General features: G+C 43.8%; 2 protein-coding genes across 5 annotated transcripts; both read left to right on the plus strand.

Annotated features, from left to right (window-relative positions):
• Window positions 1-6,704: 6,704 nt before the first annotated feature.
• Window positions 6,705-20,824, plus strand: LOC311597151 (uncharacterized protein; the record flags this gene model as incomplete). The annotated part of the gene is given in 6 exon segments (XM_084781301.1): window positions 6,705-7,627; window positions 10,164-10,272; window positions 11,295-11,367; window positions 19,769-19,812; window positions 19,814-19,836; window positions 19,838-20,824. Coding segments are annotated over 6 exon segments (2,112 nt in total). The 3' UTR covers window positions 20,778-20,824.
• A 6,579-nt stretch (window positions 20,825-27,403) lies between these two features.
• Window positions 27,404-56,255, plus strand: LOC311604443 (olfactory receptor 2H2-like). Of its 4 annotated transcripts, XM_084794387.1 has the most exons (5): window positions 27,423-27,504; window positions 31,721-31,815; window positions 39,024-39,422; window positions 41,582-42,708; window positions 52,960-56,255. In XM_084794387.1, exons 4-5 carry the CDS (start codon window positions 41,827-41,829, stop codon window positions 53,038-53,040), a joined length of 963 nt encoding a protein of 320 aa, XP_084650513.1. In that variant the 5' UTR covers window positions 27,423-27,504; window positions 31,721-31,815; window positions 39,024-39,422; window positions 41,582-41,826; the 3' UTR covers window positions 53,041-56,255. The 4 variants fall into 4 exon arrangements, with proteins under 4 accessions (XP_084650512.1, XP_084650515.1, XP_084650513.1 ...); XM_084794386.1 differs by lacking the exon at window positions 31,721-31,815 and having other exon boundaries at window positions 27,404-27,504; XM_084794389.1 differs by lacking the exons at window positions 31,721-31,815; window positions 52,960-56,255 and having other exon boundaries at window positions 27,404-27,504; window positions 41,582-45,757.
• Window positions 56,256-60,948: the final 4,693 nt, after the last annotated feature.

The raw sequence follows: 60,948 nt of genomic DNA on the forward strand, positions 1-60,948 counted from the left end.
GCCTAAATAGCTCCTGTGATCTTTGTGATTTTACAAAGAATGTAGCTGTTTTCTACCCTTGCCGCCACCCCCCCCCCAAAAAAAATCTACCAAATGCTAAATTGAAGAGTTTTAGTCTAAGGTCATTGGGAGAGATTTTAAGACAACCTAATATTGACGGTGTCGCATAGTTGTTAGTGATTATTCTTGTGCAGACAAGAAAAAAGAGCAAGCAGGGCAAAAAGAAATGCAAAATGTAAAATTTAAGGAGAAAAACAGTAGCTGTAGTTTCTTTGATGCTGTCAGTGGATGTAATAATGGCACCGAGAACTTTCAGCACTGTGGCTGGGCAGATTCTCAGTCATTTTAGCCTGACTACACTGGCCCTATTACCTCCCATGTTAGTCGTCATCCATGTCCTGACAGTGACTCCCTCCCTCCCCCCTTCCCTCTCTCCCTCCCTCCCCCCTTCCCTCTCTCCCTCCCTCCCCCTCACTTGAGACCCTCTCTCTGGCCTCAGAAGCCTTCTCCTCCTGCCCAGCTATTGGCCATTCAGCTCTTTATTTTACCAGTCAGAGGGCGATGGAGAACAATGTTTACAAAATAAGTCAGGAGATGACTCATAACAATGGTGTTGCCAAAGTCTGGCCTGCAATCATGTCTCTCCTGGAACAAGCCAAGCCTTGTACTCAGAGATGAGAAGTTTATAGAAAGGCCTAAAACTAAATGTAATAAAGGGAATGGTACCCATGAGGTACACAACCCAGCTAATTCCGCAATCTGTGAAAGGAAAAAGCAGATTTTTCTCCCCCTAAACTGCAACTACAAATCAAAGTTTATGCAAATATAATCCAAGCAGGGGCCAGGATCCAGCCCAAGCAGGCAGCAAGACTTGATAGCTCTGGTTGTTGGAGGTGCCAGAACCATGGGATGTCTGCCAGGGAGTGCTGCATACAGGGTGCAGAACCAGCCCCAGAGAGAGATGTGTGCTGCAGTCAATAAAGCGGGAAGAAGTGGGGGATTCAAAGAGCCATCTAAGCCCTTTGTTATCAGATGCAGAGCTACAGGTCATGGAGTTTTCCTACTGCGCTTAAGTATTGCTTGTTACAATACTTTTTCATTGTGTTCTCATTTTTTCCCCTTTTGGAATGGTAATTTACAGTATGCTCTGCTGTGTTTTGGAAGTGTGAGGGTTGATTTTTTTTTTCACATTCACAGAGGGTTAGATGTAGGAGATTGTCTTGATTCACAGAGGAGACTTTGGATTTTGAAAACAGTGTTGAGACTGTTGAAGTTGGACTGGATGTCTTTTGAGTCATGTGGCTACAAACCTACGGGGTGGGGAGGGGAGTGGGGGAGGGGCAGGGAGTGGAATGTGATGGTTTGAATAAGAATGACCCCCATAGGCTCATGTGTGTAAAGGCTTGGCCCCCTAGTCAGTGAAACTGTTTTGGAAGGATTAGGAGAGTGCAGCCTTGTTGGAAGAGGTGAGTCACCCCAGGCCCAGTCTCTCCCTCCTGCCTAAGGATCAGATGTAAACCATCAGCTTCTGTTCCAGTATCCTTCCTGCCTGCCATGGTGGCGACAGACTGACTGACCCTCTGAAACTACAGACAAGCGTCCAGTTAAATGGTTTCTTTTATAAGTTGCCTTGGTCATGGTGTCCGTTTTAGTTAGGGGTTGCTATTGCTGTGAAGAAACACCACGACCAAAAGCAACTTGGGGAGGAGACTATTTACTTGGCTTATGCCAAATCAGAGCAAACGTAATTCAAGGAGGGGACCTGGTTTTAGTACACTTGCGCAGCGTGCTGTGCTCCGTCACTGAAGGGAGTCAGAACAGAGCTCAAGCAGGGCCCGAACCTGGAGTCAGGAGCTGATGACGTAGAGAAGTGCAGCTTATTGGCTTGCGCTCCATAGCTTACTTCCCCTGCTTTCTTAGAACTCCGAAGACTACAACCCCTGGTTTGGCCCCACCCATAATGGATTGAGCCCTCCCCCATCCTCCCCCTACCCTCTCCACCCCCCACCGCCCCCACCCCCTTCACCCCCCCCCCAGCCCCCACCACCACCCGCGCTTCAGTCACTAATTAAGAAAACGCTCTCCAGGGTTGCCTACAGCCCCATGCCTAGACGCAAATGACTCTAGCTGACATAAAACTAGACGGCACAGTGTCTCTTCACAGGAATGGAACAGTAACCAAGACGTTAGTCTCCTCGGCTTTCTTCCTTCACTTTTAACCTTAGTGAATTATACCTTCAGATGTACCACACTGTTCTTGCTATTTTATTTCCCAAAAGTTATTGGAGTTGAAGAGGTGAATGTTTTAATGAACTATTACTGAATTTTCACAGTGGGACCATCCATCTGTGTGACTGTGTCTACAGCTAGTACTCTGCTGCTAAGAGTGGTAGTGAAGGTCAAGACTAGGGACCCGAGAACATAAGCTGAAAATTGAACCATTAAACGCACACCCAGTTCAGTGGGGAGAATGGCACCTTATTCCTACTATAAACTACTCCCATTGGAATAAAGCAAATACTTCAAGGGAGAAATATAGGTAGTTTTTTTTTTTAAATCCAACCAGCAACCTAATCCCAGATGTGCAAAACCAACACAGAAACAAGAAAACTGAAAAACCACAATTGCTTTTAAAATTTTCCAGTCTACAGTAACGCATTCTAACAAGACAGAACTGGATAAAGTCCTTGACAAGGAATTCATAATAATTACAACAGTGTCTAATGAAAACAGAGGACATGAGTAAAGTCCTGAATAAATTAAAAAAGAATACAAATAAACATATAAATGAAATAAAAACAACAGAAGAAACCATGAAACAAATTTAACAAAGAGGTACAAACACTGGGGGAAAAGCAAATCAGAATTTTGGAAATAAAGGTCTCAATAAGTCAAATTAAAAGCTCAATGGAAAGCCACATCAATAAGACGGGTCAAGTAGCAGGCCGGATAGCACAGCTTGGAGACAAAGGGGAGTATTTAGGACAGTGGACAAGGGTAAACGTGAAACAACAACAAAAGACGAGGAGAACAGAGAAGGTCCTGGGACGTCAGTTAAAAGGCCAAACTCATGAGTTATGAGCATAGAGGACTGAGAAATAAGAACTCGGGACCAATAAACTACATTCAACAAAATAATATTTCTCGAATCCACACACAAATGACTATAGTGCAAAAGAGAGCATTTAGAATGCAAAATAAGAAAGCTTAAAAGAAAATAATTTTCTCAGCCGGGCGTGGTGGCGCACGCCATTAATCTCAGCACTCGGGAGGCAGAGGCAGGTGGATCTCTGTGAGTTCAAGGCCAGCCTGGTCTACAAAGAGAGTTCAAGGACAGCCAAGGCTACACAGAGAAACCCTGTCTTGAAAAATAATAAGAATTTCCTCAGATAGCTTTATAAGGATGTACAGCACTGTGAGGAACAACAACAATGGGAAAGCTGTAACTGAGAAGCCACCTACAAAAGCAAACCTATCCTATTAGCCTATTTCTGAACAGAAATGTTAAATTCCCGCAGGGCAGATAATGGCGTATTTTAGTCTCCAGGAAGTGTGCCCTCCACAGCACCTTCCCATGTTGTTTGGCCTCTGAAATAAAGTAGCCTGTTGTCCTGTGTCTTATGTTTATTAAGTAAATACTTCTTTGAAAATGTAAGTAAATTACTTTCTTGGGAAGATGGTGGCTGTGTTGGTGCTTCAGGTACCACCAGTCAGGGGATTTTTTTTTTTTTGATAATTGCTCCAGGAATGCCATTTTGGAAGCTGATTTGCACACACACACACACACACACACACACACACACACACACAGGGGTGAGGGGGGAGATGAGCTTCCTAAAGCTCAGAAAACTGGTACTACCATGTGGAGGTGGTTTTTAAGGATATATTAGATGGAGTCTGAAATCTGGGGCAGCAAACACTGGTAAAGAGGCTTCCTGTCCTTCTTGGCTCATTCTGTGGTGTTGTGGTGGTGAACGGCCTTAGAAGAGTTAAGGGCAGCCTGGTCTACATTAGTGAGTTCTAGGCCAGCCAAAGCCTTGTAGTGAGAGTTTTGTCTCAATAAATAAATAAAAATATAACAAGGGCTTCTTCTTCCTCCACAAAACACCAAATGGCAGATGACGCCAGTGCAGCAGGATGGCCTGGAGGACCCAGGAGCCCAGGACTAGGAGGCTGCGGCAGCTTCTGAGGATTCAGCAGCAAGGTCATTGCTGAGGCCATTGCTATGGTCAGGGCCCCAGGGATCATGGAGGTAAAGCTGAAGACAAGGAGTGGATCCCTGTCACCCAGCTGGGCCGCCTGGCTAAGGACATGAAGATCAAGTCCTTGGAGATTTATTCTCCCTGCCCATTAAAGTATCTGAGATTATTGACTTTTTTCCTGGGTGAATCTCAAAAGGATGAAGTAGCAGACAAGGGCTCACCAGCGACCAGGTTCAAGGCTTTAGTCACTATTGGGGACTACAATTGTCACGTTGGTCTTGGTGTTAAGTGTTCCAAGGAAGCAGCCACTGCTATCCGAGGGGCCATCACCTTGGCCAAGCTTTCCATTGTCCCTGTGTGGAGAGGCTACTGGGGAAAGAAGACTGGCAAGCCCCACACTGTTCTGTGCAAGGTGACAGGCCACTGTGGCTCTGTTTTGGTGCATCTCATCCTTGGCCCCATAGGCACTGGCATTGTCTCAGCTCCTGTGCCCAAGAAGCTACTGGTGATAGCTGGTATTAATGACTGCTATACATCAGCCAGGGGCTGCACTGCCACCCTGGGCAATTTTTCCAAGGCCGCTTTTGATGGCATCTCCAAGACCTACAGCTCCCTGACAACCCAACCTCTGGAAAGAGACTGTGTTCACCAAGTCTCTTTATCAGGAATTCACTGATCATCTTGTGAAAGCCGACACCAGAGTCTCTGTTCAGAGGACTCAGGCTCCAGCTATGACTACCACATAGGGGTTTTTACACAAGAAAAATAAAGTGAATTAAGTCTGTTAAAAATAAATAAATAAACAAGGTAAAAAGCAGTAGACAAAACACCCAACATCAACTTCTGCATGTAGACACATGTGCACATGCACACATGTACACTCACACACAGTAAATCCACTATTGAACTATATCAATAACTATATATCAATGATAAGTAGAATTACTGGCTTTATAGATGTAGTGGCAGCTACAGTGATGGAAAGGAGAAACTCATGAGGGAGAAATAAAACTGAGTGACCAGAGACAGCGTATGAGCGCGAAGAGAGAGGCAACCCTTGAGATTGTCCGCAAAAAGTTCTCACAGGTCATCCCCTAACTTCTTGCCACCTTAGGAACAGACTCCAAATAACATTAATTAGTTGTGTGAGGCTCTCCCAGTTGGAAAGGAGAATGTAGTGGGAGACTTAGGTCCTCAGAGACTTAAAGAAAATCCTCCTGAGGAGGGACCTATGTTGCAGAAGGAGTCATCAGGCACTACCTGCCTTTATCAATGGCTGTGTTCTCAGGCAGGAAAACACTATACAGACAATGTACAGAAAAACACTGGGAGATCCAGGATGAGATAAAGTCAGGGGACAGAACTGCAGCTGCACCAATGTGTGGGCCCGTGGCTCTAATGAACACTTATAATTTTTTCGCGTAGCATTTGAATTTATGTTTATCCTTTTAGTTGTGTACATATTTTATTATGCGTACTGACTCTCAGTGTTATTTGTAATGCTGTTTGTATATGTACAAAACATACGGTACATTTGTGACCTTGAGTGAATCTGGCTTCTGAGGTTATTAACATACTCTCCTGTGCTTAGATTTAGACGTGCGACATGTTAGTGCATGCGTCCGTCCGTGAAGCTTATGTGTGGGGTCTGAGGGGTTTTGTGTGTGTTGTGATATAAAAGGATGAGTCTGAGAAGCACCAAAGATGCAGAGGTGAGCGACTGAGGAAGGCCTCATAGCCTGCTGCGTTTGTATTCCTCACTCTTCTGACTAGCTAGTAGCTTTATGTCCTGCAGCTGCCTGATGGAGACTGTGGACTCTGAGGTAGGATGGTAGCAAATAAGGAGAGGCTTCTGGAAGGGAGGGGGGAGATGGATCAGAGAAAAGACACATTGAGAAGGCGAAAGAGGTGAACATATTGGATAAGAGAGGATAAAGGATTTAGGGGAGGGACCAGACAGGAAATGCCCTTGATTTAGAATAGGATCTTTTCCTGCTCTGAACATGGATCGACTTCTGGTTCATGTGGGAAGAAGATGCCCACCCCAGCAAGGATGGGAAATGGAGAAGTATGAAAAGGCTGGGTGTGGTGGCTACTTACTGACATTCCAGTCCTCTAGAAGCTGAGGGAAGAGGATCAAGGTGAATTGCAGACCATTTTGGAGTATAGTGAATCCTAGGCCATCCTGGGATATAATTGTAATCTAAAATAAAAGGAAGAGTGAGAGAGAGGCGGGAGTGACGTCAGAGCAATCTGGAGCCAGAGCAGAAAAATCTGGACTCGGTGTGTACTCCTGAGGGTGGGGGAAAGTGCGGAGAGATCAGAGAGAAATATGTACCCAAGGTTCCTAGGATGACCTGGGTGTAGCCTGGGCTTGTGCCTGAACACCTCAGTTCAAAGGCCCTCATAGCCTAAGAAAAAGGGAGTCCCCAGGCAAAGAGGTCGTCTCTATCCCTGCAAGGCACACAAAGTGGGTCTTCTGCGCCTCTCCTTCCTGGCAAGATGGGCACCAACTCCTCCCTGGTGACTGAGTTCATACTGGTGGGCTTCTCTCGTCTGGCACACCTGCAGGGCCTCCTCTTCTCCCTCTTCTTGGCGGTCTACTTGCTGACGGTGGCCGGCAATCTCCTCATCGTGGCGCTGGTCTCTACAGACGCGGCGCTGCAGTCCCCCATGTACTTCTTTCTGCGCATCCTCTCGGCCCTGGAGATCTGTTACACTTCCGTCACAGTCCCCTTGCTGTTGCACCACCTGCTCACAGGCCGGCGCCGCATCCCGCGTGCGGGCTGCGCTCTGCAAATGTTCTTTTTCCTCTTCTTCGGTGCCACAGAGTGCTGCCTGCTGGCTGCCATGGCCTATGACCGCTATGCCGCGATCTGTGAGCCCCTGCGCTACCAGTCGCTGCTCAGCCGGCGGGTGTGTGTGCAGCTCGCCGGAGCCGCGTGGGCCTGCGGGGCCCTAGTGGGGCTGGGCCACACCTCCTTCATCTTCTCCTTGCCCTTCTGCGGCCCCAATGCCGTTCCTCACTTCTTCTGCGAGATCCAGCCGGTGCTGCAGTTGGTGTGCGGAGACACGTCGCTCAATGAGCTGCAAATCATACTGGCTGCTGCCCTTATCATCTTGTGTCCCTTTGGCCTCATTCTCAGCTCCTACGGCCGGATTCTGGCCACTATCTTCCGCATCCCATCTGCTGCTGGTCGCCGCAAGGCCTTCTCCACCTGTTCCTCCCACCTGGTAGTGGTGTCTCTCTTCTATGGTACGGCCATCTTTATCTACATCCGCCCTAAGGCCAGCTACGACCCAGCCACAGACCCGCTGCTGTCCCTTTTCTACGCTGTGATCACCCCCATCCTTAACCCTGTCATCTACAGCCTGAGGAATGCAGACGTCAAGGCAGCCCTAAAAAGAAGCATCCAGAAAATGGGGCCCTCCGAGATTTGACAGGGGGTAGGAGCCCTGAGCAGAGCTCCGGGTCCCAAATTACCAGGAATCAGAGGAGAGAAAGCTTGGACTAACCAAACTAAACCAAACGAACCAAACAAACAAAAAAGGTAAACGGGGATCCACAAAGAATAGTGGCGGTTAGACCTTTTGGACATTAGTACTGCACAATCATTGAAAGAATTGATAGAGTTCTGGCAGTTCTCAAACTCTTTATGCAGCCTGGCCCTGCCCCTACCTCCCAAGTGTTGAGAATACAGGTGTGTACCACCACACCTGGCCTGCCTTGAGTTCTAATCCTAATTCTTCCTACCTAATTAGCTGTATGACCATAAAAATTATATAATCTCTATGCACTTTAAGCTCTTTATCCATAAACTGAGATCAAAGGCTAGTCGTTTTCTTTGCGAGCTTGTGAGACCTGTGCTTCATGGGCATCTCTACAAATACTTTTAATAGTTATGTCAGATGGGTTTGCACAGAAAGTTGCATCCATCTCACAGTATATCTCACAGGCAGCCTTTGCTGGGGGGAAGAAGGGTATTTTTTGTGTCAATGGGGTTAGTATTTAGAAACTGAGAGGGAAGTAGGCAAAGTTGCCACACAACAAGGCTGCAGGGAGGTCAGGTGTGGTGGCGCACACCTGTAATCCCAGCACTCAGGAAGCAGAGGCAGGTGGATTACTGTGAGTTCTGGGCCAGCCTGTTCTACAGAGTGAGTCCAAGACAGCCAGGGTTACACAGTGAACCCTATCTCAGAAAAACAAACCAACCAACAAGCATGGCTGCAGGAAAGTGTTCCCCATCAGTGAGACAAGCCAAAAACATCCAGGACACTGAAGAGAAATATAATACAGCCATGACACACAAGAGCCCAGGGTAAAAAGAGCAACTTAATGAGAAGTTGTGATGATGTAATTCCTCAACCCCAGGGTGGGGAGGCTGAGGCAGGAGGACTACCGCAAGTTCTAGGCAAGTCTAGGCTACAGAATAAAATCCTCCCTCAAGAAATAAGAGTCTCCCAGAGGACCAAGATAGCAACACTCTTCTTGTCATAACAGCAATACCTTCTGGGTTTTTTTTTTTTCATTTTTTGAGGCAGGGTCTTGCTGTATAGGTAAGGTCAGCCTTGCACTCACAGGCGTTACATGATGGAATTAAAGGCAAAGCCACAACACCCTATTACCAATATTTTTCATCGTTTTTCATCATTTCATCACTCATCACCATATATTTCATCATTCATCATTAACATATAATAAATTGCATCTATTTAAATGTATAGTCTGCTTAGTGTTGACATATGTGGGCACCACAAGACTATTGTCACAACCACTCAACAGCATACACATCCTCCAGAGGTGCACTCGTGCCTCTCAGAAGTATTTCCCTTCTGCCCATCCCTACAATCCATGCTTACAAACGACTTTTCATCTTTGTTCCATCAATACAAATCAGTTTACCTCTTCTAGATTTTCACATGAATAGAATTTTTGGTCTCAGTATTTTAAATGCAATATGATTGTTTTTTAGAGTCATCCATGCTGTAGTGTATAGCATATTTGTTTCTGAGTGATATCCTATCATATAAGACCTCAACTTATCCCTCCATCTGGTGATGAAAATGTGGGGTGTGCCCAGTTTTTCTCTCCCACACACGAAGTCTTTGTGGACATTTGTAATTAAGAACGTGATCATTGCTCTTGTTTCCAGCTGCATACACACAAATGTACAGTAGACACATCACGTGAAAACAAGAGCTGGTTTTGGTTGGGGAAAGCCCTGGGTTAAGGGATTTTGACTGGGGACTGGAGAGACACCACACCAGGTGAGGACACTTGACACCAAGCACAAGGACCTGACTTTAATCCCCAGAAACCACAAGATAAAGGAAAGAAACAATTCCCACAGGCTGCCCTCTGACTTCAACACGTGAGCACATGTATGCCCACAAAAACCGCACACACAATAAATAATTTTTTGAAGTTAAGACTGAAGACTCGGAGCCAGGTACAATGACTCGCACTTACAATTCAGCATTCAAAATACTGAGGTAGGGAGGATTGTCTTCGCTGGCAGGCCAGCTTGGGCTGTATAAAACCCTATCTCTGAGATAAATTAATAATAATAATAATAATAATAATAATAATAATAATAATAATAATAATAAAAGGACTAAAGCCCTAGGTTATGAACTCCACTGCTACAAAATTTCCAATGACCTAGAGCAAACACCACCTTGGTAAACAATCAGAAGTCTGAGTTAAATGAGCTATGCTGGCTTACAGATCTTCTACTTTGTGCTCATCCTCCTGAGGAGCCTCTGCTTCCCGTACCTGAATCTCTCACAAAGAACAGAGTCAGGGAGCATTGGCCTCTTCTCCACCATCACTGCCAAAGGACCTTGAACTCCATCGGTCCTGAGCCAAGTTTAAGAACGCTGACTTGATTCCATTATGGTGAACACCAGTCACGATAGGTAAAAAAAAGTTCTAAATTCATTAATTCTGATTCTGGACAGGAAAGACAGCCAGGAGGAAGGTTTCTGGCACATAGACTTTCAGCAGGCTATAGACATCCGCAAGCTAAAGTGCAGGGAGGAGCTTTCTTACAGCGATCAAGTGCCTCCAGTACATCAGACAATGCCTCTTTTCAGAATGCAGTGTGTTTCCCACCCCATGTCTGTGAGCTGCACATAAAGCATCCACCCTCTAAGTGGAAATCTCTCTGTGACAGCGCTCCACACTCCCAGAAAGTGTAGCTCCTCAGCATGGGCACTGTTAGAATGCAGCCTCCTGAGATTGTAACCTACAAGTCAAACAACCGCACTAAGTCAGCAGCCCTGCTGCCTGGTCAATTGAGGGACACTTCTCCCAAAGACTCCTGAAATCCTTCCCTTTGTATCACAGATCATGTTTTACTTGAAACTGTTAAAAAAAAGATTCCTTGTTTAAACCATTAGCTTAGAGGGAATGAGCTGGGAAGCAAGCAGAACAAGACTTTGATCACAGACTGCTAAATAACAATAACAATAATAATAATAATAATAATAATAATAATAATAATAATCATCTAATGGTGCAATGTGAGCAGGGGGGTTTGTAAAGTCATAACTGAGCTAAGTCCAACCCTGTCCACACCCCTATTTACCAAGTGAACAAGAGAACTTGTCATGGAGAGGCCCCATCTCCTTTCATTATTTCCCAAGGCTCTTTTGAACCTCACTAACGACCAATAAGGGGGAATAGACAGTTTGAATGCACTGACACAGAACACTCATCCACAGTTGGAGCCTGAGGTAGTGGAACCGATAGCTCAGAACTACTGACCGGTCAGGACCGCGGCGGCATCAGCACCAGAGAATTTACACATCATTCAAATCATCATGTGAATCAGGAAGTCTGTGGGCACAACCTGGATAAAACTCTGAGGACTGCTGTTCTGAGCTTCAATGAGCCAAGAGAATGTTTCTATGCTTCAACATCTGAGCGCCCTCAACAACTGCAAAAGATGTCATTGCACGGTTTAGCCACATGGTGGCAGCATGGGCCTACTGTCCTGACGTGAAAGTGAGTTTGGTCCAAGTAAGTCAGCTAAGAGAAAGGACCCTCTCCACCAACCCCATATTTAACAATGGCTCTTCCTCTTTCAGTGGCTGAGCAAGTCACTGCATTCTGGGAACAAGACAGGAGTCCGTGGGATCATGGGAAGAACTGCATTCCCAGGTGAAAGGTGAACGGTGAAAGGCTAAGGCTGAAAGACCTGACAGTTCACCCAGGGCTTCACACACACACACACACACACACACACACACACACACACACACACACACACACACACAAAGAGGGGGCGGGGTGGGGGGCGGCGGGAGTTGTGGAGGTGGGGAGAGACACTCCCACCACTGAAACTCATTAAGCTTTGATGAAGGTGTGACCCCCTCACGCCTCTCTCCTCTACCATCCTGTTTTTTGTCTGGCTAGGTCCCACAAAAGACAAAAATGCTTCTGGTTTTGTTCTAATTTTCTGATCACCCAGATGTTTTAAATCAGTAAGAGATTCTATTCCAGGTTGGTATACACAGGAGCTGAGATTTATTTCAGGTAAATAACAGCATCAACAACAAACAACCAAACCAATGGAACAGAGGACAGTTTGATAACACTGGCCAGCACAATGAGCGTTTGGTTCTGAACCCCAGCCAAAGAGAGGTCTTTGCTATAGGTTTCTAGAGAGGATGTGTGATCTGTATGATTTGGGTTGCAATATGCCAGAAGTCAGAGAGGCAGAGAAAATAGGGACTCAAGGCTGCCTGGGGCTCATAGCACAGGGGTTGCCCTTGCTGAAGCAGAGGTGAGAAAGAGAGAAGGGAGCCTGGGGCTCCAGGGCATGTGACTAGATCGCCCCCATACTGCCAAATCTGGTCTCTATTTTTTCTCTTACAGTTTCTTATATATGCATATAATGTGCTTTGAATCCATTCCTTCCAGTATTCTCTCTGATCCCCCCTTAACAAACTCTTTCTCCTTGTTTCAAATTCTTTTTACTTATTTATTTATTTAATGTATACAATTGTTTAGTCTGCATGTATGTCTGTGCATCACGTGATGCCTCATGCTTACGGATCCCCTGGGACTGGAGTTATAGGCAGTCGTGAGCCACCATGTGGGTGCTGGGAATTGAACCCAGGTCCCCTGGAAGAGCTGCCAGTGCTCTTAGCTGCTGAGCCATCTCTCCAGCCCTCATGTCTCTTTTCGTGTGTGTGTGTGTGTGTGTGTGTGTGTGTGTGTGTGTGTGTGTGTGCTTCATTCCTTCCCCCTAACAACTGGCTGCCTGTAGCTTCACAGGTGAGGTGGGGGTCTCACAAGCCTCTCCCCACTCATCGTGGAATGTTAATGGGCCCTGGTCTTCTGTGGTTCTTGTTCATATAACCACTGCTGCTGTGGTTTCGTGAGTGCAGCAGCCACATCGTGTCCAAAAGAGTGAATTTCACAGCATTCTTTGCCGTTCTCTGGCTCTTACATTCTTTGTAAGAGCGATGTTCCTGAGCCTTAGAGAAACCGAATCTAGTCTCTGTTAAAATGTCAGGCCCATGATCTAGCACCAAGGCTCTTTGTGTCCCTGCAATGTTCCTGAGCCTTAGAGAAACCAAATCTAGTCTAGTCTTAAAATGTCAGGCCCATGATCTAGCCCCAACGCCCATTACCCTCACCCCAGAGGGCAAAGTACAAACAGAATGGAATCTTCATGCCCTGTACCACAGGTGTCCACAACACCCTCTATTAACTGGAAGTGAAAGTTTGGGAGGTGACAGAAAACAGGCTAGTGGGATAACCAAACGACAAACTTTGAGCCTCACAGCTCAATGCTCACTGGGAAACATAAGAAGAGTAGAAATATTAGGGGGAAATTGCACAAAGGGGGGGGGATCCCATAAAGTCCATCATTAATATCACCCATGATGGAGACCTGAGAGCCCAATAAGCTATTGAGGAGTAGGACATGAACCCCGGGAGAAGACAGCATGCATAGTCACCCTTGAAAAAGAAGTAGAAAGCAGGCCCATACCCCCCATCTTCTGCTCCCAGATTTCTCCCTAGTGATTCAGTTCTCCTGGTGGTCATAAGAGAGAGGAGAGGCAGGACATGCAAAAGGCCTGATTTCTAGACTCCTCTGCTCTGCCGTCCATCCCTGGAAACGCTGAGCAGAGATCACTCCACTCCACTCTACTGCCGCCCCAGACCTTTGCTGGGCGAGTCCCACTGAGAGTGAAGGGAAAATGGGTCGCTTCTACTCCGACTAAGTAAATTCTCAAAGAATAGATGTTTTAAATCTCTTTTCTTTTTCTTCTTCTTCAAAAAAAAGGGGGGGAGGGGGTTAGGCGTGGTGTGTGCGTCTTTAATTCCAGCACCTGAAAGCCAGAGATAGGTGGTGGATATCTGAGTTCAAAGCCAGCTTTGTTCATCTACATAGCAGGTTCTAGGCCAGCCAAGGCTACATAGTGAGGCCCTCTCTCAAGTGTGTGTGTGTGTGTGTGTGTGTGTGTGTGTGTGTGTACGCTAAATTATTTGCTACATATTTTTAAAGCTCAGATGCTGTAAAGTCCTCCATTATCATAGCTTCCTTTGCTGAGTCACTATTAAGGCCCTGTCTGCATACGGAATCATAGCTTTTTGTTTTGTTGTTGTTGTTTTTTAAATCATCCTCTTTGTTAATGGTTGGATCTCTGATAGTTCTTATCATTTTTACCTGCTCTCTCTCTTCTTATTAACTCTTCCACAAGTTCCAAGGGTTTGCACCCCAGGCAAGGCTCTTACCACAGATCTAATTTGTTCTCTTTCCTCAGGGCCTGCCAGCCAGAAATGTCAGCATGACTAGAAAACATGCCTATCTCATCATCCTCCTTTTTTCCATTTTTTCCTGTCAAATGTGGAACACACCTTCGACATACGGTTTTTCACATTATAATTTCTTCCTCACATGGGCAGGTTCTTTCTAAACAGATAGGTCAGCCTCAGCTGCTTGTCTTATCAATCGCCGTAGGCTCTAAGCAGCTGCTACCATAGCCTGTCTACAACCCTGACCCATACTTGCTACTTTCAGGGTTAGTAATTGTAGTGGTTAGATTTTTTTTTTAATCTTTTTTTTTTCTTTTAATTCTTGATTTTTTTTTTTTGAGGCAGGATTTCTTTGTGAAGTCTTAAATATCTTGGAACTAGATCTGTAGAGCAGGCTGACCTTGAACTCACTGAGATCCACCTGCCTCTGTCTCTGGAGTGCTAGGATTAAAGGTGTGTGTTATCACTGCTTCACAGCTGTGAATATCTGTGGTTTAGATAGTCTCAGGTGACCCGGGTGACTCCTCAGATTGAGGACTGCTGCTCTAACCCACTAGCTATTTGAGGGGCATCTTTGTACATATAGTGGATCCCATGCATCAAAGGCATGTCATATTATACCATATAGGATAAAAAGACAACCTTGGATTCCCCTCAAGGATGCTCTACCCTTGGATGTATCAGCTTTGGTTACATGTCCTACCATGGTAGAAGCCATGCAACCGTTGCACCAAAATTCATGCCAAACCCATGAAAATATTAAAAAGTGAAAATACTGCCTAGACTTTACCAAAACAGCACTAATTTGTAAACTTCCTATTACACTTGTTTACTGTTTGTGCCATGATAAAGGGTATCTGCTTGTGTTGGAGGATGGTGTGATGTATTTCGATGCTAATTACTGCTTGCTGTCTCTGTGACCCAACTTTTGCTTCATAGAAAGCCATCCCACCTGGACAGGACAAAGAAGATAGGTGGGACTAGGAGGGAAAAAAATCTAGAAAAAACAAACAAACAAACAAACCACACACACAAAAAAAGGCCACCAGGAGTTAAATTTAAAAAATAAAAAATAAAAAAACACACATAACCAATATAGAGAAAAATCCAACCCAAATAAAAAATATTAACCAATATATAAAATTACAGATTAAAAAAATAACTTGATAAAAATTATTAAAAACAAATGACATAAGATTAAGACAAAAATCCTATACCTGCCCCACTATGGGAAGTAGTTTAGAGGATTAATGTTTGCCCTGCCCCAGGTTAACTAAGGCTATTTTAAAATATAACAAGTGTCTGTGTCTTAATTAATTACTATCCAGGCCAACAGATAATACAAAGAATTTAAAAACAATAAGCATGCGTGTGCTACAGCCCACATATGGAAGTCAGAGGAAATTTGCAGGAGTCAGTTCTCTCCTTCCAGTATGTCAGTTCTGGGTACAGAATTCAGACTGTCAGGCTTGGTGGCAAATACCTTTACTAATGAGCCATTTCACCAGCCCCAACGCAGTAATTATAACATCAGAAGACAATCTGGGCTGGACAGAGAGAGAGATGAGGACACGGGGTAGATGAGGAACTGCATAAACTTGCCATATCACTGAAGGAAGAAAATGGAAGGAAAAGGGCAAAGTTTTAAAAATTTTTTGTGGATAATTATTCATCAAGATGTATAGCAAGATCAGAGAGTGGACCACGTGCAAAACATTCTAGAATGAGCCGAAGGGATGTAGGGGGCCTAAGAGCAAATGTGAGTGGTGGCAGGTGATAAAAGCCAAGGGTAAGAGGCAACGCCTCATGTCCAGTGAGGATGGGACTGGTGTGAGGACACGCCACAGGAATCCCAGCACTAGGCAGCTTGGGCCACATAGTGAAATGCTGTTCCTGTTTCAAAATAAAAAGAATTTTAGGATGGCTTAGACCTGAAGTATTCCCAGTAATTATGGCGGCTTTACATACATGACAGGTTTGCTGAAGGTCAACAGGTCAATCAATGAATGAGTAGAGCAGACATAACAATAAGAGAAACATATGGTGCCTCTAGCCTCCACACCCTGCCGGAGACACGGGACCCTGGAGGGGTAGTCTCTCCAGGATTTGCCCCTCCATTCCCTTGGGGGAGGTGGCTCTGGACACCTCCATGGAAAGTGCTCATTATGGGAGCGAGGCACCGATTCCCCAGAGCTGCCTCCCCTCTTCTAAGGAGTGGGGAAAGTGGATTCCTCTGTTTTCTTCCCTAGTGAGAGGTGTGGGTACCTTTCCTTCTTCCCTCTCCCATTAGACCTTAGGATATTTTCAGTGCAGTCACCAGTTAAGGTTAATGGGCTACCACCACAAGACTCAAGCATTTGTCCTGCTTGTGCCCCTCACAGGACTCTCCAGTAACAGCCCCCCACCTCTACCTCTGCACCTTCCTTTCACAAACTGATGCATCTCTTTTTTTTCAAAGCATTGACTCATTTCTCTGCTCAACAGGATGGCACCCACCCCTTGTCTTCTTCCTGGAGTGCCTGGATCTGATCTCAGGTACCTGTTCCAGCAACCAACGCAGTCAAGTATTTGGGTCCTCTTCTGCTAATCTTCTCCTCTGTCATTTCAAAACCACAGAATCCAGAACATAAGCAAGATACCAACATAGACTCAAGGCCTAAAAACGGGGGCCAGACATGAAGGTAAGTGTGTTACATTGCTCTAAGGATAAATGGCTTTGCAGCTCAAAGTCACATTCTAGAAAACCAAGGGAGGCTTAAAATCTGTTGTACTTGTCCCCTGGATGGGGAGGCCTGGTGGCACTCAGAGGAAGGATAGCAAGTTACCAAGAAGAGACTCGATACCCTAAGAGCATATATAGGGGGAGGAGGTAAAATTTCCAACAGATTATTTGCCTTCAAAAACCATCAGTAGTGTGTGTGTGTGTGTGTGTGTGTGTGTGTGTGTGTGTGTGTGTGTGTGTGTTAGAACTATGTTCTTGGGAACCTGTGCACAATACAAAGACATTGTGGAATTTTATTAGTGTGTACCTGTTTTCATGCCTGAAGGTAAATGTCTTAGGACTTGTCTGGCTGTGCTGACATGTGGTTTTGAAATCACAATACTGAAGAACTTGAGTTTTTGTAGTGTAACACCCCTAGCCACCACTACTTCACAAAATTAAATGCTATGTCTAACATTTTATCCATGTCCCCTCAAGGCTACAAGGTTGTCTAGAAATAAAGATAAAACTTTGCTTGCCCTTTTATCTTCCACAGTCTGGCATAACAGCAGGTAAAACAATGACCTTGGAGTTAGGTTTGAGTCAAAATTTTATATCATTTACAAACAATATGACTGTGAACACTGCCTAACTTCCAGTCAAGGAAATATTCAAGTTAGTAGATGAAAGAAAAATGGGTTTTTGGATCAGTTCTGTCACCATTCATTTCTTAGGCCAGGGGTGATCCAGGAACCCACCCCTGTAATCTCAGCTCTCACGAGACAGAAGCAAGACAATTCTGAGTTAGAGGCCAGCTTAGACTACATGATGAGATTCAGTCTTGAAAAACAAAACTATTTCCAAGGCCAGGGATGTGATTCAGCGAGTGACCGACCAGTCAGGGGATATACATTCAACATGCATGAGGCCCTCGGTTCAATTTCCAACACCAAAAAGTCCCAAACAATGAAAACAAAAATGTAAATGCTGGTTTATAAGATAGGGATGATAACAGTTAACACCTACTGTGTGCCAGGCACCATTCAAATCACTCTGTTTATTTAGCTCCTGTTATCAACTTATGTTTTCATATGAAGAACAGAGAGGTTAAGTACATGTCCACAGTTATTTTCTAGAAAGTAGAAGAATCAAGACTCAAATCTAAGGGGTCTTAGGCCTGCACTTTCTTTTTATTCACATTAAAACTTATCCTGCCTGATGTGGACAAGCAATTGGGAGAAGGATTACTTCCTAAAAAACAAAACAAACAAACAAAAACAAAAAGAGCTGTGATTGATAGACTGGGGTGGGGAGTGCATGCCGCATCATACACCTGAAGGTCAGAGGGCAACTTGAAGGAGTCAGTTCTCTTCCATTACGTGGGTCCCAGGGATAAACTCAGGCCATAAGTCAGCAAGTGCCTCTACCTGAGTCATCTTGACAGCACAGAGGATAGTGATTTTTTTAATTAAAAGAAGTGAGTGTGTTCATAAGTTATGTATGCCATATCTGTCATAAAACATGCATAGAAAGATTTCTGTGTAAATCAACTGTGGTGATTCCCATACCATCAGATACTGAATTCAGCATCATACTTCAAGGTTTGAAAATGTGGCTCTCTTTGTTTCTTTTACGTTTGTTTGAGAAATGATTGACAGGAAAGTCCTTGATGACCCAAGAAATCATCCACTTCAAACTCCACCACTTACACATGACAACATTGAGACAGAATGAAGTAAAGTGATTTCACATCTCAAATAACCAAACCAGAGGTGACTGTTCTAGCTAGTACTGAAATCCCCTTGTTTCTGGTCTGACAGGAAGTGTTCTTTCCTTCACTAGGCGAGTCTGTGGTGATCCTGGATGTCATGTTTACAAAATGAGGTCCTGTGCATTACAAGTAGCCTCCCTGGGTTACGAAATAGTGTAACATGCTAAAAAGCACGTGATGGAGTTGGAGCATAGCTCAGTACTGAGTACATGCTTAGCAGGCATAAGACCCCAGATGCAGTCCTCTATGGGGGGGGGGGGGACAGACAAAGGCACAGTAAACTTTTGGCTTGTTGTTTATTTGGTTTTAGTTTTCTGAGACAGGGCTTCTCTGTGTAGCCTTGGCTGTCCTGGACTCGCTTTGTAGACCAGGCTGGCCTGGAACTCACAGAGATCTGCCTGCCTCTATCACCCCGAGTGGTGGGATTACAGATGGGCACACAGTTTTTGCTTTTGTTTTTGTTTTCACAACAAAAACTTTTAAGGAGTTTATTTGAGCAAGCAGCTGTTCCTGAATCAGTGAGCCACAGAGGAAAAACACAGGGAGCATTATGACAGGATGAACACAGACAAAGAAACAAAGAGACTTTTGCTTGGAGGTTGGGCATGGTAGCTTGTGTTATAATCCCAGCTCTCTGGAGGTGGACACAAGAGAGTCAGGAGTTCAAGGCCCAAATGGAACTGAAGACTAACCTGGACTTCATGAGACTCTACTGAAAGGGAGGGAGAGAGGGATGGAGAGAGGGAGAGAGGGAGAGAGGGAGGGAAGGAGGGAGGGAGGGAGGGAGGGAAGGAGAAACAAGGAGTCAGGCAAGGACAAAAGAAGGGAGGAAAGGAGGAGGGAAGAGAAGGAGAATAAAGAAAAATTATTTGACTGACTATCGTTATTGTACTTGGTGTAGTCCAGTGGAAAGTCTATAGCTACATATATTTGTTAGCTGCTCCTAATTGGTTGAGATTACATTCTTTTATATAATTTTATAGGCAATCACAAGAATCACTTCCACTTTGTTTTGCACGTGCAGCAGAAGGGCAACTGTGAAACCTAACTGCCTTTGTCTGCTCAGGGCACTCTTGGCTTTCACTTTAACTGTTGCATAAACATCTAGTCTCACCCAGGCTTAACTTTTAGACAATGCCCACTTCTAAGGAAAATGGGGGATGGAAGCTCAGAGGGGAGTGTGTCCTAAAATCCAAGCATGTGCTTTCCTCTCTTGCCAAGTTTATCCCACAGTGGGGATTCTTGCTTATCATGGATAGCGGTTAGACAGGGTCTCACTATAAAGTTCTAGCTGACCTGGAACTCACTATGTAACCTAGATTGGCCTCAAGCAGATCCTCTAGCATTAAACTTTCTGGTCTCATCCTTCTGAATTTTCTTGGAGTTTCCCCTCAGGCCAACCACAGCTCAACGGAGAGCTTCCTGCTGCTGGGTTTCACCGACTGGCCCTCTCTGCAGCCGGTCCTCTTTGCTCTTGTCCTTCTCTCCTACCTACTAACGCTGACCGGCAACGCGGCGTTGGTGCTGCTGGCAGTTCGCGACCCGCGCCTACACACACCCATGTACTACTTCCTCCGCCACTTGGCTCTGGTGGACGTGGGCTTCACCACCAGTGTGGTGCCGCCGCTGCTGGCGAGCCTGCACGGCCCGGTGCTGCGGCTACCGCACGGCTGGTGCGTGGCGCAGCTGTGTTCCTCCCTGGCCCTGGGCTCCGCCGAGTGCGTGCTGCTGGCAGTGATGGCGCTGGACCGCGCGGCCGCCGTGTGCCGCCCGCTGCGCTATGCCGCGCTCGCCTCGCCGCTCCTGTGCCGCACACTGGCGGGCGCCTCCTGGCTCGGCGGCCTGGCTAACTCCGCGGCGCAGACCGCGCTACTGGCTGCGCGTCCGCTGTGCGCGCCCCGCCGTCTGGACCACTTCATCTGCGAGCTGCCCGCGCTGCTGCAGCTGGCTTGCCGGGACGGCCGCGGCGCCACCGAGCGCCAGATGTTCGCCGCGCGCGTGGTGATCCTGCTGGTGCCTTCTGCGGTCATCCTGTGCTCCTACACCGCCGTGGGCCGCGCGGTCTGGGGCATGCACTCCCGCGCGGGCTGGCGGAAAGCGGCGAGCACGTGTGGCTCTCACTTGACCGCCGTCTGCCTGTTTTATGGCTCCGCTACCTACACCTACCTGCAACCCACGCGTAGTTACAACCAGGGCCGCGGCAAGTTCGTCTCGCTCTTCTACACGGTGGTCACGCCCGCGCTCAATCCCCTCATCTACACGCTGCGAAACAAGGAAGTGAAGGGGGCGGCGCTGAGGCTCTGGTGGAGTCTGGGGAGGCGACAATGAAAAGACTGAGATGGGTGCTGGGTCCCTGAAATAGGATGCCCATATTGTTTCTCTTTGCATGGGTTAGTAGAGGGAGACAGACCCCTGTCGCTCACCGGGTAGGGTTTGGATTCTTGCGGGGAAATTCCTGAAATATATAAATACACATATAGAGTGATGGAGTAAATGGCTTTTAGGACGTTCTGCAAGAAATGAAGCATTGTGGACGAAGGGGCCATAATCATCCTCAGGAGACTTTGTAACCAGCCCGGTAGAATCAACATGGCCATAAGATGATGAGCACCCTAGTGCTGACCTTTAGTTTTTCCCCAGGCTTCCTAAAGACTATGAGAAATTCAATGGCCCCACCCACCACATAGAGGTAACAAGGAAGTCATGGGCCCTACCTTACAGAGATCCCTTCCAGAAACAGGACATGGCTTCCGTTCCTGGGGAGCCAGTCCAGCTAATGCAGACCTAGCCAGGTGATCAAGGCCCACTACCGAACACCCGATACAGAGAATGTCCACAGATACAGGCAACGGTGCCGGGCCTGGTTAAGCTGCGAATTCCACCTGCAAGATAGGATAAATTGAAACTGATGAAGAGGAAGACACCCATGGTCAGGCTGTGGGGAAAGCCTGCACAGGACCAGGAGTGAGACGGAGGAGGATAGAGAAAGGGAAGCCAGCTCCTGAGAGAGGAGCAGGGGTCTGCTGTTGTAGGAAGCTCCATCAGAGAGAAGAACCCAGAAGTCAGCTCCTTCCCTTCCTTACCCAGAGATGAACTTAGACACAACAGATGGAGAAGATACTAGATCTTATTTCATCCCAAAATACCTTTACATGAGAAGATGGGGACTGAATGGATTTCTAAATCAGTTATTAGACTGGGATCCTGTTACGGTAAAAAGATATTTTTGTTAACATGTTATTTCTCTATTCTCTATGAGTAGAACTCGGTTTGCTTCAACAATCAGTCATTAATCCACCTGCCCCTGCCTCCCAAGCCCTGGAATTAAAAGAGTGCACCACCATACCTGACAGAAGTTTCACTTTTTGCTCTCAGCAACAATCCTTCCACATAATGAGCTATGTTAGAAACAGAGAATCATAGACCTGACAAATATTTTTTAATCCACCCACTCACCTCAAACCTCTGTTTCATTGTCATTAATTTTTGATATCCCCAAAGGATGTGATTGGTAATAGCTAAACGAAAATGGGCCTCGGTCCTCTCATCACCCCGTCTCAGCTGGACTCGATACCAAGCCTCACCACCCAAGTTTGACCCCTAAGTCCTAAGTGGTGGAGGGAAGAGAACTGACTCCTGCAGGTTATCTTCTGACCCTGACCCTACGTACACATGCACATGTATAGTAAGTACATAATAAAATACTTTAAAAGTTTATTAGGCCAAACGTAAATCGTCCCCTCTTCCTATGCCACAGTTGTCAGTGTCATCCTTGTCTTCTGAGTGGGTCCCACCCCACCCCCTCGCCTTCCAGGCCACCGACCTCTCCTGAATTGTGGAATTGCATTTCCAATGCCTGGAAATACTTTTCCTTCTTATTCTTTTATCAGACCCCAACTAACACAGATGCAGGAAGCCATGTCTGCAAACAGAGGTGGAATGAGAAAAGAGTCCTCATGTCTGCTATGCCTGCTTATGTGTGAGGTGTGAGTAGCTGTGCTGGAAATCCTCAAGACTGCTGTGATGCCCAGTTTAGCATCTGCCTTTGTTCTCAAGAATTTTTCCTGTCACTTTTGCTTGGGTGGAGTTAATAATGAACACTTTTTGTAGTCAGCCTTCTCCCTGTAGCCAATCCATCTGCACTCCTTTTCAGAATATATGCAATAAGGGCTGGTTGACAATCCCCTACCCTGTCCCAATCCTGCCTTATCACTGCCCAGCTACTACTAATCTTGGCTTCCACTGGCTGGCTTGATAATTCGAGATACTTGGTAGGTAGGCCTCCCTCGCTGCCTAAATGAGCCTGAAGTATAGTCATGACGTGGTGTCCTGGGGTACCACTTACTACATACATTATGTTGTAGAAATATGCTCCTCTATTTTAACATACGTTTATAAAGTTAGACAGATGGAGGCCATTCCTTGCCTCCCCAGATCAGAAAACATTGCTTATAAAATCTTTAAACACACACACACACACACACACACACACACACACACACACACACACAACCACAAACTTACTTTGGATTCTTGGTTCATTTCCCAACCTCATTCAGGACCTGCAAAAATGACATACTACCTGAGAACAGTGCAAAGCCACCAGTGAAATTCTGACTCCTTCCTCTCTCCGCATGCACACTACAGTGCATGGCTCCACAGAGGCCATTATTTGTTCTTCCCAGCTGCAGCCACAATGAGATTTTCTTTTTCTGACCTTCACTGCTTGTTTCTTTGATAGGCATATTGGGCAGGAGTTATGATTAGTTGATTGGAACCCTCGGAACTGGGCCTTTCCCCCTTAATCTCCTAAAAAAAAAAAAAGTTCTTTATTTATAAAAGGAGGGGGGAAGAATGTGTGCTAAAATTTGCATGCAAAATCTCAAAGTGAAGATATTGCCCCTCAGTTGCCTGAAATATGAGAATGAGAGACTAACCACATGCTCTGTCCTGTCGTTGGAGTTTTGGAGTTCCTCAGCCTGCACGTGCTTTATTTAGATGAGTTAGATAGATGGGTAAATAGGTAGAAAGAAGATAGAGGGATAGAGGGAAAGATGAACAGAAACAGAGGAGAGAAAAAGAGAGAATTAGAAAAAAAGGGAGAGGGAAGGGGGGGGCGGAGAAGGAGAAGAAATACATCTTTTCTTTGTCGACGTTGGCTCAGAGCAGAACGGGATATAAGCTCTCCACGAATAGGAACTACCTTTAGGACTCATCGCCATTTGCTAGGCTAATGGCCATGTGTCGTAGATACTGCTTTATCTAAGGCAACTTAGAGAAGAAAATATTTAGTCAGTGTTGTTCCGGAGCGTGAGGTCCACTTCGGAGTCTCCAGGCAACGATGTGTGCAGGTGCTGGACTTGAAGGGATGAAGATTAGCTAGTGGGTCTGCAGGATCCCAATTCCAGTGAGTGCTTGTAGTGGGTGTAAACATGTCATTTTCATTAAAACCATCACACCACAAAAAGTCACTGGCTAAACCAAAAAAGAAAAAAAAAAATCCAGGCAGTGGTGGTGCACTGCCCTCTAATCCCAGCACACCAAAGGCAGAGACAGGTGTACCTCTGAGTTCAAGGGCATTCTAGTGTACAGATTCAGTTTCAGAACATCCAGGGCTACACAAAAAGAAGAAGAAGAAGAAGAAGAAGAAGAAGGAGAAGGAGAAGGAGAAGGAGAAGGAGAAGAAGAGGAAGAAGAGGAAGAGGAAGAAAAGAAGAAGGAAGAATAAGAAGAGGAAGAGGAAGAAGAAGAAAAGAAGAGGAAGAGGAAGAAAAGAAGGAAGAAGAGGAAGAGGAAGAAGAAAAGAAGAAGGAAGAAGAAGAAAAGAAGAAGAGGAAGAGGAAGAAAAGAAGAAAAGAAAAAGAAGGAAGAAGAAGAGGAAGAGGAAGAAGAAAGAAGAAGAAGAAGAAGAAGAAGAAGAAGAAGAAGAAGAAGAAGAAGAAGAAGAAGAAGAAGAAGAAGATGACCACCACCACCACCACCAACAACAACAACAACAACAAAACAAACAGATAAATAAGAAAATTTTGGTGGGACTCAGGAGATGGCTCAGTGGTTAAGAGCACTTGCTGCAGGGCTCAGAGAGGCAAAGGCAGGCAGGTCTCTGTGACTTCGAGTCCAGCCTGGTCTACATACACTCACAGCAATCCACCTGCCTCTGCCTCCCGAGTGCTGGGATAAAAGGTGTGCACCACTGGGCCTGACTTTTTGTTACAAGTTTTCAGAATAAGTGTTTTCATTTGGAATTGTACCTTTGCCCCCAACCCCTCCCCACATGGTCTTGCAGATTCTGAGAAAGACACTTTACATTTTATCAAGAATTTTGAATATCCTTGACTTTGAATGAGGGAAAATATTTGTAAGTAAGTCATGTAGTAGAAGTTAAAGAGCTAGACACCTTTGATTATACTTAGCCACCTTAATTTTTACATAAATCTTTTTAGTGTAAAAAAATTGAAAATAACCTGAGCTGTAACAGTAACAAATAAATTTACCATCTGTGTAAAAATGTTTTTCTAAAGGGGTGTTAGACAATATCTGGTGCCCTTACACAGTACATACAAAGGCTTTCCCTTTATATATTTTGATATCAGCCCTTTTTGGTGGATTGGTGAAGATCTTTCCACAATCTGTAGGCTGCTGGTTGGTTTCTTCGACAATGTCCTTTTCCTTACAGAAGATTTTTCAGTTTCCTGAGGTCTCAATCTTTATTTGTTGATCACAGAGCCTGATTTAGGTCTGATTTAGATCTTAGAGCCTGATCTTAGAGCAAAGATTTCAAGTACTTTATTGAATAGATATGAAGAGAGCCGTCAGTTTCACCCTCTTCCTGACTTCAGTGGAGTTGCTTTCAGCTTCTCTCCCTTTCATTTGATTCTGGCTATGGGCTTGCTGTAAACTGCCTTTATTATGTGTATGTCCCTTGTATCTCTTCTATCTCCAGGACTTTTATGGTGAAGGTGTGTTCGATTTTGTTAAAGGCTCTTTCTTCATGGAATAAGATTAGTATGTCTTTTTATTAACATTTTTGTTATGGTCAGTTCTATCTATTGATTTTCATATATTGAGTTGTGCCTACATCTCTGGATAAAAGCCTGCTTGATGATAGTTGATGCTGTTTTCGATGCATTCTTGGATTCTCCTAAGGGAAAAATAGTGTATAATTTTCTTTTTTTGGTTGCATCCTTATGTTGTTTGGGACAGTAGGAACGGTCTTGGGAAAAAGCAGTTTAATTTCCAAAGGATTCATTGTGCATCCAGAAACTATAGATGAATATTTCAAAGGAGAATTAAAATAATAGCTTATGTAAAAAGAGAGATGCGATTTAACACAGCTGCTCAGTTGTTACTGTTTCTCTACATCAAGGCAAAGCTGCTCCAGTAGGAAGAACAAGAGGGCTTGGAAGTACAGAAAAATGTGTTCTGGTCAACAGTTGCGAATGATCAGAGGCCAAAATTAAATTCAAGTAAATCACACTGAAATAGAAGGTTTAGTGGATACAGAAGCTAATATAATATTTCATAAAAATCTTGGAATTCGGAATGCCAACTTGAAAATGGTTTGTTCCCATTTTCTGAGAATTGGAAGGTTATCTCAGAGAAAACAAACTGTGTGATGGCTTTTATGTGTGAGACCAGAAGGTCAATGAGGAAAGTTAACGTCTATGTGGCTGACATAGGCATAAATGTATGGGGATGAGATTTACTACAGCAGTGAATCATGCCAATTAACATTCCTTCAGTCCACAAAACAATCCCTAAAGTAAGGGGCTAAGTGAAAGATGCTTCGGAGAAGCTTTTATAAAATGTCACTGGAACAAACACAGATGGTGCAGGTGGTACAAAAACAGGACACCACAGGGCTTGAGTTTTCAAATTTCTTGGGGGAGGGGGTACTGCTGAAATTATACAAATGGCCTTACCCTTAAAATGGTTGACTAACAAGCGTGTGTGTGTGTGTGTGTGTGTGTGTGTGTGTGTGTGTGTGTGTGTATGTGTGTGTAACAAGAGCCCACGACAAAAGAAAAATTACAGGCGCTTGAGCAGCAGCTGGAGGCGCAGCCTGGATAAGAGTCCACCAGACCATGGATTTCCCTGTATTTGTTATAAAGAAAGGCATCAGGGAAATGGAGGATGGTAACAGATCTGAGAACCGAGAACCAAGTCATCCAACCAATGACCGGTTACAGCCTCCATTTCCTTGACCTTTATTACCTAAGGCATTACTTAAAAACTGCTTTTTTCTTTTACAGGTATACCACACCATCTGACAGGACAAGCTGTCCTGTAAAAATCTAAGGGCACCTTAAAAGAAATGCTTATGAAACAAAACTTTGTCTGACCTGGTGAGGGGGTCCTAGCCTCCCAAGCGCCGTGACCCCGCTTGGAACGTTGAGTTCCACTCCAGAGCACCAGGTCCCTAGGCAGGGGGGACCCTAGGAGTCCAGTCCGATACGGTGAGGGGTCCTGGGTTTCTGGGGGCACCCAGGCCCCTGTGGGAACTTAGTTCCACCATCACTGAGCCCTCGGTCCTTAAGGGCGGGACCCTGGGCCACGTGTCCAACAAGGTGAGGGGTCCTGGCTTCATTCAGTGCCCTGACCCTGGTAAGAACTTTGATGTGCACCATCATGGCGCCCTTGGTCTCTGGGGGGTGGGGGGGGGGGGAACCCTGGGTGCCGTGTCCGACAAGGTGAAGGGTCCTGGGCTTCCGGGGCACCCAGACCCCGGTGGGAACTCTGAGTTCCATCGCCACGGAGCACCCGGCCCCTAGGAACGGGGGCGGGGGGTGGTGGACCCGGGTGCTCGGCCTGACACAAGGAGGCGTTCAGGCTCCCGGCCGCACACGGACCCCGCCAGGGAGCCGGAGCCCGCCCGGCCTTCGCCCCTCCCGCTCCCCTCCCGCCCATCGCTCCGCCCCCGCGCGGGATCCCGCTTCCCTCCGTCCCCGCTCCTCCCCGGTCCCGGCCCCCCGCCCCGGCTTCCGCACTCTCCGGCCATGCCAGGGACCGACGTGGCCACCGCCATCTCGGACGCCCACACTTGGACGCAGCCCAGGTGAGTCCCAGCTGGGGCGGGCCCGGGCCTCAGCGCCTCCACGCTCCCTGTCTGTCAGTCGCGGCCGGCCAGCCCGTCCGTCCGCATGTCCCGGAGGAGGCGGGGGGAGGCCGCCCATCTCCGGAGGGAAGGAGGAGGAGCACGGCGTCCGGCCCGTCACCCCCCCCCCCCCCACACACACACGCAGGTGGGCACGCGGGCAGGCCCAGGCTTCCGGGGCACAGAGGGCCCCTCTTCGTCAGGGAGGGGCGGCGCGCAGAGGTCGACCAGATGTCCCAGCGCGCAGCCTTGGCATGAACCTGAATTTGGTGAGGAGTAGGGATTCTGAGCCCAAGCTGGAGGGGCAGAGATAGACATGGCCCCTGAGGGGCAGGGGCCAGTACCATGGAAGTTTAGCAAGTTTGGACTCTTTTTTTTTTTTTTTATAAAATAAGATTTTTTTTAATTTTTATTTTTTTAATTTATTATTTAGTTATTAAGATAGTGACGTCGCTCAACCCACTCTGTCGCTCTTGATGTCTCTGTCTCTCCTGCTGTTTTTTCTCTTTTTTAATTATTTTCCATTTTTTTATGAATTGTGATGTCTCTTACTGTCTTACTGTCTCTCTTAATGTCATTTGATGTCTCTCTTAATGTCACTTGACGTCTCCCTTAATGTGTCTTCATGTCTCTGACTTGATGTTTCTTTCCCTCTGCTTATGTCTCTTGATGTCTCTTTCTTTTTTAAGTTTTTCCATATTTTTTATTTTTTTATTTTTATTTATTTGTCTCCGCCTCCAGCACCATAACCACGCCCACCATGACCTTACTGGCAAAATTTACATAGCCACGCATTCCATGATGTCATTTCCTGGTTATGCCCTGCCCCTGTGTGATGTCACTTCCTATGACGTAACTTCCTGGTTATGCTCCACCTGCTGCAACATCACTCCCTGGTTGTGCTCCACCCGCTGTGATGTCACTTCCTGGTTATGCTCCGCTCGTTGTGACGTCACTTCCTGGTTATACTCCGCCCACTCCGATGTCACCTCCGGGTTATGCACCACCCCTGTGACATCACTTCCTGGTTACGCTAAGCCTAGGGTGACTTCGCTTCCTGGTTATGCTGCGCCCTCTGTGATATCATTTCCTGGTTACGCTCCACCTACTGTGACTTCATTTCCTGGTTATGCTCGGCCTGCTGGGATGTCGTTTCCTCGTTATGCTCCGCCCATAGTGATGTCATTTCCTAGCTATGCTCTGTCCTCTGTGACATTATTTCCTAACTATGCTCTAAGAGTGGGTGGAGACCCGGAGACAGTGGACAGAGTCCCAGAGACAGTGGGCAGAATCCCAGAGTGAGTGGGCGGAGTCCCAAAGACAGTGGGCAGAGTTCCAAAATTAGTTGGCCTAGTCCTGGAGTGAGTAGGTGGAGTCCGGTAGACAATTAGCAAGTCCCGGAGACAGTAGGCAGAGTCACTCTATTCTCTCACTTCTGAGAGGGTTGCAGAGTTGGCTATGCAATTAGAAAAACTGCAAGGAGAAGTGGAAGTGCTTGGAAAGCAAGTAACACTGGACAAGGAAGAAATAGAAAGCTCAGACCCGGAGACTGGGCAAGAGAGCAGACATTTCGCTCAAGAGAAAGTAGGGAAACAAAGTGCTCTAGAAAACAGATCGCAGCCCTGACCAGCACTGTGCACTTTCAGTTTCCAGTCCCCACAGCCCTTAGGCAGGTCAAGGAGCCGGGTGTGTGGCAGGAAGAAGGAGGAGCCAATGCAGGAAGACAGGGCCAAAGAAAAGCTGAAACATTCCATTTTTAAAGACAGAGGTTAATCTGTGCTGCCAAAGATATAGGAGAAGCAGCCTGGGATTATAAAATCACCATCAGTTTTCCTAGTGATTGCACAGTGCATGACTGCTAATGGTGCTGACCATGATTATGATGAGGGTGGCATCCATAACAACAGTAGATTAAGGCATTTTAAAGAGGCTATGGTTTCCTATGGCACGCATTCACCTTATGGAAAAAGAATTCTAAATTTTGTTTACAAATTCTAATTTTTTATTTAGAATTAGAAAAAAATCTAAATAAACAAAATGGAATTATTCTCCAAGATTGGAAGGGGCTGGTAACAGCTGTTCTAGAAGCAACTCAGCAGTTACAATGGTTAACGTGGTGGAAGGAAGAAACCACAAATATTGAACAGCAAAATAGAGAACTGGGAATGAATATTGTCAACATCTGTTGTTTGGTGAGAGGTGGTACTTTGACCTACAAAAACAGATTTGATTTGATGATGCCACAATAGAACAATGTCACTTTGTGACTTTAAGAGGTTGGAACAAAGCTGAGGAGCCCAGGAAAGGTCCCCCTCACTCACTAAGATTACACGAGGCTCTGGGAAAGCCTTCACTGACTTCTTGCAAAGATTGGTCTCATCTGTGAACAAAGCTGTATTAGACCCTGATACAAAGGAGGTGTTGATGGGGCTCCTTGCATCTGAGAATTTGAATACTGAATGTAAAAGAGTTATTAGACCATTAAAAATGTCAGCAGCATCAGTGGATGAATAGATAAAGGACATGACTGATATTGGTTCTCACAAGTATCATGCTAATATCATAGAACTAATTATTGTTTGCCTCTGATATCAAAATACTCAGTGCTTCAATTGTGAGAAATACCGTTATTTACAAAGAGACTGTGACCAAGCTGCTAAAGGCCTCAGATCTCAGAATTCCCAGTCTGTTAACTGTGAGAAATATTGTACTTTCCGCTGAAAAAGTGAAAGCACCCTTTCTAGGAGCAATGGTTTTCCTAAATATCAAACAGAAAGGATGCCTAGGCTTCCTGGCATGTGCAGGCACTGTGGCAAGGGATACCATCGAACCAATGAGTGTAGGTTCAAGAGAGATACCCAAGGCAACTTCTTGGCATTAGGAAATAAAATGGGGCAGGGGGAGGTGGCTACCAGCTCAAGGTCCTATCAGCCAGAAAATAACAAGCAGGCAGAAAAACAGCAACTAAGTGTTGCCAATCTCATGCACACTACTGCAGACAGTGCTGCTTTAGACTTGACAATAGATAAATCTCTTACTCTATCCGCACAAAGTCAGTGTTACAAAGTAACCACTTGGGTTTATGGTCCTCTTCCTTCAATGGACACTAGGGATGATCTTGGGAAGGAGTGAATTGACTTCCTAAGGACTCATTGTGCATCCAAGAATTACAGATGGGGATTTCAAAGGAGAAATTAAGATTATAGCCTATGTAAAAAAAGAAATGGAGAGGGGGATTCAAATTAACTCAGGTGATATAGTTCAGGTGCTACTGTTTCCCTCCATTAAAGGCAAAGCTGCTCCAGTAGAAGGAACAGGAGGGTTTGGAAGTACAGGAAAATGTGTGTTCTAGCAAAAAGTGGTTAATGATCAGAGGCCAAAATTAAAGTTGCAAGTAAATGGTATTGAACTAGAAGGTTTGGTGGATATAGGGGCTGATGTAACTATCCTTTCCCAAAACTCTTGGAATTCAGAATGGCCACTTTAAAAGGTTTATAGACAGCTATATCAAATAAAACAAAGTGAGTGATGGGTTAAATGTGTAGGACCAGAAAACTAAAAAGGAGAGTCAAGACCTTATGTGGCTGACATGCCCATAAATTACTGGGAAAGGTAATCTTGTACAGCAGTGGGGTTCTCAGATTAACATTTCTGCAATTCCAGAGACAGCTCATGATGAAATTAAGGGATAAATAGTAGATGTTCCTGGGGGAAGGTATTGACAGTATGTCACCAAAAATAAGCACAGGCTGTGACAATTTTCCAAACACAAGACATCACAGGGATTAAGTTTCCAAGCATATAAGAGGGGACATTGCTGAAATACCAATGGTTTCGCCCCTAAAATGGCTAGCTGGCAAGCCTGTTTGGTCGATCAATGGCCTTTAACCAAGAAAAAACTCCTATAGGACAAGCAGTTGTAGACAGATCTAATCACACTTTGAAAGAAATGTTTATAAAACAAAAAGAAAGAGCAAAGACCCCCAGGGATAGACTACATAATGGTTTGCTAATTCTAAACTTTCTGAATGTTCATGAAATAGTAATAACAGCAGCTGAGGACACTGGGTTACAGGAAGCTGTGGAATTAAATCAACCTATAAGACTATGTTAACATCAAAATGGAAACCTGCAGTAGTTTTGTGTTGCGTACATGGCTTTGCTTATGTTTCCACAGGAAATGAAAAGCTGTGGATACCATCGAAGCTTATAAAGATTAGAACTGAGCAGGAGAGGTCTCCTGAGAAACCTTGACCACTGATCTGAAAAGAGGTGGATTTATTGAAAATTCCTGTTTATAATTTCTCACTAAACAAAGTACATTCAATGGCTTAAAACAGTAAAAAGGAAGTGCAGTGAGAATGTTTGGTTGCTTTTAAAAATACAGAAACATTATGGGAATGTGTTTTTGTTTTAATCACAGGTGTGGGATATGGCACTGCTGCTTCAGATTGCTCAGAGCAGCTGATTTGCCTCGTGCTTATCAGGGTCAAGAGTTTGCCAGCTGCAGATAGTGTCTCCAAGTGTGTGACATTTGGAATTCTGGGAATTCTTAAGAGGGTACATATATGTGAGAGTCCTGAAGAGGTTACAGTGGATGCTGCTGCTGCTGGTGGTGGTTGTGGTTTGTCACAGATTTTCAAGTTGTTGCACACAAAGAGATGAGAAGAAGAAATTGGTTATCCTGTTGGCAGAATTCAACCCTGCCTCATGGACCTTGATGCCCCTAGTCAGGAGGAAGTAGCCTAATGATAACAATGCCTCCTTTCCTCTCTGTTCTCCTTTCTCTCCCACCTAGGATTGGGTGTTGGAAGGGTGGGATAAGGGTAGAGAAGGCTGGTAAATAAAAGAACCCAATAAATATCCAAAAACTCTGCCTACAGTAGTGGGATCAAGAAAAGGTGAGGAAGGAGACATAGGAGAGAAAACAGAAAGGGATAATGATGTAATATATATCAAAATAAATTTCATTTATTTGCATACTAACCAAAAAGTTAAATAAGATGAATAAATATTACATAAGAGAAAAGAAGAAATTAAGCAAAGTACTGAACTATTGAGTAAGAACATGAGGATTGAGGGGACTGGGAGGCAGCCATGCTCTGGTGACCTGTGACAAGGCCACAGAGGGTGGCATTTCTATGTACTACATAGATCATCTTGTCACATTTTCAGTCCTTCTACATCATCATTAAAGGCAGTGGCTAATTAATTGTGGGCTATAGTACCCATGATATTGATACTGATAGCTATTTCCCCTAGAGAGATGAGAAGCCTAAAATCTCTTGCCTATCCCCTTAAAAATGCTTTTCTTTCTTTCTTTCTTTCTTTCTTTCTTTCTTTTCTTTTCTTTTCTAAATTTCTTTCCTCTCTCTGTCTCTCTCTGTGTCTCTGTCTCTCTCAATATCTCTCTCTCTCTCTCTCTCTCTCTCTCTCTCTCTCTCTCTCTCTCTCTCTCTGTTTCGACAGGGTTTCTCTATGCAGCCTTGGCTGTCCTGGACTCTCTTTATAGACCAAGCTGACCTCAAACTCACAGAGATCCATCTGCCTCTGTTTCCTTCCCTGAGTGCTGGGATTATAGGTGTGCAGCACTGTGCCCAGCAAATGCTTTTTTTTTTTTTTAACCTCAAGCTCCACTGAAAGAGATATCGACCAGACTGGGTGGAAAGGGTCATTGTAGGGTAAAAGGTCCAAGCCCACTTCTGGGTTTGAAAACCTTCCTAAACCCACCAATTGCTGGACTTGGCATGGAATCCCACCAATCCCCACCCTCGAAATCTGTACCTGAAAAGCTTTGCCCGCCCCCTCCCCGAGAAACCATACACAAAGCCTATCTCCTGCTCACTTTCCTGTTGCTTCTTGCCTGAACAGAAGCAGTTACCCTCTTGTGTATTTATTTACCCATAAATCTACTGTGTGGTATTCATTGTGCAGTATGACTTTGCAGAATTCCTTGTCTCCCAACCACCAGGATATCTCTCCCAGCAGAGCTCTTATACTTGCACTGGGGAAACCTTTCCCCTCAGAGCTGTCACACATGTATTGGGAATTTCTCCTGAGAGCTGCAACACTTGTATTGAGTAAGCCTTTCCCTTCAGAGCCCCACAGTGAAGAGCTGCCTCCATATAATACCCCGGCAGAGTTGTGGAGGGCTGCAGGTACTGCCTGGCCTCTTCAGCCGCCTGCCTGGATTCACATCTCAGGCCCCGTGCTTCCAGCAACACTTTCCAGAACAGTTTTTCCCCTGAGACCTTCATTTCTTTATCTTAAATGGAAGCTAGTAACTGTGGCCAGCTCGTGGGCCATAAATCAGCATGGAGATTCATACTCCTTTCTCTTATCTAAATTCTCAGAAACAAGTGTGTTCTACTACAGCTCCTTGGTGGCCATGCATCCTCAATAGTGTTTGGGGAACGGAAACCCAGGATCTTGAGTCTTGGCTCTGGCACTTATTGGCTGATCACTTTCAGCAGGTTACTTGACATCTCTGAAGCTGTTTCTTCTTCTATAAAGAAGGGATAATATTAACTAACTTGCAAGGCTGTCATGGGAACCATCTATTCCAGATGAATTAGTAGAATGTCTAGGATATAAGAAGTACACAAAAGACAGTAAGTGTTGAAATGACAGGCAGTGTGTGTTATTGTGGAAACTACGCCCCAGAGCCTTGCAGTGTCTAGTAGATGCCTAACACTTTCATGACAAGAAAAGGAGGAAATTAATGCAAGAATATGTAGAACTAAGTAATTAATAAATAAGAAGAAAGTGGGGCTACCATGACACCATGTGTTTGAATAGCAAAGAAATAATAGACAGCCATTAACACAAAATGGGCACTCTAATTGGGAGATTATTGTGTATACCATGAATTCCCAGGATCCCCGATTGCACGTGGTCCTCTTCACTAAGTAGCAAACCTATTCTCTAAGGGTGTCTGTGTTCAAATGACCCCATGTTTCTGCCTCTAGTCTCCATCTTAAGACTTGTCTTCTGTGTTCTAATGCTCTCATACATAACAAAACCCCATACTATCACCTCCAGAAGTTTTCCTGGTTCACACATCCCTCCCCAAGAGTCATCCTTTACTGCACAGAATTCCTTCAGGTAAGATGACATCAGGTGACAAATACATTTACCCAAACAGCTCCCGATTGAAATTTTCAATATCAACTGAGTTTATTTTGCTATGATATCATCCTACCAGGAAGGCAGAAAATATATTATTTTAATTTTTTGTTTTTAAACCCTCAAAACAAGAAAACTGGCATGTTTTTATCTTACCACTGTGTGTATGTTGAGTTGAGTCTGAGGCTTCAAATCTGTATGAAAAGAGATTTCATCAGGTGTGCTGACTCTGGCATCAGCTCCCCCTATGCTAAGAATACATGTTCCAGAGGAAGAAAAATAGTCCTGCTTAGATATACTTGGCAGGAATTTTTTTTTACTAATTGTTCCTAAGTGAAAAGGTGACCTATTAAAAACAGTTGTGGTGTTCAGGACAAAACAGTGGCTGAAGAAGTCTCATAGAGGTAATGAAGACAAATAAATTACCTATTATTTTGTACTAGCATTGTCATGGCATTGGAGACCTTGCACATATCTTCATGAGCTATGAAAGCAAAGACTAGTGTCATAGCTAATCTGAGACTTGGAAGGATGCCCTTTGACCTTCATGGGATGTAAGAAGAAGATGTGAAGACCAATTAAGTCCATCTCTCTCTCCTCCCTGTGTCCCCTGAAAGGCTGTCATGAGACATTTCCTTATTACCTCTTAGGTTTTGCACAGTTCGTGAGCCTTCTGAGACGTGATGGTGGACATAGGTACATGATATGAAGAGAGTTAGCTACAGTCTGGAGCAAGCTTCTTCCCATCAATGGATTTTAAGATTTGGATGTGAAGTGTCCCTCACAGTCACATGTGTTTAAACATTTGATTCTAGCTTTTAGTGATCTTGTCGTGGGACATTTAGGAGGTTTCTCACTAGATGAATTGGGGACAGGATTTGTGGTTTGGTAACCCCGCCCAACTTCCTGCCTCCAAGCTGCTTGGGTACTTGCTATCATGGCCTCCTCACTGTGATGGGTTATATGCCCTCAAATGAGAAGCTACAATTGACATGTCCTCCTTTATCTTGCTTTGGTTGGGTATTTGGTCATAACAATCAGGGATGCAACAACTGCTGTAGTCATACAGTCCTTTAGATTCAATGTCATCCTTTTCAGTTTGTAACAAGGCCCCAAGGAATTGAACTTTAGATTTTTCTACTTCTTATGTCCATGTAAATAATACACTGTCACTCTTTGTATCTCTAGTGGGCCCATCAGCCACACCTTGCCCTGGCCTTTCTTTACATGAGTATGCCGGGCAGTCATCAGTGTCACTCTGTCTTCATTTCTGGTTCTTGCCATACTGTATTTATTCATTTAGGATGCTTTAGCAGAATACTACAAATTCAGTGGCTAAAAAAAAAAAAAATCAGGAATTTAATTCTCACAGTTATAGAACCTAAGTCCAAGATGAAGGCAGATTCTGTGATTTAGTGAGGGCCCAGTTTCCCACTAACACAGAGAGGTCTCTTTATGTGTCTTCCAATGATGAGTCTGGCTCCTTAGAGTCTCTTTTATATGGACACTAACGCCAATTACAAGCGCTCTTCCCTCAGGACTTAATTTCCTATCAAAAGCCTGACTATTAAATGTATCTTGGATGGAACAGTTTTGTCACATGAATTTGGAAGGGACTAACTCTGAACCAATTGCACATGGACTCTCTCTTTCCTCAAATACCTTTCTCACCACTTAATCTTTCTTACAGTGACCCATTTTCACTGTCTCTTTCTCTTTTAAATCCTTCAAGTATGGCCAGAGAGAAGGAGAGATTGAGATTTAGCCAAACTCATCATCTCATACACAAAATATTCCTAGAACCAAAGCAAAATCTGTGTGGTGATGCGTACCTAAAACTCCAATACCTGTAAGGCAGAGCAAGGAATGTTCTGCAAGTTCAAGACCAGACTAGCCCTACACATCAATTTCCAAGCCACTCAGGGCAACATAGTAAGAATCTCATTTTAAGCATAAAATAATGAGCCTACAACTCTCAATGCGGCCGCATACTTTTTACAGCTATTTCTGGGCTATCATGAGAGGTATTTTTCTTGCATTGTAACAAAGATTATTGTGGGGAGTGAGTTGCCACAGTCTTGTACCACATGATGTTCTATCACCAATAGACCAATACACTCTGGGTGTCTTGAAATTACAGCTTTTAAGAACTCTGTGCTTGTTTAATTTATATAACTATAAAGGAGAGATAAACATGTTTTTTGTTTATATTACAAGTAGGGAATGAGAAAAACACTTATGAGAGAATAGGTGATGTTAATCCCCTTAGAAGTTGAACCACTGTGTGGGGGAGATTGGTAGTTAACCAGCTGAAAAACATCCTTGAACAAATTCTGAGAGGAGGTATAAATGTGAGCCAAAAACAAGAGGCAAGGCCTTTGGAGACTTGGGATAGTTTTGGCTGTTCATTGCTCCACTTCAAGATGCTCTAGAGAGAACTGCTTGAGGGAAGGTTTTGGGGCTCCAGGCTCCAGCTGAGGTTCTGTGTTCTGGTTGCTCCATGTTCCAGCAGAAGAAATCCTGCTGATTATGCCAAGAGAATCGTTCCTCGGAACTGATATCCTTATGGTTTTGTTATTGTATTCTTTAATCCCCTTTTCCTATTGTTTAGGTTAGTCAGGTTGTAAGTGAGGTACTCTTGGTTAATAAGTTTGTAATAAAATATATTTGTTAAGAAAATTGAGCCTACATAACTACACCATATTTAGTTCACACTTGATTCAATCATCTAATAATGCAGTTCTCAAATTGTATCTCCCATTGATTAGAGGTGCACCATTGTGCTCTGTGTGGTATCTGGGATCCAGCCCAGGCCCTCATTCACCCTGAACCTGGGATACGCTCACACCTAGCACATGCACCATATTGTATTTAAAACCCCATTTCTCCCACTAATGAGGTTAGGAAGAAGGAGGAAACGTCATGAAATCTCAGGGTGATAAAAAGATGCTTTGATATAAGGCTTGATGAGAGCAGATCGCCACACAGGCAGAATGTCCCACATAGACCAGTGACATCATTCAGCTGCGAATAAGGCTCAGCACAAATTTTCAAACTTACTTAAAAACTAGTCAGCCAGTGTGCTGAACATAATCCAGGGAAAAAAACAAATGATTTTCTACTCCACTATTATTGTACTCCTGCCCGGTCACCTTCAGTGGACAGGTACATCAAGAAAAGTAAGTTCCCAAAGAAGGAAACACAGGGCCTGTGGAGATGGCAGTAGCTACGAGCACGTGCTGTGCTCTTTTTGCAGAAGACCTGGGTTCATTTTCCTGCACCTACTTCAGATGGATCAGAAACAATGATAATTCAGCTCCTGATAACCTAACACCCTATTTTGCCTCCAAGGGCACCTGCATACATATGGTATACACTTGCATATACATACACATAAATGAAAATTTAAAAATTAATATTTCAATTCTGGGCAGTAGTGGTACATGCCTTTAATCCCAGTACTTGGGAGGAAGAGGCAGGCTGATCGCTGTAAGTTTGAGGCCAGCCTGGTCTACAGAGTGAGTCCAGTGCAGTCAAGGCTACACAGAGAGACCCTGTCTCGAGAAACAATATATATGTATATATATATTAAATTTTAAAGAGGCAAAGGGAAGTTTGTAGAGTGTTGGGGGTGTTTCTGTATTGATTGAGCCTATCAAAATATACCAAACCACATGCTTATAATCTGAGCTTTTTATTATATGTCAACTACATATCAATATTTATATTATGTGTTCATTCGTGTTTATATGTATGTGTGTGTACACACGTGTGAGTGCATTGTGTACATGTATGAAGGCCAGATATCAACATCTTGTGTCACTGTTTTTTGAGACAGTGCCTCTCATTTGCATGCTGCACTGATCAGGCAAGCTGGCTGGCCAGCAAGCTTTATGAATTTACCTATCTTTGCCTCCCAAGCACTGAGATACAAGCAGGCCCCTGATTTATTTTTTAATATGGCCTCTGGTACTTGGACTGCAAGCACTTTACAAAACAAGCTTCTTCCCAGGCCCTTGGTGCTATACTTTACCAAGGGGGCGGGGGGAGGATTAAAACCGTAATACATAAGTGTGGATTGGGTTGAAATGAGAAGAGAGAAAAGGGTTGCCATGGGGATGAAACGATACGATTTGTACTGACCAGTGACAGAGAGGAACAGGTGGTGACCTCTTTATTTAACGCTGGGAGATTTCTTCTGCATCCTCCATGCCACTCATAACCATCATCATCAACAAAAGCTAATTAACTGTCTGTGGGCACAGGCCCCAGAGTCCTGCAGAACTAATGAGCCTGTGTCCCTATGGGGTGGGAGTCCAGGGACCCTTTCCATTGTGCCCCTTTTCTATCTCCAGTGACGCCAAAATGATGCTAACGTCCTGGGCTCTGGCAGAATGATGGTAGAGAGATATGGTGCCTGTGGAACTACTGGTCGGTCTCCTCTGGTTCAAGTCCCAGCTCCGATTGTATTTTCCTGACTAAATTAATCAACGTGTCTGTGTTTCCATTACTTCACCTGAAGTCATAGAAAAATGCCCAGACAGCACCACTGATGCAGAGAGCCTTGGGATGTTCACAATGGCATTCCCACTCACAACAATGCTGAGCCCTAAAGATGGTGCTTTCAAATGAGCATAAGCTGTCAACTTGCTCTCACTTCTCATGCTGTGAAGATCAGGTGGAGGCTCCATTCAGGCTCCTGATCATGGGGAAGCCTTGGCTGCCCAGGAGTGACAGACTCTGACCTGACCATGGTAAGTCCTGTAATTGTTCTTCTATGGTCCAAGAAAATCCTCCATGTCTTAAAGAGTGAAGCCACATCTGGCACACGATGTATTGTCCTCAACCAATTACTTAACCTGTCTGTGTTTTTCTTCACCTGCAAACAAAGGTAGAATGCAGTCATTGCATCTGGGTTACACAGTTGATGCAGAGTGCTTGAGCACCTGGTGTCAGACAGGGCTCAGGATCCAGGCCTGGCCTTCCTGGCTGTGTAGTGCTGGGCAAGTTGTTTCCATACTCTGGTACTGCTCCTCTGTAATGGGAGAATAATACTAATGAATATTCTAGAAATGCAGCATGGGGCCGGATGTGTAGACAGTTCTTAGCAGACTGAGTCATGATATTAACACCATCAAGAGCAGACATGACAATCCATTCCCTGCACCTTCCAATGCATGGCTAGGTCCTTGGTGGTCAGTAAAGAAAGAGAATGCATCCATGAAAATGGAAATAACTGGAAGACTGTCAAGTAGTATTTGAATTTTGGTGGTGTCTCAGAATTAGAAGATCAGGGGAAGGGGGGATTGATTTGAAACACAGTATACACACAGACACACACACACACACACACACACACACACAGAGAGAGAGAGAGAGAGAGAGAGAGAGAGAGAGAGAGGGAGGGAGGGAGTTAAAGGATAAAAGGCATTGAAGAACTTGAAAATAATATGCCCAAAATCACCAGGAGATAAAGAAAGCCAGGGACACAGGAAGAATTCAGTGGTTCACAGCTAAGGAGTCTTTGAATTGCTTTTTAGTAACTCAAGAATGCACTGCTATAAGAACAGGATAGGAGAATTTATTATAAATTACCCATCTAAGAGTGATTTCCTCTTAAGGGGTAGGAAGTGAGTGCAATCAGGAGAGGCTTGAAAGTGGATTTGAAGACTCAAACAGCCTTTGCAGAAATTATCAACAATAAAGCACTTAAAATTCAGAGAGAGAAATCATGAGAGGAAGAGGAGGAGACTCAGAGTTAAGCTGCAGAAGGAAAGATGACACAGAACTTCCAGTCACACAGAGGGCACCTGTGAGGAGACAAAGCCCACCAATCCCCTCTGCAGGCCGCACCCCTCAGCCTGCAGGGACCCTGCCCCTCAGCTGTCACAGTGCCTGTCACTGCCTGCCACATTTGCCTCACACTTACAGTCTCTACTGCCTGAGCCAGCCCAGTGCTAGGATCCTACATCCTTAAGAAACTGTGTCACCATTGAATTAGATAGTAACCACTGCATGGCCAATATTTTGTTTATTTTGCCCTGTTCCATAACTGTAAGATAAAACATTGAGGACATCAGTCTCTTTGGCCTCGGCAGCAGAAATAGGATGGCAAAAGTAACATTATCCTTTGGAAAGCATCGTAGTAAGACACACATTGTGCCCTCTGCTGTGGCTCTAAGGCCTGCAACCTTCAGAAGTCTACCTGTGGCAAATGTGGCTACCCTGCCAAGCACAAGAGAAAGTGTATCTAGAACACCAAGGCAGAGAGATGAAACACAACCAGAAGTGGGCGGTGAGGCATCTAAAAATTGTGTACCGCATATTCTGGCATGGATTCCACAAAGGGACAACACCTAAACCCAAGAAGGCAGCTCATGCAGCATCCAGTTCATCTTGAGGATTTCAATCAGTCCTAAAATAAATGCTCTGGTTTCAAACAAAAAAATGTTTAGGACAGAGCTTTTCAGATGAAGACAAGGCATTTGCTTTTACTTTAGTAAGTTAAAAGATCGTTTTTAAAGAGTAATCCCAACACCATACCACTGTGAATGTTCCTATCACTTCTGGCCAAGAATAAAATAAGTCAGTGATTTCTCTGGAAATTGAGGCATTTCATGTAGGGAAAATCTCAACCACAGGATCTCAGTCTCTGAACAAATCTCCTGAAAAAGAGTACCAGAGACAGAATGTGAGCAATCAATGAATCTATGTCCATCCTTCGAAAGTGAGATGTTCATCATCAAGTCATGAATCTGACCCCACAGATGTTCATAACTGCTGGTACCCATAAAGAACAAAGTCAATATTTGCAATGTTAAGATTGTAAACTGTGCTCAATATAAATTTTTGTTTAAACAATGAAAGCTGAGTGATTAATGAATTCATGTGTCTCATCATCATTTGTCCTCAGCCAAAAAGCCAGAAGGACCAGTGTAAGAATCCAACTGTTTTCCAGGATATTCTTGGTTTCCTCTCAGTTATTAGAAGAAATTTCACTGGAAGAAACAAGGAAAAGGAGGAAGAGAATGTGAGAGTACAAGGAGAAGAGAAACATCCACCTCACATATTTTGAAAAGTACGCAGGATGAACTTTTACAAAATAAATTGAAATACATTGTTTGCCAGATTCATTTTTCCAACTAGACAAAAAAGGCCATGGTCAACCAGAGCTCCCCAGTGGGCTTCCTCCTGCTGGGCTTCTCTGAGCACCCACATCTGGAAAAGATCCTCTTCGTGGTTGTCCTGTGTTCCTACCTCCTCACCCTCCTAGGAAACACACTCATCCTCCTGCTGTCCACACTGGACCCCAGGCTCCACTCTCCAATGTACTTCTTCCTCTCTAACCTCTCCTTCTTGGACCTCTGCTTCACCACAACCTGTGTCCCCCAGATGCTGCTCAACCTCTGGGGACCCACAAAGACCATCAGCTTCCTGGGATGCTCTGTACAGCTCTTCATCTTCATGTCCTTGGGAACCACGGAGTGCATCCTCCTGACAGTGATGGCCTTTGACCGCTATGTGGCTGTCTGCCAGCCCCTGCACTATGCCACCATCATCCACCCTCGCCTGTGTCGGCAGCTGGCCGCTGTGGCCTGGGCTATAGGTTTGGTCCAATCCATAGTCCAGACACCTCCTACCCTCCGCCTGCCCTTCTGTTCCCATAGGCAGATAGACAACTTTTTGTGTGAAGTCCCTTCTCTTATTCGACTCTCCTGTGGGGACACCACCTACAATGAGATCCAAATGGCTGTTGCTAGTATCTTCATCGTGGTTGTGCCTCTGAGCCTCATCCTCGTCTCTTACGGCGCCATCGCCAGGGCAGTGCTGAGGATAAGCTCTGCAAAGGGGCGCAGGAAAGCTTTTGGGACCTGCTCATCCCACGTCATTGTGGTCATCCTCTTCTACAGCTCAGTCATTGCTGTCTATCTGCAGCCCAAAAATCCCTATGCCCAGGAGAGGGGCAAGTTCTTTGGTCTCTTCTATGCAGTGGGCACTCCCACGCTCAACCCTCTCATATACACCCTGAGGAACAAGGAGGTAAAGAGGGCACTGAGGAGGCTGCTGGGGAAGGATGGGGACTCTGTGGATGCTTGAGGGAGAAATATTTAGTGTATTTCAAAATTAAAATGAATTTAAGCTTTTGTGAAAAAAATGAACTTCCAAGTCCACTCACTATTTCATACCTACCCACACCACAACAGTAGACCTAGTGAGTGATAGATTATAGTGAAAGAAGGATAGTGAGAAAAAGAGAAACAGAAGCAAAAGAGTAGAAAGAGGGAAAGTGCTAGAAGTTTCTTCCAAATGAAGCATTGTTACCTGAGCAGATCAAAGAGGCTCATCAGGCTCAAGAGAAGCTCATGAAACTGGCAGGACTCAGATCATTACTCCTTAGGATGGCATAACCAGTAAACAATTGGGAGGGAGAAACCTCTCCAGAGATATAACTGCAAGGAAGTTATAGACCAGACCCCAGTGAGAAACTTACATGTATCTTTATCCATGCTTAACTGAGGCTACACAGTGATACATCACTCACTCTTCTGTAAGTTACTGATGTAAACTCATTAGTTGAGCAAGCTGGACTTGAATGTAATAATTTATGTGGCCTATCTTTGGTACCCTATCTATATTTATTGTCTTTTATTTAGGGAAAAGGGGAGATGGAGATGCCAGAGACCGAGAAACAGAGGAAGTATCTTTAGTTCACATTCAAAAACACAGTTAATATCTATGTTTTCTTTTCCAGTAGGTTTTTAATTAGCTTCCTTTGTTTATAGGTTCTCAATGCCTGTGCCCATTTGTTCTAGCTGGCCATACCATTACTCTATACTTTATTATAGGATTTGGGGGAGTTTTTTGTTGTTTGTTTCTGGTTTGTTTTTAGGGTTGGTCTTTTTTTTTTTTTTAAGGCAGGGTCTCGTTATGTAGCTCTGTCTATCCTGTAACTCACTATGTAGATCAGGCTGGCGTGTAACTCACAGAGATCCATCTGCCTCTGCCTCCCGTGTGCTGGGATTAAAGATATGTGCCACTTTAACCCACAGGATCTAGAGTGTCTTCCACTGTATAACTAGAAAGAAGCCAGGAATACTCCCATAAAAAACTAGTCCAGGGACTTCCCAACTCAAAGACCAGAGAATTCAGAAAATTGGTGCTCTTTTTAGAATGTGAGAAACACACCTAGAATGTGATCTCTCTCCCTCCTCTTGTCCGTTTGTACATGGAATTCTTTCTAAGGTCAAGCCAGAGACAGAGTTATTCCAGAGAACCAAATGTCCTCACTGGTGACCTTGGAAAGGAGTTCTTCTTGAGACTGACATTCATGCCTCCTGATTAAGCATCAAAGGGGAGACAGGCATAATGGTACATGTCTTTAATTCCAGCACTCAGGAGGCAGAAGCAGGTAGATCGCTGTGAGTTTGAGGCCAACCTGGTCTACTGAGTGAATCCATGACAACCAAGGCTACACAGAGAAAGCCTGTCTTGAAAAACCAAAAACCAAACAAACAAAAAAGACAAAGAGGATATTGTTGTTTGGGTCATAACTCCTCATCATCATATTTTCTAAAATAAATAAAGAAAAAAGAAAACAGGTAAAGTATTTCAACTTCAGGAATTTTGGTGAGTTAAGGAGATGGAACAGGAAGCATAAATTCATGAACCTTCCACCCTGCTGCAAGCGGATAGAATATCTCAAATGACGTCAACCACCCAGTAAGCCTTTTCTAGAAAAAAAAATCCTTCTTCCTGTCCAGGAATAAGATTCATGACCAAATCTGTCAAAGAGCTTTGATAATAAAAACACTCACCCAGATCCAGGAAATCGGACTCCTGTGGCCTCTGTAAGCACCCACATTGCACATACCTACTTGCATAAACATGCACACATGTAATTTGGAGTAATAAGAAATGAATATTTTCTGAAATTCAGTGGAGGCAGAATGGTTGGGTGAGAAGCTTGGAAAATCTCCCTAGACATCATCAATACATCTAAAATAAATAAAGCTCACTACTTCAAGATACTGGAAACAAGGCAAAGCATACAATAAATTCTTTTATTCAAAATTCAAAAAGAAATTTACTGAGCCTAAGAAAGAGCAGTGTCATTCTGAGACTTGTGAGTCTAGTGCTGGTCTCAGCATCCCTCCATGGAGGCTATTTATCTCACTGAACCCAGGAATTAAAAAATAAAAGTCAATATATATTTATAATCTGTCTGAACTTAGAAAACATTCCCCAAGTTACATGTGAACCTGACAGAAAGGCTGGAGTCTGCAATACTGCAACTCCAGACTAGCTTCTTTGTTCGCATTTCCTAGTTGTTCATCTCTGAGGTGTTTGATAATCTCCAAGTTTGGGGTTTTGGTTGTTTTGTTTTGTTTCTTTCTTTTCTTTTTCTTTTTTCTTTTTTCTTTCTTTCTTTCTTTCTTTTTTTTTTTTTTGTGGTGGTGGTTTTTCGGGACACAGTATTTCTGTGTAGCCTTGGCTGTCCTAGACTCACTTTGTAGACCAGGCTGGCCTGGAACTCACAACGATCCGCCTGCCTCTGCCTCCCAGGTGTTGGGATTACAGGCATGCACAACCTTGCCCAGCTTGTTTTGTTTTTTTCTGTCTGCTCCAAATGAAAGCAGACCCGCCCTCAACAGAACTCCTGAGCCCTGTGGCCCATCTGAATAACCTTGTTTCGTGCTAACCATGGATGTGTGTTGGGATCCGCTCTCGATTAACATGTCTCAGACTGACACTGATCTTTCTCAAGTTTAAGCACGAAACCTCCAACCAAACGCTGGCTGATCAAAATTAGCTTTCTTTTCCTTGGGGAAATGCATAGGAAGTTCACTTCAAAAACTTAATTTGGTCTTACCATGGTGGTTCATATCTGTAAGAGACCCTGTATCAAACTTAACTAAAATCTAGGAGTAGCCCAGTAATAGGTAGAACACACACTTAGCATGCCTGAGGTCCTAGGCTCAATTTCCAATAATAAAAAATGTAAAATAATTATTAAAAGTTGAGTTATTCCTAAGTAGAGACATCAGCAGCTACACACAGCAAAGAAAGTAAATTTCACAAAATTTGCCCACAAGAGAGATGTGTGTGTGTGTAATATATATATATATATATATATATATATATATATATATATATATATATATATATGAACATGTGTAATGTAGACACAAAGGAGAGCTGTCAATAATGGTTTCTGACTAAGAAACCCAATGTTGGGGGAAAAGACATCAAGCATCAAGTAGTGAATATGCATTTGGTCAAGTGAGTGTATATACACACATATACACATACATACATATTCCACATCAATATATTATTCATATTATGCATAATATGTTATATACATACATATATATTATCCACAGCAATTATCAGATTTTTTATTTTTATTTTTTTTTAATTTTTTTATTAATTTATTCTTGTTACATCTCAATGGTTATCCCTTCCCTTGTATCCTCCCGTTCTTCCCTCCCTCCCATTTTCCCCTTACTCCCCTCCCCTATGACTGTTCCTGAGGGGGATTACCTCCCCCTCTATATGTTCATAGGGTATCAAGTCTCTTCTTGGTAACCTGCTGTCCTTCCTCTGAGTGCCATCAGGTCTCCCCCTCCAGGGGACATGGTCAAAGGTGAGGCACCAGAGTATGTGAGAAAGTAATATCCCACTCTCCACTCTACTGTGGAGAGTGTTCTGTCCATTGGCTAGATCTGGGTAGGGGTTTAAGGTTTACCGCCTGTATTGTCCTTGGCTGGTGCCTTAGTTTGAGCGGGATCCCTATGCCCAAATCTGCCTATCATAATGTTCTACTTGTAGGCTTCTAGGACCCTCTGGGTCCTTCTACTTTGCCTTTCTCCCATGATTCTCTCATCTAGAATCCCACTAGAATGTCCTCTCCTCTGTCTCAGTTTCCTGGTAAGTGAAGGCTTTCGTGGGACATGCCCCTTGGGCTAATATGCAGATATAAGTGAGTATATACCATTTGAGTCTTTCTGCTTCTGGGTTAACTCACTCATTATGATCATTTCTAGCTCAATCCATTTATCCACAAATTTCGGGAAGTCCTTGTTTTTAATAGCTGAATAGTATTCCATAGTGTATATGTACCACAGTTTCTTTATCCATTCTTCTATTGAGGGACACTTCGGCTGTTTCCATGTTCTGGCTATTATGAATAAGGCTGCTATGAACATGGTTGAGCAAATTTTCTTGTTGTGTGCTGGAGCATCTTCTGGATATATTCCAAGGAGTGGAATAGCTGGGTCTTGAGGAAGCCCTATTCCCATTTTTCTGAGATAGCACCAGATAGATTTCCAAAGTGGTTGTACTAGTTTGCATTCCCACCAGCAATGAAGGAGTGTTCCTCTCTTCCCACATCCTCGCCAGCATGTGGTGTCGCTTGAATTTTTGATCTTAGCCATTCTGATGGGTGTAAGATGGAATCTCAGAGTTGTTTTGATTTGCATTTCCCTGATGACTAAGGAGGTTGAGCATTTCTTTAAGTGTTTCTCAGCCATTTGATATTCCTCTGTTGAGAATTCTCTGTTTAGTTCCATGCCCCATTTCTCGATTGGGTTATTTGGTTTGGTGGTATTTAATTTCTTGAGTTCCTTATATATTTTGGATATTAGACCTTTGTCAGACTTAGGGTTGGTGAAGATCTTTTCCCAGTCTGTAGACTGTCGCTTTGTTCTCTTTACAGTGTCTCCTGCCTTACAGAAGCTTCTCAGCCTCATGAGGTCCCATTTATTAATTGTTGACATTAATGTCTGGGCTGTTGGTGTTCTGTTCAGGAAGTTGTCTCCTGTGCCAATATGTTCCAAGCTCTTTCCCATTTTTTCTTCTAAGTGACTTAGTGTCTCTGGTTTTATGTTGAGGTCTTTAATCCACTTGGATTTGAGTTTTGTACAAGGTGACAAATATGGGTCCATTTGCATTTTTTTACACATAGACATCCAGTTAGACCAGCACCATTTGTTGAAGATGCTATCCCTTTTCCATCGAATGGATTTAGCTTCTTTGTCAAAAATCAAATGACCATATGTGTGTGGATTCATATCTGGGTCTTCGATTCGATTCCACTGATCAACCAGCCTGTTGCTGTGCCAGTACCATGCTGTTTTAATTACTATTGCTTTATAGTACAGTTTGAGATCAGGTATGGAGACTCCTCCAGAGCACCTTTTATTGTACAAGATTGTTTTAGCTATTCTGGGTTTTTTGTTTTTCCATATGAAGTTCAGAATTGAACTTTCAATGTCTTTAAAAAATTGTGTAGGTATTTTGATAGGGATTGCATTGAATCTGTAGATTGCTTTTGGTAGGATGGCCATTTTTATTATGTTAATTCTCCCTATCCATGAGCAAGGTAGATCCTTCCATCTTCTCATGTCATCTTCAATCTCTTTCTTTAGGGTTTTGAAATTTTTTTCAAACAGGTCCTTCACTTGCTTAGTTAGAGTAACTCCTAAGTACTTTATATTGCTTGTAGCTAATGTGAAGGGTGTAGTTTTCCTAATTTCTTCCTCTGCAAGCTTGTCATTTGTGTATAGGAAGGCTACAGACTTTTTTGAGTTAATTTTGTATCCAGCCAATTTGCTGAAGGTGTTTATCAGCTGTAGGAGTTCTCTGGTGGAATTTTGAGGGTCACTTATGTAGACTATCAAATCATCTGCAAATAGGGATAATTTGACTTCTTCCTTTCCCATTTGAATACCCTTGATCTCCTTATGTTGTCTTATTGCTCTGGCTAGAACTTCGAGTACTATATTGAAAAGATATGGAGAGAGTGGGCAGCCTTGCCTTGTTCCTGATTTTAGAGGAATTTCCTTGAGTATCTCACCATTTACTTTGATTTTGGCTATTGGCTTCCTATATATAGCCTTTATTATGTTGAGGAAAGTGCCTTGTATTCCCAATCTCTCTAAAACTTTAAACATGAATGGGTGTTGGATTTTATCAAATGCTTATTCTGCATCCAAAGAGATGATCATGTGGTTTTTTATTTTCAGTTTGTTTATGTGGTGGATTACGTTGATGGATTTCCGTATATTAAACCATCCCTGCATGCCCGGCATGAAGCCTACTTGGTCATGATGAATGATATCTTTAATGTGCTCTTGTATTCGTTTCGCAAGTATTTTATTTAGAATTTTTGCATCGATGTTCATCAGAGAAATTGGTCTGAAATTCTCTTTCTTTGTTGAGTCTTTGTGAGGTTTAGGTATCAATGAGACTATGGCCTCATAGAATGAGTTTGGTAATGTTCCATCCCTTTCTATCTTTTGGAGTAGCTTGAAGAGTATCGGTATTAGCTCGCCCTTGAAGGTCTGGTAGAATTCTGCACTGAAGCCATCTGGCCCTGGGCTTTTTTTGGTTGGGAGACTATCAATGATTACTTCAATTTCTGTAGGGGAAATAGGGCCATTTAGCTTGTTTATCTGTTCTTCACTCAACTTTGGCAAGTGAAATTGATCAAGAAAATCGTCCATTTCCCTTAGATTTTCAAATTTTGTGGCATATATGCCTTCAAAGTAGGATCTTATGATTCTTTGTATTTCTTCAGTGTCTGTTGTTATGTCTCCCTTTTCATTCCTGATTTTGTTGATTTCAATACTGTCTCTCTGCCTTTTAGTTAGTTTGGCTAATGGTCTGTCTATCTTGTTGACTTTCTCAAAGAACCAGCTCTTGGTTTTGTTGATTCTTTGGACTGTTTTTTTAGTTTCTATTTTGTTAATTTCACCCCTGAGTTTGATTATTTCCAGACGTCTACTCCTTTTGGGTGTTTCTGTTTCTTTTTTTTCTAGGGCTTCCAGTTGTGTCGTTAAGGTGTTTATGTGTGATGCTTCCACTTTCTTTTTAAAGGCACTTAGTGCTATGAATTTTCCTCTTAGCACTGCTTTCAATGTATCCCACAAATTTGGGTATGTTGTTCCTTCATTTTCATTGAATTTCAGAAACTCCTTGATTTCTTTCTTTATTTCTTCCCTGACCCAGGTGTCATTTAGCAGAGAGTTGTTTAATTTCCACATACGTGTAGGCTTTTTGTTATTTCTGTTGTTGTTGAATTGCAGTCTAAGCCCATGATGATCTGATAGGATACAAGGTATTATTTCAGTCCTCTTGTATCTGTTGAGGCTTTCTTTGTGAACTATGATGTGATCAATTTTGGAGAAGGTTCCATGGGGTGCAGAGAAGAAGGTATATTCTTTCTTGTTTGGGTGAAAGGTTCTATAGATATCTGTTAGATCCATTTGACCCATGGCATTGGTTAATGATGTTATTTCTCGGCTTAGTTTCTGTTTCGATGACTTGTCCTTCAGTGAGAGTGGGGTGTTGAAGTCTCCCACTATTATTGTGTGGGGATCGATGTGTGGTTTAAGCCTTTTTAGCAGATCTTTTACAAATGTGGGTGCCCTTGTATTGGGAGCATAGATGTTCAGAATTGTGATGTCATCTTGGTTGACTTTACCTTTGATGAGTATGAAGTGTCCATCCTCATCCCTTTTGATTAATCTTGGTTGAAAGTCTATTTTGTTCGATATTAAAATGGCTACGCCTGCTTGCTTCTTGTGACCATTTGCTTGGAATATTTTTTTCCAACCTTTTATCCTGAGGTAATGCCTATCATTATGGGTGAGATGTGTTTCTTGAATGCAGAAGAATGTTGGATCCTGTTTATGCACCCATTCAGTTAGTCTGTGTCTTTTTATTGGAGAATTGAGACCATTGATGTTGAGAGATATTAACGACCAGTTACTATTAAGAGTCTTAATTTTGATGTTGGTTCCAGTTGAGCGTTTGTGTAGTTGTGTTTTTGCCATGGTATAGTTATCTATTTCCTGAGTAGTTTTGGTTGTAGCTTGCCCCTTTGGGATGGAGTTTTCCTTCTAGTATCTTCTGTAAAGCTGGATTTGTGGATAGGTACTGTTTGAATTTGGTTTTGTCATGAAATATTTTGTTTTCTCCATCAATGTTTATTGATAGTTTTGCTGGGTAAAGTAGTCTGGCCTGGCATCTGTGGTCTCTTAGGGTTTGCAGGATTTCTGTCCAGGCCCTTCTGGCTTTGATGGTCTCTGCTGAGAAGTCGGGTGTAATTCTGATAGGTTTGCCATTAAATGTTATTTGGCCCTTTTCCCTTGCAGCTTTTAATATTTTTTCTTTGTTCTGTATGTTTTGTGTTTTGATTATTATGTGACGGGCAGTTTTTCTTTTCTGGTCAATTCTATTTGGTGTTCTGTATGCCTCTTGTATATTTATAGGCATCCCTTTCTTTAGATTGGGGAAATTCTCTTCTATGATTTTGTTCAGAATAGTTTCTGGGCCTTGGAGTCTGATATCTTCTCTTTCTTCAATGCCTATTATCCTCAGATTTCTTCTTTTCATGGTGTCCTTAATTTCTTGGATGTTTTGTGTCAGGAGTTTTCCAGATTTGGCATTTTCTTTAATGGTTGCTTCAAGATCTGAGATTGTATCTTCTAGATTTGAGATTCGTTCTTCCATCTCTTGGATTCTGTTAGAAAAGCTCAGCACTGTGTCATTCGCCTTCTTCTCTGAGACCTCACATTCTCGTTTTTCTTCTGTCTGTGTGTTTATCATTGAATCCATTTTCATCTTCATATCTTGAACAGATTTTTTTATTTCTTTCATTTGGTTGTTTATATTTTCCTGAAAATTTTCCAGTTCCACTCTATGTGTTTCTTTTATGTCTCGCACCTGCTTCATTGCTTCTTCCTGCATCTGATTTCTAATTTTAATTGCTTCCTCCATTACCATCCTCATTACCAGGGATTTGAGGTCATTTTCTTGTGTTTCCATTGTATGTGAGTTCTCCGGATTGTTTTCTTTGGGATAGCTGGGAACTGGAGACTCCATGTTGTTTTGGGGTTTTTTGCGTATGCTTTTACGCTGTCCCTTAGACATTTTGCCGTCTCTGTTTTTTTTTGGTAACTTCCAGAGTTGAGTGGAGGGAGTCTGGTGATAGATTCACTTGTTTTCTCACGATTTCCGTAGGCTGGAAGCCCTGATACTTCACTTGTGTGAATGGCGGGAGGTTAGCCCTGTCGTTTTGGGCTCTCACCGCCAGTGGTCCTCAGCTCCCCTTTGCTGTGGGTCCTGCAATCGTTCTGTGTCTCTGAATGATCGTTGGGTCAGGCCAAGGTATCCACAACCTTTTGGGTCCCCTGCCAAGTCCAGCCAGGGATACTGGGCCTGAACCACGCGTGGAGCTCAGCTAGTTTCTCAGGGCCTGAACCGTCTGCCACAGCAGGAGAATTGCGACTGTACTGAGCAAGCACCCAGGGTGGAAGTGAGCACCCTGCCCAGTTTGCGTCACAGCAGGAAAACCAAGTCTGCGCTGAGCACACACCCAGGGTATATCTGAGCGCTCCGCCCAGTCCGTGTCACAGCAGGAAAACTGCTGCAGCCCTGAGCAAGCACTCAGAGTATAACTGAGAGCTCCGCCCAGCCCGCGTCACAGCAGGAAGACTGCCGCAGCACTGAGCAAGCTCCCAGAATATAACTGAGAGCTCCACCCAGCCTGTGTCACAGCAGGAAAACTGCCACAGCCCTGAGCAAGCACCCAGAGTATAACTGAGAACTCCGCCCAGCTCGTGTCACAGCAGGAAAACTGTGTCTGTGCTGAGCCAGAGCCCAGGGTAGAAGCGGGCACCCCGCCCAGCCTGTGTTACAGTAGAGGAGCTGCGCCTCGGGCAGAATTGCCCGCCGAGCCGAGCCCGCCTCTCCACAGCACAGCTCACTAAGCAAACCCAGGGCTCCGGGGCCGAACCGTCCGCTGAGTCCAGCCTGGGTCTCAAGGCCACGCGACCCAAATCCTGCCCAGAGTCCCCTCGCCCGTCCACCACACTAATCGCCTCCACTGGAAGGCTCTGAGCTGCAAACCTCAGCCACCGCCTCTGTCGCCGCTGGAACCGCCGTCGCTGGTGCCCGAGCCACTGGGGGAGCCGCTGGTAGCACTGCTGTCCCAAAAGCTGCCGCCGCTCTGATCCGAGAAAGTCCTCGTTCCTCCCGTGTGCAGGGGGAGGCAGGTCCTCCGCACCCTGGTCCCTCCGAACCGTGGAGCACTTCTGCTGCCGTGGTGTGGGGACCTTGGTGTTCCTGGCTCAGAAATCTGTGCAATTCCCTGAATTGTTCGCTGGAGCTTTCAAACACGGTCCACACTGCTCGCCGCCATCTTGGATCCTCCCAGATTTTTTTAAAAAAAGATATAAACACAGACTCAGCCAAGTTCGCTCTGTCTCTGTGTGTTCTGGAAAGGTCCCAGGTCGTGTGAAGATTAAATCTCCCTACCTGAGAGCCAGCACCTTCCCAACCTGCCCTTCCTGGGATGACAGTTAGGATCTGAAAAACAGGTCAGATCTCCAGAGTTAGGACATGAAGAACCTTGTGGTGGCTGCTGCTGAGTCCTCCGCTGGGGCGTCCCTGGCTGCCGGAGCCCAGAACTGGCCACACCTCGGGTTTGGATCCAGAAGACTCTAGGGAAGCAATAGCTGCAGAGCTGCTGCCACCCTCGCTGCCCTCAGGGAGGGTAAACCAGCTTGACCTTTCCTGCGTGGTGGTCTGAGACCACAGGTCACGCGTGGTGCAGCCCCTGTGGCTCGACTTCCAAGCATGGTCATCCCTGAGAACTACAGGACACTGGACATTGTCTGGTCACTCTACGATGATTTGGAAGACCACTCCAACGTGGGCAAAGACCTGGAACAGCTTAGCCAAGAACACATTGAAAATCTGTGACTACTAGAAAAGGCAGCCAAAGAAAATCACTGAGAAACTCAGCTTCTGGTGATATTGTTAAATCTTGATCTGGGTCTGGAACTGGCCACTTAATCCATTTAAAACAGTGTTTCATCCTTGTAGTAAAAACTTATAATTGGACACTAGCCCAATAGTGATGTGCCCTGAAAGTCTCCACTTAGCTGGAAATTGGGATGGATACTAGGACTTCCTATTGGGACTCCAGGTGAGTGAGGTAAGGAAGAATGGGGAAATAGAAGGATCCAGAGGGCCCAGGAACCCTACAAGACCATCAAGGCTGGCAGATCTGGACCCGGGCAGGTCAGCTCAAACCACTGTACCAACCAAGGACAGTGCATGTAGTAAACCTAGAACCCCTACCCAGATCTAGCCAATGGACAGCACATTCTCCACAATTGTGTGGAGAGCGGGGGCACTGACTATGACATGAACTCTGGTGCCCACTATTTGACCACTTCCCCTTGGTGAGGAGACCTGGTGACACTCAGAGGAAGGGGAAGCAGGCTACCAGGAAGAGACCTGATAGGCTGTGATCTTATAGTGGGGGAAGATGTCCCCTTCTGTCACAGACCTAGGGGAGGGGAAAAGGGAATAGGATGAAAGAGGGAGGGAGGGGGAATGGTAAGATACAAGTGAGGGGATAACAAATTAGATAGAATCTGAATAAATTACTTAAATAAATTTTTTTTGAAAAAAGAAAGCTAACTGAGGGCTGGAGGGGATAGTTCAGTGATAGCACATTTGCCTAGCCAATCATTAAAAAGTCACTGGGACTTCAGACGTGGTGGTGCACACCTTTAGTCCTAGCACTTGGGAAGCAGAGGCAAGAGGATGGCTGTGAATTCCAAGCCAGCCTGGTCTACAAAGGGAGTCCAGGACAGCCAAGGCTACACAGAGAAACCTTGTCTCAAAAGAAAAAAAAATCGCTGGGGCAAACATCACAAAGTGCCACTTAATACATGTACTTTCTAGAAACAGGAGAAATGTTGCACTTTTGCCTCCTAGTAACTCAGAAAAGTTTGAGCATAGGATGTTTGTATAAGTGATGAGAAATTTGGTGTGTTCAACAGAAAGTATCACATCTCACCAGAGGCATTTGGTTAGCAACCTACCCCCTCCTGCTTTGGAAAGGCAGACATTCCAGATGTAGGAATGAGAATTTATCTCAGAGGCCCCAGCCCCTACCACTCAGAAGCCTTCAGTTAATGGTGTTAAGGTGTGAGCCACTGGATGCTCTGGTAGGTAGTGTGAGGAGGGTTAGCCTCTTTGGTTTGGGGAGGGGGAAAGCTAATTTAAAATGCACTAAGCAAACATCATAAAAGAAGCTGTTTTTATGGAAAGCATATTTTCTTATTGATTAAGGCTTGTCCTTTCTTCAGTTCACTCAGTTCGCAGCACTTTTTTGTTTCTGTTTATAAACCGATATTGGCTTTCTGCAGTTACTGAGCTAACCATGGAAACTTATCTACACAGAAAGCAGCTATGCTCCTGTCTGATTATAGTCTCGTGGACTGTAAATAAACTGTTGCCAGGTCTGAGTCTTTCTTTTCCTTTCTGTGAACCCATGGAATTCCACGTGGCTCAGTATTTTTATCAACAGAGTTTGGGTATACTTTTCATCTGGCTGTAGAGGGCATCTTCAGGCCAGTGGCCCATAACTGGGTTTATATAGCATTTTGAGATATTTTACTGTTAAATAAATGTTTACATCCTTCTTTATAGGTCATTAACTTTATACTTCCATTAAATTTACATTTTATTTGTGTGTTCTTTTCTAGCATTATAACTTATTTTTCTATATTGCATGTAGCTTGTCATAAACATCAGTGTTATAGTCCGATTTGTAATCAATGTAATTTTATCATATTTTTCCTGGCACTGGTAGTTGTTTTGCGCACACCTGTGCTACAATCAGAACAAAGTGAATGAAATAAAATCCTGCACTTGGGGTTAGAGAGATGGTCCAGTGGTTAAGAGCGCCGACTACTCTTCTAGAAGACCCAGGTTCCATTCCTAGCACACAGATGATGGCTAACAACTGTCTGTTACTCCAGGTCACTGAGAACACTACACACATGTGATGCACAGACATAAGGCAAAACACCCGTAGAAAAGAAAAATGAAATGAATAAGTCTTTAAAGTCCTGCACTGGATCCCTTCTGCCCTTCGAATGTTATCTACTTTTAGTCTCCTCTTTAGCCAATCAACCGGTGACCTGGAGTTTTGGCTGGAATGGTTTTGTTTGCTGCTCGGGTGGTCAGTCAGTCGGTTAGTTTGTTGGTCAGTTGGTTGGTTTGGGTTTTTGTTAGACAGCGTTTTGTGTAGCCAGGCTTACCTGGAATGTGGCTGAGGATGAACTTAAACCCTCTGGTCCTCCTTCCTCTATGTCTGCGTCCTGCACCAGTGTTGGTATGCAGACAAGTCCATGCTCTGCCTAAGCTGAGTTTTTACTAGTATAATATGCCAGCTGTGAATAACACGGCTCTAAATATTTAAACTACTTGCTGAAATAGTGCACTGAAAAATAAATGTGGAGGTTTATCTATGTCAGCACAAACACCCTATGCTCATATAGAGGACATACATGTGTTTCTGTGCAACAGACAGGGCATTTATAGAGATCTCCTGGGACTGTACTAGTTTAATGAGCCCCTTAATTTCTTTTAACCCCTCTTTCATGTCAGTCTCATTAAAGTGTTTTAATTCCACTATCATCTTTTGTTGTCCAAGGAGGATTTAAAACAAGTAAAAACGACAATGTTTCATGTGGAGTTTTGTGAATGGTATTAAATAAATTGTCCTTAAGAGGTGGTGGGATTTTGGGGGGCTATGGGGGAAGTGGGTGGGAGGGTAGGCCTGGGAGGGGAGGAGGGAGTGACTGGGATATAAACTGAGTAAATAAATAAATCAATGGAAAAAAGGGGTAGTGTATTTCCCTATTGAGGTTTTTATTGTCTTTTTTTGTTTGTTTTATTGAATATAGATTCTGTTCTGATATGATATAACCGCATTATTCCTCCTCTCCCTCTATTCCTCCTAGTTCTTCCCCATTTTGTCTTCCCTCCAGATCCACTTTCTTTCTGTCTGTCATAAGAAGAAGAAAAAAATCTCCTAAAATATAACAACCAAATGTGACAAAATAAAACGCAATAAGATGAAGCAAAAAACAATCTTGTCAAAGTTGGGCAAAGCAACCCAACAGTCTTAGAGCACACACAAGGGTATGAGACCAACTCATTCTCACAGTTGGAGATCCTATAAAAATACTAAGCTAATAGCAACTATATATGCAGAGGGCCTGGTGCAGATCCATGCAGGCCCTGAGCTTGCTGCTTCCATCTCTGTGAGCCCATGTGAACCTTGTTTAGTTGATTCAGAGGGCCTTGTTCTCCAGAGTCCTCTATCCCCTCCGGCTCTTACCCTCTTCCCACCTCCTCCTCCACAGGATTCTCTGAGCTCTGAGGGAGGGATTGTATGGAGACCTACAGTTTGGACTCTTTCTTTTATACTGTCTGGCTGAGGGACTCTGCGTCTGTTCCCATCTGCTGCCTGAGGAAGTCTCTCTGGTGATGACTGCATAAGGCACCGATACAAGTACAGCAGAATGACTCTAGGAATTATTCTAGTACCTAGTTCCTAGTTACCCAGGCAATGTCAGATGTGGGTTCCTTCTCATGGAGTGGACCTTAGGCCAAACCAGATATTGGGTGGATTCTCCCACAAATTAAGGGTCACCATTGCCCTAGCATATTGTGCAGGGAGGACAAGTTAAAGGTTTTGTGGCTGGCTTGGTATCCATGTTTCTCTTTCAGTAGCCTGCAGAATATGTTCCTACACCAAAGAGCAGTTTCTTTTTCATTTTTCTTCTTTTTAAAGATTTATTTATTTATCATATGTACATAGTGTTTTGCTTCATGTATACCAGAAGAGGGCACCAGATCTCATTATAGATGGTTGTGAGCCACCATGTGGTTGCTGGGAATTGAACTCAGGACCTTTGGAAGAGCAGACAGTGCTTTTAATTTCTGAGCCATCTCTCCCGCCCCTGGACCTTACATTTTTGTTTGTTTGTTTGGGGGACTTGTAATGACTGCTTCTATTTCAATAGTGATTATAGGTCTACTTGAATTGTTTATATGATCTTGACTTAACTTTGGTAAATGTTAACTATCTGCAAAATTATCCATTTCTTTTAGATTTTCCAATTTGGCAGCTTATAGGTTTTTAAAGTATGTCCTTATAATTCTCTGAGTTTCCTTGGTGTCTGTTGTTATGTCCCCCTTTTTGTTTCTGATTTTGTTAAATTGGATCTTGTCTCTCTGTCTTTTACTTAGTTTGGATAAGGGTTTGTCTATCTTGTTGTTTTTCTCAAAGAACCAACTCTCTTTTCATTGACCCTCTGTATTGTTCTTTTTGGTTCTATTTTATTTATTTCAGCCCTCACTTTGATAATTTCTTTCTGTCTATTCCTCTTAGGTGTGATTATTTCATTTTGTTCTAGGGTTTTCAGGTGTGCTATTAAGCTGCTAGTATGAGATCTATCCAGATTTTTTGTTTTTGTTTTTGTAGGCACTTAGTACTTAGTACTATGAATTTTCCTTTTATACCACCTTCAGTGTGTCTCATTGTAAGGGTCCAAGAATCACTGAAGGAAGACCCCAGACTCAAGCAGTATGGAAAAGCAAGAAGCGTTTATTCTGCAGAAATTCCAGCATGCAGGCATCACCGTTATTTTCAAAATGCCAACCGTGAAGTGAGCACACAGGCTCAATTTATGGACATTCAGGAGGTTTTGTGGTAACCTTTAAACTGATTGGTTAGAAGTGAGACAGAGTATATGAGGAGATTCAGGATTGGCTAACAGTTTGGAGACTTTTCCTAGTTACTAGGAATTTTGCAGAGTCACTGAGGTTTGGCTTCTACTCTGGTGCTGACCATTAATTTGATCAAGTAGAGCCAGCTGTGTTCTTTTCAGAGAATAGCAAGGCCATAAAGTAATATAAACACAGTCTTCGGTCAACCTGACCGCCCACATGTGACTTACTCAGGAATTGCTTTCCTGAGACAGAAACTCAGGCCTAGTCAGGCAGAGTGGAAAACTGAAGCCTGTCATGGATTCAGCTTAGTCAAACAGTCTGGGGTCTCTGAGAGGTCTCTCGGGGTCTCTGGGGGTCCTCTCACCATAATTTTGGGTATGCTGTGTGTTCATTTTCATTGACTTCTAGAAAGTCTTTAATTTCTTTCTTATTTCTGTCTTGACACATTTTAACCCTAACCCTGAGTTGTTCAGTTTTCATAAGTTTGTGAACATTTTGTTGTTGATATCCAGCTTTTTAATCCATAGTGGTGTGATAGGACACAGGGAGTTATTTCAATTTTCCTGTATCTGTTGAGTCTTTCTTCGTGTCTGGTTATATAGTAAATATTGGAGAAAGTTCCATGAGGTGCAGAGAAGAGGGTATATTCTTTTATGAAGTATTCTGTTAGGTCCATTTGGTTTATAGTGTCTGTTAACTCCACATTTCTTGGTTTAGTTTTTGTCTGCATGACTTTTCCATTGCTAAGAATGAGGTATGGAAGACTCTCACTATCAGTGTGTGAGGGTCAGTATGTGACTCAAGTTGTAGAGTGTTTCTTTCACAAACTTGGGTGCCCTTGTGTTTGGGACACAGATGTTAATAATTGAAATGTCATCCTGGTGGATATTTTTTTTGTGTGTGTGAGTACATAGTGTCCTTCTTTATATCTTTTGATTAGTTTTGGTTTGACGTCTATGTTGGTAGATACTATGGCTACATAATACACACAAGCTTGCTTCCTAAATCCATTTGCTTTGAATATGTTTTCCATCCCTTTACCCTGAGCTAATGTTTATCCTAGGTGTTGAGGTTTCTTGGATGCAGCTGAAGAATGGATCCTGTTTTCTCATCTATTCTGTTAGTCTGTGTCTTTTTATTGTAGAACTGAGTCCATTGATATTGAGAGAACGATGATCAACAATTGTTGATTGGTGTTATTTTGTTGGTGGTGGTGGCGGCGGCGGTGGTGGTGGTGGTGGTGGTGGTGGTGGTGGTGGCCGTGGCAGTGGTGGTTGCAGTGGTATGCTTCTCTTCTTTTCATGGTTGTAGTTAACCTCTTTAGGTTGGAGTTTTCCTTTCAGCACCTTCTGTAAGGCTAGCTTTCTAAATAGTTATCGTTTAAATTTAGCTCTATCATGGAATACCTTATTTTCTACATCTATAGTGACTGAAAGTTTTGCTAGGTGTAGTAGTGTGGACTGCCATCTGTGGTATATTAGAGTCTGCCCCACATCTATCCAAGCCCTCTGGCTTTCATAGTTTCCATTGAGAAGTTGTATGTAATCCTAACGTGTCTGCCTTTATATGTTACTTGGTCTTTAAAAGGGCAGCTTTTAATATTCTTCTTTGTTATGTATGTTTGCTACTTTGATTATTATGTGGTGAGGGAACTTTATTTTCTAGTCCCGTATATTTTGTATTTTGTGAATTTCTTGTACCTTTATAGGCATCTCCTTCTTTAGGTTATGACAATTTTTCTTCTGTATTTGGTTGAAAATATTTTCTGGGCCTTTGAGCTGGGATTTTTATCCTTCCTCTATTCCTATTATTCTTAGGTTTAGTCTTTTTGGGAAAGTAAAGTCCAATCTGAAGTTGAAAAACATAATAAATGAGATTAAAAATTATTCAGAGAATTTCAGCAGATAATTTGAACTAGCAAATCACCACACTTGAAGGTAAATAAAAATTATACAAAATATGCATTATACTAATGGAGTCAACTGTTAAATTTCTAGAGTTTTGCAAGCCAGCTGTTAAACACGACCTTAACTAACAAATTAGATAATTGCTAGCTGTAACAAATAGTTTCAGCTGGGTATAGTGGCACATGCCTTTAATCCCAGTACTTGGGAGGCAGAGGCAGGCAGATCTCTGTGAATTCGAGGTCAGCCTGATCTACAAAGAGAGTTCCAGGACAGCCAGGACTATACAGAGAAATCCTGTCTGGAAAAAAAAAAAGGTTAAAAATTCTGTGAAAATGACTCATGTGGCAAGTTCTACAAACAAGTAATGAAGAAGCTGCTGAAAGTGCTTCTATGGAATTCTCAGAAATTTCAAACCTTAAAGGAAATGTTCCAAAAATTAGACATTTGTTGTGTCAATCAGTGATTTGTTCATAAAGTCAGCCTTAGGATCATTGCTTCCTGTTTCATTCTTGGAAACAGAAATTGAAGTGAAATAATTTTCTTAGATTTCCTTTAACAATAATCTGTGAGTTTAACAGTTAGTACATTTTTATTGAAAAAAAAAAGTTTGTACTGAAGGGACTCTAGCCAGCTCACAAACAGAGCTCTGGCAGGCTTTGCCTTTCTCCCCATCCCCCACCCCCCACCCCTTACCCCTCACTCCCCTCCCCCATCACCTACCCCCACCCCCACCCCCCACCCTGCACTCGCGCACCCACCTCCA

Source organism: Acomys minous, assembly GCF_964271855.1.
Source record: "Acomys minous genome assembly, chromosome: 1".
Taxonomy (NCBI): domain Eukaryota; kingdom Metazoa; phylum Chordata; class Mammalia; order Rodentia; family Muridae; genus Acomys; species Acomys minous.

Excerpts from the sequence above, each read along its gene's own strand:
- LOC311604443 (XM_084794386.1), top strand. The coding sequence starts at position 41,827 with ATGGTCAACCAGAGCTCCCCAGTGGGCTTCCTCCTGCTGGGCTTCTCT. Across the intron at positions 42,709-52,959 it reads ACACCCTGAGGAACAAGGAG|GTCCCAGGTCGTGTGAAGAT; the intron begins GTAAAGAGGGCA and ends TGTTCTGGAAAG.